At 36.2% G+C, this 71,772-nt stretch overlaps 6 protein-coding genes across 6 annotated transcripts; 4 read left to right on the forward strand and 2 right to left on the reverse strand.

The window, feature by feature from the left end:
- The first annotated feature begins 16,233 nt into the window (after positions 1–16,233).
- LOC142614785 (14 kDa zinc-binding protein) lies at positions 16,234–22,205 on the forward strand. Its single transcript, XM_075787420.1, has 5 exons — positions 16,234–16,503; positions 16,784–16,841; positions 17,222–17,311; positions 21,619–21,736; positions 21,855–22,205. Exons 1-5 carry the CDS (start codon positions 16,352–16,354, stop codon positions 21,920–21,922), a joined length of 486 nt encoding a protein of 161 aa, XP_075643535.1. The 5' UTR covers positions 16,234–16,351; the 3' UTR covers positions 21,923–22,205.
- Positions 22,206–25,703: 3,498 nt separating this feature from the next.
- Positions 25,704–31,718, forward strand: LOC142615824 (BTB/POZ domain-containing protein POB1-like). The gene is made up of 6 exons (XM_075788674.1): positions 25,704–26,095; positions 28,224–28,349; positions 29,070–29,191; positions 29,281–29,344; positions 29,484–29,763; positions 30,595–31,718. The coding sequence occupies exons 1-6, from the start codon at positions 25,822–25,824 to the stop codon at positions 31,406–31,408; spliced, it is 1,680 nt and encodes a 559-aa protein (XP_075644789.1). The 5' UTR covers positions 25,704–25,821; the 3' UTR covers positions 31,409–31,718.
- Positions 31,719–33,218: 1,500 nt separating this feature from the next.
- On the forward strand, positions 33,219–34,048 carry LOC142615712 (eukaryotic translation initiation factor 1A). The gene has a single exon (XM_075788481.1). It carries the CDS (start codon positions 33,375–33,377, stop codon positions 33,810–33,812), a length of 438 nt encoding a protein of 145 aa, XP_075644596.1. The 5' UTR covers positions 33,219–33,374; the 3' UTR covers positions 33,813–34,048.
- Positions 34,049–39,257: 5,209 nt separating this feature from the next.
- On the reverse strand, positions 39,258–44,760 carry LOC142614604 (uncharacterized). The gene is made up of 2 exons (XM_075787159.1): positions 43,848–44,760; positions 39,258–39,530 (listed from the first exon to the last, which is right to left on the reverse strand). Exon 1 carries the CDS (start codon positions 44,611–44,613, stop codon positions 43,861–43,863), a length of 753 nt encoding a protein of 250 aa, XP_075643274.1. The 5' UTR covers positions 44,614–44,760; the 3' UTR covers positions 39,258–39,530; positions 43,848–43,860.
- A 1,319-nt stretch (positions 44,761–46,079) lies between these two features.
- Positions 46,080–47,018, forward strand: LOC142616309 (uncharacterized). The gene has a single exon (XM_075789187.1). The coding sequence runs from the start codon at positions 46,080–46,082 to the stop codon at positions 47,016–47,018; it is 939 nt and encodes a 312-aa protein (XP_075645302.1).
- Positions 47,019–47,944: 926 nt separating this feature from the next.
- Positions 47,945–55,230, reverse strand: LOC142615019 (GDSL esterase/lipase At4g01130). Its single transcript, XM_075787675.1, has 5 exons — positions 54,934–55,230; positions 52,848–53,075; positions 52,509–52,666; positions 51,796–52,066; positions 47,945–48,643 (listed from the first exon to the last, which is right to left on the reverse strand). Exons 1-5 carry the CDS (start codon positions 55,193–55,195, stop codon positions 48,375–48,377), a joined length of 1,188 nt encoding a protein of 395 aa, XP_075643790.1. The 5' UTR covers positions 55,196–55,230; the 3' UTR covers positions 47,945–48,374.
- Positions 55,231–71,772: the final 16,542 nt, after the last annotated feature.

Genomic DNA, 71,772 nt, shown 5'->3' on the forward strand with positions numbered 1-71,772 from the left:
TATCCTTCTTTATTACAACATTGTCTTTCAGGATAACACAATATCCATGTTTACCTAAATAAGTTCCAGAAATTAAATTCGTATGAACATTAGGTACATACAAATAGTCTTCTAATATTATAACTCTAGACTCAAAACATAAATTAAACACTCCAACAGCTACAATTGGAATCCTACTCTCATTAGCCAAAGTAAAAAATAGTTCTCCTTCATTCAACTTTCTGGTCTCTTGAAACCCTGCAAGGAATTGCAGATATGATTAGTATAACCTGAATCTACACACTAGGAATCCGTGGGATTCTGTACTAAACATATTTCAAGAAGAAATGAACTTTTCATACTCTTATTCTTGGCAGCTTTGAAAATTGGACAAATCCTCTTCCAATGTCCTTTTTTACCACAATGGAACCACTTTCCTTTGGTTTTTTTCCCTTTGTTGGCAACTTCTAAGGTAATTTGTTTACCATCTTACTTAGTGAAGTCCTTCTTCTTCTTCTTCTTCTTCTTCTTCTTACCCTTACTTTTCGACTTAGGTTGAGAAGTAGAAACTTCACCAACATTGGCTTCAATACTAGAAGTACCAAGGATGCCTTCTGCTGCTACCAATTCATTCATCAATTCAAACAAAGAATAAATCTTTTTGTTCATATTATAATTAAGTCTAAATTCCTTGAAGGATTCCCGTAGTGACTGGAGTATCATATCTACTTGGGATTCCTCATCAATATCGGCACCTAAAACTTCCAGTGTACTTAGATTAGAAATCATTAAGACAATGCTCTCTAACTGAAGTACCTTCAGCTATTTTGGTATTATAAATCTGCCTCATAATTTTTTGCCTTGCAGAATGGTCTTGCTCACCAAACATCTCCTTTGGACTTAGCATAATGTCCGAAGCCAGTTCTACAGCCTGCATTTGATCTTGTAGAACATTTGAAATAGATGCTAGGATATAGCATTTGGTCATCTCATTAGATTTCTGTCAACGATCGTATCGCTGTTTTTCCTCAATAGGAGCATTTAATGATGGAAAGCTAGGACATGGTTGAGTAAGCACAAATTTGTGCTCTTCGGCAGTAAGAACAATATCCAAATTTGTTTTCCAATCAACATAGTTGGATCCAGTCAGTTTGTCTTGATTAAGAATAGCAACAAGTGGGCTAAATGATGTCATGATAAAATCTGAAAATAATAAACATGAATATAATAAGTAAATTAGATATTATCAATTTAGCATACAAATATATAGTATGAAACCTTAATAAAACTATAATATAAAATATGCAACGACATCCCAATCTCAAGTTTAAAATTCCTTGGAAGCAAGTAAATTATAAACATTATGATTGATTGAGAACTATTCTCATTATTAGTGCTATCATGATTATAAAGTTGTGATTTATAACTGTTTTGTGTTGGCTTTAATTCCGTGCCAAATTTGATTGTAATTTTATTCAATATTTTATACCCTATACTTTATGTGGGATTTTATTGTAAGGATTGTGTGATAGAGAGAGTGTGTGAAGACTCAAGCTTTTGAAGTAAGAAAATTTCTCGTGGGTAGCTCACGACTAAGCATCCGCGAAGTGATGCATGTGCCCTGCATATGACTAGAATGCGAAGAGTCATGACAGATTGTGACAGCTGGTTTTCGCGAGTGTCTCGCAAGTAAGGTCTTCCCGCGAGATACCCACGAAACAGTCTGTTTTGCTATTTTGTCCTATCTCCTCCACTACATTCTCAATTACACTATATATACCATCATTACCCACATATTGAGTAGAGAGTTTTTCAAAAAAGAAAACCCTAGCCTCAACCCTTGAGAGTGTGAGATTGTCATACCCACAATTCTACACACAATCCATTGTAGTTTTCCTCTACTCTTTCCTCTCCATTTATATAACCTTGAGAGGCTGATAGCCCGAACACTTACCACACTCATACTGAGTGTCCAGTGTGTTTTGGTGCTGCTGGGAAGCATTGGAAGAAGCCAAGCTTTGGCAAATGCAATCAGGCGCATTGCGGGATCTGAAAAGCTAGACAAGACACGGTTCCGAGAAGCCTTGTTGGAGTAGGAGTTTGGAGGGCTTAGGTGCATTGGGTAGACTAGGCTTGGAGGGTCTTTTGCTATTCGTGTATCCCAACTTATTTTCTAGTGGATCGATTTACAGCTTGGAGGGCGGCGAAGAGGTTTTTCGCCGAGTTCTTTGGTTTCCTCTTCAATAACATATCGGCATGTTATCTTGTGTTTGCATCTCTCTTCCCTACTCTTTTAGCTTTCATTTTACTGTTGTGTATTGTTGAATATGGCTTAAAGTAGCGGTTTTGTTTGTTCGATCGCATTTACTCTATTCCGCACTTAGTTTAAGTTAGAGTAAAATCAACCGAGCCGTAATTTTTATTTTGAGGTCTAAACAGCTCTTGTGTTTTTAACACAAATCTGAGTTTTCAATGATAACTCTTATCAAACACTAATAACATGTCGTATTTCCTTTAGCCTCTAAGTAATAATGACATAGCTTCGAAGGGAGGTTAACATTAAACTTAGTTTAGTGTACACCATTGACTGAATTCTATGTGAGTCATTAAGTAACTTCACGGTAACGTGGTCGTCCTTAATGTAAAAACACATATGATCCATCGTAAAGAAATTTATTCTGTAGTACCATGAATTAAACACCCTCCGAAGGGAGCAAGGCATATATGCTAAGGCGAGGTGCTTAATCACACTACTATAAACCGACAATGTAGGCCGTGAGATGCAACCCTTGTATCTCTCTCCCACTAGATGTTTTAAAAGAAAGGTTTTTAATTATAAAATATGTGTAATCCAATTACACATAGCCTTGCTCTTTATACTGTGAAAACACTTAGAAAAATTCAAAATTCCTAGTTTTCAATCGATCGAATGTAAATCTTGATCGGTCAAAAAAATTAATAAATTTATACCTGACAATCTTCCTGGCTCGATCGGCACTCGATCGCTTCTCGATCGATCAAAAACGAATATTCGATAAATCAACTAGCAAACGAATATCAATCGATTCAAGCAAATTGACCTCTGTTTCACTCGATCGATCGAAGGTAATTTTCGATCGATCGAAACACATGAAAACTAAATTTTTCAGAATTTTTCTTGAAGCATTTTCAACGGTTTTTCATGAACAAACAACCAACATATGAACATGATAAACAGAGATTGATATCAAAACTGAATCCCATTAATGTTAAAGCCTTAAAGTTCAAATTAATATACTTAAATTCAAATTTAAACAATATCATAACATTAATATCAATTTTTATCAAAACAATAATTTTAACAACCATGTAGAAAATTAATTACATAATCTCCTAACATCATGAAATTATTATTCTTAATTCCAAAACTCACAAAACATATTATACAATTTGAAATTGAAGACCGCTCTAATACCAATTGTTGGATAAACATGGTTTGTATCTCATACCAAACATATGCAGTGAAAAATTAACGGATCTACTTCATTCGCAATTAATAACATGCACTTTGTAAATTTCAGAATTTAAGAATATGAGAGCGTACCTTGGTGTGATGAATTTCAAAACAAAGATCTGAAGCACTTGTGAACACTTTTAATCTTTACTACAATTCCACTAACACCCAAGAAGTGTGGTCTTTCAATCAGTTTTCAAGGGAGAATAATAGAGTGTCTCACACTCACATACACACCATTTCACAATAGTGCCACTTACCAAAATTTTGTAGATTTCTCCCTTTGTATATAACTGATTATTTAATTGGGCTGGCCTTTTGGGTTTTCCAATTGGGCTTTAGTATGTGGCTTGGAGTGAGACTAAAAGGGACCAATAAGACACTAGCTCCAATGGGCCTTGGGCTTCTTTAGTCAACTCTTGACAAGTCCAAAGTTATTATTAACTATATTTAATACCACTATATAAATATAGTTGCACTCTAGGCCTTATTTATAAATTATATTCCAAGACTTTATTATACATGTAACCCCTTCATAAAATATTCGTAGTAATACAAAATCATGAATATAGACTGCCACTTTAAAGATTACTACATCTTAATTCCTTAAGTACCCAGTTTAATCTTTTAATGTTATTCATCATATATTTATGAAATCTAATTTCATAAATATATACTTTAGTAACTCCTTATTAAAGTGGTTAGGCCTAACACTCTGAATAACCAAACCCATTAAACTTATGTCAATGGAATATTTTATATCTCCGTTAAGAGACTATGAATTTCATCTTAAGAATATATGTTCCATCAACATTAAATGTAGCTGCCCAACATATTGAGGTTTTGATCGTGACTTTAGATCTCACTCCTGATATATCAAAGCAACCTACACCTCATGATCAGGTCCATTATTCTTTTAGGATTAAGAGTTCATGTAAATAGAAGTCGTGAAATTTATTATTCATTTGACAGTCGTTAAGAGAATAATAAATCTCACAGCGGTCCAGTTCAATATGTCTTAACTCTTAAAACATATCAACTAGAAATCTTCATTTCTATGATCAAGACAAATCATTTTAGTTGATATGTTATAGTTTTCGTAGATGAAATGCCCAATTTCATCACCGACTACGAACTAAAATTCTGAGTTTACAAAGAACTTGTGATCTATATCTTCAGTGACTAAATCACATAGATCGCATACTATGCATCTCGTGGACTATATGATAATGTCCCAATATTCATATTACCATTATTTTTAGATAATAATAAAAATAATTTTATTAATCACAATATTAAGTCATACATAATGTCATATATAGAATCATACAATAGGATTTAAGGGCACACATCCTAACATCTAGATCTGTGATTTTGGTTTGTAGAGTTTAATTGATAATGGAGTTTTGTAGATCAGTGAAGGTGTTAAGATTAGTGACTGGATTCGTGGGTTATGGATCGGTTAGGGTGGTGGGTCAGATTTGGGTTTCTGGTAATTTTTTGCTAGTGAATCGGTGGTTGACAGATTTTGGAAGGTTAGTTTTTGTTGACAGTTGCGGAATGAGTGGATGAAGAAGATGATGGTGGTGGATGGGTTGGCAAGGGAGATGGTGGGTTTTGAGTTTGTGATGAGGAGCCTTTAATAGGTGGTCGTTTGGGTGATTTGGGTTGTGGGTATTCAAAATTATTTGGATGATAATGCCATCGACTCCACCGCAACACCGCTACCATGGGGAAGCCACATCTCTACCTCTCCTCCATTCTGCTATCTTGAATATTTTGATGGGTAAATGGGAAAGATATGGTTTGGATCTACTCCCACTCACTTTTATCTAGGTTCTTTTATATTCGAGTTATGAGTTTTGTGTTGATGATGCTATTGGTGGGTTTGTGAGTGCAACTGGAGGGGGAGTATGCCTCGGCCGAATGAACCGGGGTGAAAAAGGAAAATGGAGTCACCACCTAGATTAGATCTAGAACCATAAATATAGCGCCCTTTGTGGAAGGAATGATTTACTACCAGAGCATGTGTCCAAATTTTAGATATGGGGATGGGAAAGTGTTAGGCACCCAACCCCACCTGACCCGTGGGTCAGCTCCCACTCATTGTCTTACGTCTTAATCTCATTAAAGGCATATTCAAAACTTGTATTCAAGACTCTCACACACACTAGCATACATTTAGCAAACGACATGACATTTTTCATCCCAAATCTTAACATGCATTTATCATGCATTTTATCATATCAGATCCAAGGCAGCAAACAAACAAACACATATCATATCCAAGGCAAAAACATAGACATGTTAGGATCAAACAAGCATGCTATCATATCCAAGGCAAAGCATTGCAAACATACATTCATATTCATCAAAGCAAGATCAAAATCAAAGCTCCAAATAGATGCATGTTCATGTTAATGTATGCCTTACTTCACTGCATTACAGCACCTATACATCAATGTATGGACATGTTATATGCATGTTCATGACAAAACAAAAATATAAAAACCCTAAGCTAGCAATCAAAGGAAAAACAAAGCAAACAAACATGGAGGTAAAGACTCAAAAGCATGAAACAAGACAAGGTAGGGACATATTATATAAGTAAAATAAAGAAACCAAAGCAAAAAGGTGAGTTTAGGGTTTTAGGGCATGGGTATGCGTGCGCATACATAGGGCCTGTGTACGCAGCCCAATTGTGTACGTACACATACTTCTAGTATGCGTGCAAATGTAGAAAGCATGCATACGCATACACGCCCTAAGCTCTAACCCAAAAACACAAGAGCATAGCAAAACATAAACTTAAAATTAACAACCTAACATGCTTAAAACGACAAAGCTAGAAATACCTAAACTAGGTAGGTATATTATAACACAAACAAACCAGAAAAACAACAAGTTAAAGAAGATCAAAACAAAGAAAAGAAAAAGAAAAGAAACTAGAGCATTATACCTCAAAACACAAAGCTCTTTAGTTTGATTTTAACCATTCCTCTCAGTCAATCTATACACAATCAAACAAAGAAATGATTAGTAAACTTGAAACTCGACGATTAAGGCTAGAAAAGGCCTCAATCAGAAAAATATTGACTGGAGGATGTTTTATGAAAAAACTCCCTCTTTGATTCACTATTTCTAGTGAATCTTGTGTTTTCCCTTAGGATTTTTTGTGTCTTTTGAAAAGGTACCATATATGACTTTTTATAGTTAAGAAATGGGGTTTTGGAACGACTCTTATACGATGTAGAATTCATTCCAAAACCAAAATTTAATGCAGAAAAACTTACCTTTCATAGTTTCTAGAACCCTAGCATGCACATGCATGCCCATGTATGCGTGCACATGCTTCATGCATGCACACACAGGTCCTGAGCATGCATGCGCATATGCGTGTATGCGTTTGCATGCCTTAGGGTTTCCGTGGCCTTTATTTTCCAAAAATAGCTTATTTAATTCATAAAAGACTTATTTTTTTTTTGAAAACACTTTCCTCAAGACCATTCCAATCTGATTGGGCCCAAAAACAACCTTGGACTTTAAAATTCCAACATCATTGGGGAATGGGGGCCTAGGTCATAAGGGGTACAAAATGCGGTGTCTACAAATGCCTTTCTTTTGATTCGTGGGCTCTGCTAACGAAATCAAAAGAATAATAGATAAAACATTTTGTTTTGACATACGGCTCGAGTTCAACCCATGCACATGACAAACAACACGCATACATGGGGTGAGGTGCAACTCTGTAGCGTTGCGCGGGATTCATATGTCTGAAATCCCACCTTTGTTACTTGGGAAATGAGTAAGGACAGATTCACTATTCCAAAACTTGTTTTGCCAATTGCAAGCAAAAGGCAAGTGATTCATTATCCTAGAGTCACTAAAAAAGAAAAACAAATATGGCCAACGGCCTTAACCATCAACCAAACAAACAAGGTACTCTTACAAGCTTAAAAGGATATATATTTGTGGTGTCTATCTGGAGCTCTTGCCTTAAACTTCTCCAGGTGGCTTGTGCCTCTAGGTAATACTTGTCTTCTGTCTCCATCTCTATCTCTTCTATTCTGGTGAAGCTATTACCTCTGGGTGACTTTTGTCTTTATCTCTATCTCCATCTCTATCTCTTATATTGTGCTTGCATATCCAATTCCCTTGGGATATGTGCACAAGTTCTATACTCTTCTTTTTTGACTTGTATAGGGTCTATGTTTAAATATTCAATTCCCTTGGAATATGTGCACAGATTCTATATTCTTCCTGTGCCTGCATATTCAATTCCCTCAGAATATGTGCACAAATTCTGTATTCTTCTCTTCTGACTTGTATAGGGGTTGTGCCTGCATATTCAATTCCCACGTGATATGTGAACAAGTGGCCTTGGTAGTTTTGACTCACGAGGAAGTCCTTGGTGTAAGATACATTGGGGAGAATAACTCGCTAAGGAGTGTGTTGGTGGTCCACGAGGAAGCCTTCTTGGTAATTTTGACCTACAGGGATGTCTCTGATAATGTGTAGTCCATTGGGGAAAATTATCTTCTTCTCTTTCATGACTTACGGGGGAATTGGGGAAGCCTTTGTTGATTCTGCTCACTAGGGAGTTTCCTCAATTCTCTAGGGAAATTCTTTTCTTCATAACCCTCAAGGGAGTTTTCCTTGTGCCTTGGACCCACGAGGGAGTCCTCCATGATACTTGGGAGAAACTTGTTTATTCTGTAACTTATTGGGGATTTGGTTAATGATCTTGACTCACAAGGGAGTTTCCTTAGTGATTTTCGATCCGCTAAGGGATGTTCTTGATCCTTTCAATCCATTGGAGATGCTTTGAGAGTTCTTGTGTCTTCTATCTTATTAAGGATATTTCTGTCATTTTTGAATGCCTTCTTGAATTTTTCTTTGTACTTCCCACCTTCTAGTAGTCCACTGGGGATATTCTGAAAGTTTTTTTTTATACTAAACTACATGTAGTTTAGTGGGAGGCCTAAACTACATGTAGTTTAGTCATCAGACTTCCCCACCTTTTTATTTTTCTCCAACGGTTACCAACCATTTCTTTTTCTTCTTATTCTTCTCCTCCACTGACATACAGGCCACAAAATCATCTCTTAGAGGGTGCAAGGAGGTTTGGAATGGCTTTTAGATAATGTGGGATTCATTTCAAATCTCAGCTTTAATGCAAAAAATTTGCCTTTCATAACTTTTTGAAACCCTAGTTGCGTATGCAAGTCGATGCTTGTGTGCATCAGACTTACGTACGCATATGCATATACGCGTGTGTAGGTTAGAGGTTTCCTTGGTCTTTATTATTCAAAATAGATTTATTTTCCCAAAAGAAGTTATATTTTCATTTTAACATTTCTTAAGTCAATTTAGAATCTGATTGGGCCTTAAACCAACCTTGGCCTTAGAATTTCAGCATCATTGGGGAATGGGGGCCCGAGTTGTAAAGGATACAAAACGTAGTGTCTACAGGGTCCTCTACTTGGTTGAGAGGGTTAGTTGCCAGCTGGTGGGTGCGGACGCACTGCAGGTTTCAATGGATCCTTCATAGGTCATGCTTTCCCCACTTTCCATGACTAATGCTGAGTACCAGTGGTAGAGGAATGGCATTCCTTATACTGAGAGGTTCATGGATGATCTAGACTATGCCCAGTCCAGTGAGACTCATCTCATGCCCTCCTTTTCTGTGGAAGTGTGTATTCTTTCTTTTTCACTTTCCTTTCTCTTTTCTTGCACATGGTGATACTCAACTATGATGATTATGTCAGGGTGTGGCTGGTTCTGCTATTGGTGGTCCTGTTGCCCCTCCTTGTCTGCCTTGGTCGGTCTATGCTTATGGCCCTAATGACTTTGCTCAGGAATGTCCTGGGACATAACCCGAATGTCATGAGTTATCCCTTTCTAAAGGGTACACAAGTGTCCTAGCAGGATTCCTCTAATTTTTTCATAGATTGCCTTTCGGTTTTCGACCCATCGAGACTCCTTATATCATCTTTGTGGATACATTTAATTTCTCTCTCTCTCTCTCTCTCTCTTTTATTTTTATCTCTCATTTTTCCACTCAAAACTCATGCTTTCTTCTTTTTTCTCCTTTAGATATGGTTATATGAAAGGCTCCAGTTGCTTCATCCTCCCACTGTTTTCCCTAGTCAATATTAGCCAAAGCATCCTCATAATCGTAAGCTCAAAAATAAGGTGATGGATCCTACTGAGTTCACTAAATTCTTGAAGTGTCTATCCCCTTTAGGTGTCCAATGGGTGGTGGAATCGTGGCATATCACGAACATGGTCAATCATGGCTTCAGGGATAACTTTGTTCCTTTGGTTGGGCTTCGCTATTGCTCTTACTACTCTACATGTCGCATTGCGAGGCAATTTGGTGACCGTTAAGGAGCCCTTAGTGACAATGGTTCCTTCCATACCTTGGCATTTACTGAAAGGGTCTTAGGTAGAATTCGTGAGACTTGGTCGCAGAGGATGATAACTAAGGACATCCGTTTTCCTTAATTCCTCCATCCAACTTCGGGGTACAAGGATTGGTTATTTACTGACTTGAGGTGGGTTCATAGGGAAGAGAAGGCTTACAAAAAGTCCAACAAAAGGAAGAGGATTGACTAGCTATCTTGATATGCCCCAAATTTTACTTTTCTGCACATTATGATCCTCGTGTCTTTTCTTTTGGGTTTAATAAAGGATTGGAATTTTCCAAATCTCCTATGGAAACAATTTGTTATCTTTTAATTTGAGCAATAAGAGAATCCACCATTTTATTATCTTTACTTATTGTCTTTATTTTTCTTTTCTTTCTCCTATGCCACTTAATTTTTGCCAATGATGTCCTTGCGGGAATTTTGGCCATGCTTATGGTATTTTCTCTATCTTTTACCTAGATCATTCTTTTGAGTTTTCAACCTAGCGGGCCGTCTTTGCCTCAACTTTTACCTAGATCGCCCTTTTATTAAGCTACATCACATTTGGATTTTTTAGGACAAAAATGGTTGTTTAAATTATTGAACTATGTAACCAAACAACTCCATTTTTGAACTATGTAGCAAAATACTCCCATTTTGGAACTCAACATTGCTGATGTTGAGATATGCCAAGAATTCAATATTAGCCATGTCAAATTTTATGCGTATTTTGCCACTTAAATTTTTTATAAAAATCTTGCGCAAAACTCAACGTTAGGAATGTTGAGATTCACTTAAAAGTTTTGATTTTTATTTTATAGTCAACCTAGTCAATGACATGTATATATGTTGAAGGAGTAATTCTTAGGAACTTTTGGAGCACGGTGAATGGTGCTCCCTCCTTTTACATTCATGGTGGGGTTAACTCATTAAATTAATGGTGGGGTTCACCATAAATATGAGAGGAGAAAGCACCATTTCGCTATATTCCAAGAGTACCTAAGTATTTTCCATGTTAGAGAGGGATTTTTCACATAGAAGGGAAGTCCTAATTTAGAGGGATTTGTTTCCTTTAACAAAGAACTTTACAAGGGATTTGTTTTTTTTAGCAAACTGTTTTTGGAGATTAAGTTGATTTGGGAATATCTCATATACAAATTCTTCTGTGAGTTTTTTGTATTTATATTTTTGTTTTTTGTTTTTGTGATAGGTATTTATCTTTTTGTTATTTTATTCAAAATGAACTTTGAAATGGATATATATTTTTCTCAAAATTTTATGAGGGGGGGCGGTCAGTCAAATTTATCAATTGCTCAACACTATTTCAAATTTTCAACTCAATTAATGAAATTTTGATAAAGCTAGGAGGGCCTGCCCCGATGTGGCTCCACCAAACAGAAGTTTAGCATTATAACTTGCAGACCAAATAAGAGAGAGGACATGTATATCAGCACTATAAAGGGAAGGAAACCATCCAAAGATAAAATGATATCTTTACGGAAACTTCTCTCTTGGTATTCTTTGAAGTTTGTGTAAGATAAATTTAAAGTTGCAGTTGAAAATAAATATACCTTCAACCATAGTTGTTTTAGTGTTTAGAGAAAAAGAAGACTTACTATATGATAGTGTATATATAAAAATGAGTTTTCTAGCTTATGGCCTTTACCTCACATAACGTTTTTCACAAATAAAATCCTTAAGACATGAGTTTATATTTATCACTTAAATGTGAGCCATATAAAATCTTTTAAAAATCTTACATTCTCCCACTTAGCCCACATGACATTTAAATAACTTGATAAGCGATATTCACTTTAATATGACCATGATATTACCCATATCAACTAGTTGTGAAATGCTCCCACTCAAATAAAGAATCCAATACATGAATCATGCGGTAATACCCTTTATTATAATGAGCACTTCCTTCCATGTATTATAATGTATGGTAATCCTTACCTGAGTACTTTATGAGCCATTAATTCTTTATGAATGTAATACATATTTGTCATTTGGGTCTTCTTTTATACATCCCCACAGATATATCATCCTTATATATCTCCACAGATAAATCTAACTTAATACATATACTTTATGTGCACAAAATAAAAATCATATATTTCCTTCTCCAAAACTAACCAAATATGTGTCCAGAACATAGAATAATTAGAGTGAAATTAAACACCAAATGAACTAACAAGTTCCATATGCCGAAAAGAATTTTATATTGTTTTGCCGGTAAATCTTTAGTTATGAAATTAACATATATTAACTCAATAAATTTTAGCTCAATGGACACTATCAGTTTCTTAAAATTCTCTCCAAGACTGAGTTAATTTATGTCGTTATGTTTATTTCAGCTTTCACAATCATTATCCTTAGAGAAGAAAATTATAACTGAGTTATCTTTAAAAAAATCTTTAAAGGTTACATTATAAAATCGACAGCCTTAAGACTTATCCATAATGTTTGCGTTATAGCTTCATAGCAAATAGGATGTCTTACATGACAAAACCAAATCACTACTTCTAAGTAGTATGCCATTCATATTTAGGTGTAAAAAAAAAAAATTTACTCTCACTGACCTTAAGGTATATACATTGATCAACAATGTACCCAGTAAAACCAAATGAGGCAACAACAATGGTAAACCTTTATATACCGTTAGTGGGATATCTATGTGCCTAACTTTTGCAAAGTATAGCTTTTATTGGGAATCAAACCTTCATAAATCTTGTAAATTAATATTAATAGCTTTTGATGATGTGTGAAAATCAGTAGGCTAAATGTTTCGTGCTTCAACAACAGTTGGATGACCTGAAAAGAAAGAAAGAAAATATCAAAGATGATCGAGGTGAACCGTCCAAGGACCCTCCAACAATTAAGTCAGTTTTCTCTCTAGAACTCAAGTGTGGTGAGTGAATAAATAGTAGAACCTACCTTGGTTGGATGAAGCTTGGTCCTTTTATAGAAAGCGTTGGAGTGGGTCTACTTGTTAGGTTCCATTAACATCATGGGAGATGTGTGGGTTTAATGGGGAGGGTGGAGCAAATTTCGGGGAATTCACCCCACATCACGTAATAGTGGATCGTGGTTCGATCGTTTTGTGTTTGTAGAAAATATTCTGAAATTCACTAAGTGTTAGTTCGTTGTCTAAACCTTCCTGTGGTATGGACGACTTATATCTCTTTTAGACAACTAATCATTTCCTTGGACAATCTATTTTCATGTTTGTGATACATCTTTCTATTTTCTCCCTTCTAAAGATTATCTTGGACATTGTTGGGCTTGGATAACCATTATGGATGAATGATACTTGTTACAAATCATCATCAACTTTCACAAAACCTTTAACTTTATAGGAATAAATTCCCAAGCTTTTAATCTTGAGCAATTAGATCACTCCCGCCCTTAGTACTCAGTTTCTCATTTGACATGTATTTTATTGAATGGGATGGGTGGTTCATACACATAAGTACCAAAACATAGATCCACGGACTCCAAAAAAATAAAATTTGATGCTATAAAACTTAAACCTTAATTCTAAATAACCGATGTCAATTTAGTAGTAAAATTCGACCTTCCTATTGGCAAAGGTGCATCGCATGAATTTAACAAAATACTTCATTAATAAGACTAGTAAATATAAACAATAAGAATAAAATTTTCCATACCTATAGGCCTAAGAAAATTATGTTCTCAGTGCCTAATTCACCATCTTATTTCAATTAATTCATAAAAATAATAACCTCCCTATCGAGCCAAGTCATTATTTTCATGAATTAATTGCCACTTAGATGCCTTTATTCCTAATGAAATCTCGTAAAAATTTCTTGATGTCATTATCATCATGGTTTTAAGATGCTATAGCCACTCCCAAGTCATTTTGATATTCACTACTTCATATGGCATCATAAAGATCAACTAATCCTAATATTGATCAATATGCACTAAAAAATGACATGACATAATATTTCAATAGATGATAAGTGCAAGGAAACCTATAATGCACTTAAATAAATTACTCACATAAATTATCCGAATCTCATAGGTAACAATAAACTTTATGAAATAATTTCAAACTTACATGCAACACATTTATCCCCATAATTTATTGTAAAAATGTTATGGTCTCCAAAACATAAGGATCATTTGTGTTATCATGCCAAATGTATTGATCCATAAAAAATGGTCCCTAAAGCAATTCACTATTGAAAATTGTACAAATATCAAGATGAGGCATGTTTGTCATATGATTTACCATACAATCACAAATTACTTTCCAAATAATTAAGATTTTATATCTAGGAAACAAACATAAATATTTGGATGTACACTTGATGAATATCAAAATCAAAATCAAATTTACGAACACTTTAAGTGCCTTGGCATGTATTATAGTCAAATTACCCACTGGTCCACATTAGCATATTTTCAAATACTATATGTGGACAATTTAGATTAGAGAAAACAAAGTTTTTGAGTTGCACATGTACTAAAAAAACAAATAGATACAATATATCTACCTTTGAACCTATCTAGTTCTATATAGATAATAATCATGTGGATTTCAAATTGATACTTTCAATCTCAAAACTCAATGGCAATTCGTTACTCAAATACTAATAAAGATGCAAACAAAATTTGTTCTCTAGGATTTAGAGTATGCATGCTCTATATTTGCATTTAGGACAACTTAAATTTCATCCCAAAATTAAATTGGCGCATAAAAACTTTTACTATACAAATATATGGTAATTGGAAATAATAGAAATTTCTCTAACTAAAATCACTAAACATCATATCATGAAGGATGGCTTTGATACCAAATGTAAGATAAATTTAGAGTTGCAATGGAAAATAAATATACCTTCAACCATAGTTGTATAAGTGTTTAGAGAAAAAGAACACTTACTATATAATAATGTATATATATAAAAAGGGTTTTCTAGTCTATCGCGTTTACCTCACATATTTCCTTTTGATGGAGACAGGTTATATATATAGGCTAAACTAGGAACCCTTTTAAATTAAGATTTGTTCCATAACCCTCATTTCATCAAGGAGTTTAAAACTTGTAATTTCAATGTATTTATTAACCAAAGGGGATATACCAATTGAATGTTACCTAGAAATTGTTTTTTTTTTTTTTATGCAAGATGGGAATTTTACTCTAGTTTAATCTAAGTGTGTATATGTGTGAAACTTCTTCCTAGAGACTTGAATCCTGACTCTTACTCCCAACACCCCACAAACACTTAATACTTGTGAAGTGACATGAATTTTCATTTATCACTTAAATGTAGGCCATATAAAGTCCTTTTAAAATCTTGTAGTTTGAACTTTGATGCCAAAGGAAAAACTTATATTTATTTAATGTATTAGTTTCAAACGCCTTCAAATAACTTTTAAAATCCATTTTCAAATCTTACCAATATATGCTCTATTTTAAAAGACTGTACTGCAAAGTTGCATTGACTAATGATTACTTAAAAAAAAAAAAAAACCCTAGTGGAGTTCATCATCTATCTATTAATTAGAAAGATAATTGATATTAGCCCATAAATGCATAATTATTATTGTTATTTTTATTATGAATCAATAAAGTTTTTTTTTAATAATTCAAGAATTTTATTCAAAATAAAATGAGCATACAATAGGAGCCCCGAAAACTCTAAACCAGCAATTAACAGAGTGAGACTCTGCATTACATACCACAATAATAACATGCAGACACACTACTTAAAGTAGGCAAATCAACACTCTTAGGCATGATTATGATCCTAAGAGAAAAGAATGACATTACAGAATGTTTAATCACGCATGAAAAAAAAAGGTTTCAAATGGTGAATATTTATGTATGCTTAATCATGCATAATGTTAATTTTAAGTGCTTGTATCTTCTCAAATGGTCACATGGAACCAGCAAACATATAACTCAAAAGACAAAACTTAGGTATAGTACTTTAAGTACTGTTCTTTAGGTTCATTTTTTAAAATTTAGCCATGTAACTATTTAACTAAGAAATATACTTCCATCCTATAAGAAAAAAATCCATATGGCAAAATTTTAAGAGTGAAAACCTGAGAAACAACACCTAAGTCTAGGTCTTGCTCTAACCCAAAATACCCAAACAAAATTAACCCAAAGTCAAGAAAAAAAAAACTAAAAAACTCAATTCTTACACAAGACCTAGCTTGTCAACAGAGTCCATGCTAAAATACCTTCTAACCAAAGAATAAAAAAAACCTAAAAAAAAAAAAAAATTCTCAAATACAAAAAAAGAAAAAGAAAAAAAGAAGGGTCAGGATTGAAACAATAAAAATAAGATACGGCTAAGATTTTTGGGTGGGTACCAATGCCATACCCAATGGTCTCCATTCCCAATAGTTGGGTTGGGTTGGGCTGGGTAGCGTAAAAAGAGAGAAATTTGAGAGAGAAGGGTATTGTAAAATGTGGTACTGATGAATGGAAGAAAGTGATAGTCTAGATATAAAAAAGGAAAGAATTAGGCTCGGTCGGATTGGTGTCTTGAACTCTCATTTGTCTTCAAATCCAAATCCCATGGCTTCAGAGAAAGAAGCCGCTCTTGCAGCTGTTCCTTCTGATTCTCCCACCATGTATCGTATATGTTTTTTATTATTATTTTCCTGCCTTGAACATAATACAAATACAATATTATTCAGATTTTTTATCCCTTACGTTTTTGTTTAGATTCTGGTGTAAGGGGATTGATCTATTATTATTATTGTTATTATTAGGGCATTACTCCAAATAAAAACTTCATGTTTCTAGTATTGTTCTTGATTACTGCTATTTGTAGTGGGTTTGGGACTCAATTTTGTTTGATCTGAATTTAATTTATAACATACTATTGATATGGGGATCTTTAATTTGCAGATTTGACAAAATCATTAGTAAAGAAATTCCATCTAAGGTGGTTTATGAGGATGATGAGGTACTGCTAAACTAAGTCCAAGTCTAAGTCTTTCTTTCACACACATTGGATTCTTCACATTCTACATAACTAGTCTAGAGCAAATTTTAAAAGAATTGGTTCTGAATTAAAGAAATTGGTTTCAAAACCTGTCAAGGTGCCTCCTACTCCTAGTGGTCCTGGGTTCAATCCCCACTACTGGCCTTGGTCAGGTTCTATGTCATCGCCGGCATTCAACACATTTCAGATCTTTTCTGAATGGCTGCATTCATATTATTATTGCTTAAAGCCTTACACCTAGAGTTTAAACAACTATCTCTCTCTTTATATTTCTTGGTATTATGGCACTGGCAGTAATGGAAATATCAATTAATCTTTCCCATATTGTCTATTCCTGGCAGGTCCTTGCTTTTAGAGACATATCTCCCCAAGCTCCCACACACATATTAATTATTCCTAAAGTTAAGGCTGGGTTGAGTGGACTATCTAAGGTACTTTCTCTATCTCTCTCTCTCACACACACGCACGCACACATTTGTACTCAATGTTTCCATTTTGGTTGTCTCAAAATTTGTAGTTTAGTTCAAACGTCAAAAAGAAGGGGAAAAAAAAAACTAGTCACTTTACCGTTAAATCCTTTTTAAAACTGGCAATTACAAAATTCTGGGAATGATGCAATTGATGATCCCTCAACTGCATTGGCTCTCCCATCCCTTAACTTCCATCACCTCCTCCTATTGCCCTACATCAGAATCCACCCCCACCCCTCCCTAACCAACCGATATATCCCAAGCTCCCTCAAAACACCTTTAAATGCTCCCCAGGTTCTTGATTTATTATGTGGGATTGGCTATGTCGTGAACCAATTTCAAATATCTGGAATCTTATCCCTTTATGTTTGATGTGGACTATATGGAGGGAACAAAATCGGCGTATTTTTGATGATGTGGAGTGCACGTCTTCTCAAATACAAGCATCCTTCATTAGTTCTCTTTATGAGTGTTCTTTTGTATCAAGTCATACTGATAGTAACTCCATTCACTCCTCCATATAGTCAACTCATATATAGATATTATCCCATTGTAATTCTTTAGGCTACTTCGTGTTTATTTTCACGATGTAGTCTCTTTCCAATAATATTAGAAACATCCTTGTAATACCAAGGGAGTTTGTGTGTTACTAAGAATCTGGTCCAAAACATTTGGATTCCGTTCTGAAAGGTAGGGCAACATACCTCTTTTATATATGTGAGGTACATTCAAACCAGGTTATAGGGTAGTAGGGACAGGCTTGGAGGGTGCAAAGTGGATGTGACTCGGATTAATAAAGTGAAGAAGCATCTGACAAATGAATTGTCCATTAGACATTTTTAGGATGGGTATAGTTTGTCAAAGGAAAAAAAAAAATCAGGACAGGTATTGGGTTATTTAGTTGTCCTGCTGTGGGAATAAGAATGGCATGTATCTAGAACTAGGGGAATTTCACAGTGTCTCTCAAAGGCCTGTGGTGTGCATGTTGGAAGGGAGGGACAGAAAAGGATGGGAAGATTTGGTTTCTGTGGTTTGAATCCATTTTCTTCATGAGAATTGGTGCTCAATTTCCAATGGAGGCCTCTTTGGTGGCAATGAGGTGTGTCACATTAGAGGTGGAAGCAGTTGATTCACTTGATTGGGTTTAGCAGTGAAAGTTTTACATATAAGGAAAGGACTTCATTTAAAATATTGAGGTGGAGTTTTTCATGAGCCAAATTATGAGGTGGTGAAATCACAATGGAAAAAAAAAAATCCCCCTTTCTATCTTCCATTTATCTCACAACTAAATAACCGATTAAAAAAAAATTCACATGTAAATGCTCTGGATTATGGTTGAAAGTTTAACTGGGGGAAAGTTGGGCCTCTAGAAAATGAAGCAAATAAATGGCAAGGCGCAATGAATTATTGGGTCATGTGATGACCCAAGATTAGACTTGAAGGGCAAAAGTTCCATTGTGGAAAATAACAAGATGGATGACCTTCTGTGGGTGTGGTTTTGAAGTCCATTTCTTATACTTCTAGATCTAGGCGGTTGAGGTAAGATAATTCTTTATCTTATTTATTTATTTTTACTTGTAAGTTACACACAAACACACTTGGTGGGTCTTGAACCCATGACCTCACTCTACACCTAGCACTTGCAAGGGGAGGAAGTGACAGTTGTGCTAGAGCTCATTGGTGGACAAGACAATCCTTTGTCTCCTTTGATGTTCATTTTAGTTATGGAGGTACTTAGCAGTATGCTTCAAGAGTTGTGGAGCGTAGTTATTTGGAGGGGTTCAGAGCAGATAGAGGATAATTTGATGCTTTGTCAGTGTCTCACCCTTTGTTTGCATATGACACCATTTTCTTTTGTGATGTTTTTTTGACCTCTTATAAATTCTATGATTACATTTCTGTTTTGGAGCTATTACGGGGTTGAGGGTTAAGCTGAGCAAAAGTGTGTTGGTTCTAGTAGGGGGTGGTTGATAATATGGGAGAGTCGGCTGCGTTGCTATGCTGTAAGGTGGGTTCCTTACTGATCACTTATTTCGCATGCCCTTGGGTTCTTTTTATGAAGTGAATTTGGCATGGAATGTAGTTGAAAGGATGGAGAAACACTGGCTGGGTGGAAAATGATATTTTTTTTTAATGGGGGTCACATTGCACTACTCAAGAGCATGCTATTTAGTCTTCCTATTATTTTTCTCTCTGTTGATATCCTTACCCATATTACTAATAGAATGGAGAAGTTTCAATTGAACTTTTAGTGGGGTGGGGGAGGTGGGGAATTTAAATTTCATTTGGTAGATTGGGATACAATATGTTCTCCGCTTAAATATGGGGGGGGCTGAAAGAGGAAGATTATCACGTTTAATGAAACCTTGTTGGGTAAGTGGTTATAGTGGTTTCATGAGGAGTGTGAACACTTTTGGTGACTACTTTTTCGTGCAAACTATAATTTGGCCTCTATTAATAAAATTCTTTATTACTTAAAAAAGAAAAAGAAAAAAAGAAGCAGCAATTATAAACTATTCAAAATTTGATATTGTAAGGCTATGTTGGTTTCAGATGTTGGCGGAATTTACTTCAATCAGCTAGTTCTTTTGTTTTTCACCCTTCTATAAATTGCTTAAAGCAGGACTGAAAGAGCAAAATAATAGCTCGGAAGATGATATTATTTTACTGTTTAAAGTTGCTCCATTTATTGGTACTGGACCTAAGATTAGACATAGAATGCTTGGTATCTTCAAAACTTCTGCTATTCCTTTTCCTCAAAATGAACCATATCAAACAATGTGGGATAATCGTTCAAATGTGACCATTTTGATGACGACCAAAGTGACCTTGCCAGCAAGCTAGAAGCTCAACTACAGATTTTGGCATCATTTTAAAAACTCCAAACAAACCAAAAACCTGTAACGATGGGCAATGTAGCAAAAGGTGGTTAATAGATTCACCATTACATTTGTACATATTTGGTTCCAAGCGGTTGAATGTGGACTATTTGGACTGAATGAAATCAGTGTTCTTTTGAGGATATTAGGAAATCTTTGGCTTAGTTGTTAGATTTATGCCAATGGACCCTCTTTGATTGGTCTCATTATTGGAGTCTCTCGGATTGTTCTGCACTTATAGATTCTCCTTTGTCTCTTAGAATCGCTTAGTGACTGTTTGTTACTTTTTGTTTTCTTTTTACTCTTTGTTCACTATTGTGAACCTTGTGAATTTTTCCTGCTACTCCACTTTCAATAATATTTTTTCTTACCTATCAAAAAAAATGAGCTTTAACTTTCTCTTCCTTAAGTTGTCAATAGTCAAAATATTACCTAAAGCTGCAGTCTATACAAAGAAAGCTACTCTCACAGGGATCTTTCAAATTATTTTCCAAGGGAAAAGATGATTAGTAGTAGCAGTATCAATATCAGAGTCCAAAAGTTGGTAATAAACACCTACCTTAAAGCCCTTTTTCTTGTATGGTTTCCAGCACATCTTATCCTCTCCAATCTCCCTAATTTATGAATCATAAATGGTAGCCATGAAAGTCATCAGGTTTCCAATTCCCAATAAATGACACATAAATGGCCATAAACCAATATCATAGGATTTTTTTTTAGTTTTTATTTTTTATGTCTGCAAAAGTTGTATTATTATAAAGTGTCAAAATCAGGAAGATAAACATGTTGTGGAATTTGAATAGATTGGTAAATTTTTCATCATTTGTAGAAGAAAAATTCTATTAGAAGACGGGGTAGAGTTGTAGAAAACAGATGCCTTCAGAATTTTATAAATTTGCCTGAATTCACTATTTGTCAACCTTTAGCTTCTCCTTGCTAGCACCTTTCCATTTTTAATAAGTAGGCTCAAAAATATCCATTATAGCCTTTTTTTCCACTTGGAATTTATGTAATTAGAATTTTGCAGCATTCCAGGTAGGGATATGCCATGGATATAATGAAACTGGAGTCTTACCTTTAACTAGTATGGTTTTGGTTGAGCATTTGGTATTTCCTTGCCCATTAAGGTGATCTTGATTACTCTATGGTCTGTATATAAGACTTGGCTCATATCTAGTGCTCCTATACATTGGACTTGTTAGGATGTGACATGTGTCCATGTTTGGCAATGTGTCATCATCCTGACAGGTCCAGTGCGCTGGTGGACCCGATCTTTGCCCCTGTATATATTCACGTAGTATTTGAGAAATATATAGGTAGGTCTTACTAATGCTTATCTTGCTTATTTTGATATTGTTCTATTTTTATCTATGGGCCTTTGTTTACCAGGCTGAGGAGAGGCACTGTGAGATTCTTGGCCGCCTTCTCTATACTGCCAAGCTTGTTGCCAAGCAGGAGGGTCTGGATGATGGCTTCAGGATTGTGATTAATGATGGGCCAAGTGGATGTTGGTGTTCTTTCACCATTGTCATTGCTTGAAATTAATCAAAACATTTATTTATTTATTTATTGATTTCTAATTTTCCAAGAATTCGGTTAAATATTTTCTTAAATATAAATTGCAGGTCAATCTGTTTATCACATTCACGTCCACCTCCTTGGGGGACGACAAATGAACTGGCCCCCTGGCTAAGACGGAGTTATTTGGGCCATGATGGTCGATAAGTTGTCATTAGTAGTAATGATGTGCCTTGTATCCTCTCATTGGTACCTATCAATAAGCAAAAAAGATATTGTGAGCTTTATTATGCATCTAACTTAAAACAATGCATGTACGGATTACAGCAATCAGCTGGTTTGTAGCTACTCAGACTTTTGCTGTGTTATTCCATGTGTCTTTTGGAGCAGTACTTGACATTTTGGGATGAGTTCTAAATAATTAGATCAGTGTGGTATGCTGGGAAATACTTTGTGAATTTCTGCTTGCTGGTTTTGGCCCAATTTAGATTTCCTCCATATGCATGCAACTAACATATGTGTAATATGATGATGTGCAATCTGATGTTTTGAGAGACATCTTGATCCAACCAGCCACTCATTAACTTTTGCTGTTATGTCGTGTTGGAATAGTACTTAACAGTTGGTGATGTGTCTAAATATTCAGAGATCAGTGTAGTATGCTGGGACATACTTTGTGAATTTCAGCATTTCGGCCTAACCTAGGTGTCCTCCATATGCACGCACCTTCCCTAACATACGTGTAATATGATGTGCAATATGATGTCTTGAGAGAAATCTTGATTCAAGCCATGTCTTTACCAACTTAGTAATATGATGAAACCCTTTCAATGACTGGCTAGTGTCTACTTGCAGAATGAGATAAGGAATTGAAACTGAAAGGAGATATTTCAAATTGACTGAACTTCTTGGAGTTTAACCTGTTTGCAAAAGTCTCACTGAAAATTGGCGGCGCATAATAAACTTTTTGCTGGATTTTGAGGGCATTTGGATAGCCCGTCCATGTCCAATTTTTGCTTTTTTTTTTTTTTTTTTTTCACCGCGTGTTTGTTACTGTTCATTGGCCATGAACAGTGATTTTATGCCAATGAACAGTAACTTTTGGAATGAACAGTGATTTTTACCCCTTTAAAAATTATTTTGTTACAGTATTTTCAGTTTTCAGCAATAAGTTCTATCCAAACGGATCCTTTAAACTCCAACATGATGTCTAATAACTTGAATGTGGTAGTATTCTAAAGAATTGATTGGACTAGGTTTTAACAAATGATAAAACATGCTTATATAGACGTCCAGGTGTAGAGTTACAAACATAGCAAATGATAGTGGGATTACATATAATTCGGAGTCGCTAATATAGGAATTTCATTCCAAAGACTAAAAGGCATAATCTTCACAATATTCGGAATGCAATTTCGTTCCTAAACCAAGACTCATGGTCCATGTGACATATATGGCTGACAAGGGAAAGTTTAAGAGCTTTCCTTGTGACTTCCCCTCAAGCTGAAGGGCAGTGAAGGTAGGACTCAAGCTTGACCTGTAATGCATGAAAGAAGTCTTTGGAGAATACACTGTTGAAATTGTTTGCAACTTGAGAGTAAGAAGCACCATAGGAGGTCGTATGGGCACCAACAACAAACATTTTAGGAGCAAATGAAAGTCCAACTTGATGTGCTTGGTGTAGGCATGGAACATCGGATTCACAGTTGCCATAACTTGATCCCAACTCTTTATAAAACTTGTAAACTAGAAAGTTCTAATCTTAACTTTGACCTAATACAAAACTAATGGTTGGTGATGACTCCTAAAATAAAAATAAGAACAAGAGATTCACACACACCCCACCTTAGAAACACATATATGCAAAGAGTTACGTTGACAATGACCCAATATATAATAAACCAAAAAAATAAAAAGCCCTCAACAAGCCTTTTATCATTTTTTTTGGAACCGTCCACAAGGTGAACTAGTTTGCTGATAAACTGACTAAGTTAGGTGCCAACTAATCTAAGAACTATGTTAACTTTGATATTCCATCGAGTGATGTAGAGAATTTGTTAGGTTTTTTTATAAAAAAAAAAAAAAAACTTTACCATCTATTCTTCATCGAATGCCCAGTCAAAACCGTGTTTTGTCAGGTTGTTTTAGCGTCCTCAAAGGTATGAGATTTTAGAAATAAAAATACTCGCTAAAAGCCCAAAGATTTTGTGTGTTCTACATGACAAAGTAATGCAGGAACTTTCGTCAAAAAAAAAAAAATGCAGGAACTTAATGCCGTGTTGTTTCCTTCCGACTTTTGCTAGTTCTCTTGACTTTGTTTTGGTCTCATAAAGTATATTTAACACTGATAAAAAAAGAAAAAAGAATAAAAAAAAAAGGCAGTAAAAGGAAAGAAAAACCTTTAGAAAAATAGTTCTATTATGTAATTTTTTTTTATAGATATGTAATTTTTTTTGATGAATTATAGACACAGAATTAAATTTATGACATTTGTTTTATTATAATGATTGTTTTTTATTATTAGGTTAAGATACCAATTAATTTTTTGTGTAAACGGGATTTGAATTGCAAATATTTCTTTTTAATGATTATAAATTTTACCAATTGAACTAATTGGAACTCGTTAATTTAAAAAATTAAAAATATTAAAAGTATTTTCCTTCTGATGGTTAATAGAATACAAAAGTGTACATAATTTAGCGATATTCACATATCTCATTTTGAACTAATTATAAAATTTATCAATTGGTTGGGATAACTGAATTCTGTAAATTAATCAGGTTAAAAATAATTAAAAGTATTTTTTTTCTCCTAATGGAGAACAAGATGCAAAAGATTATATAATTTTTTTTCTTAGCACGTCTATAGGCACAAGTGTGGTCAATGTGTGGCCGTGTATGATTATTCATTTTATTAGTTGGACTTATTGAATTCTGTAAATTTAGAAAGTAGAAAATATTAAAATTATTTTCCTCATGATGAATAATAGAATACAAAAGTATACATAATTTAGGGGCGATTATAACATTTATTAGTTGAGATGACTAAAATGCGTAAATTAATTAAGCTAAAAATAATTATAAGTATTTTTCTCTTAATGGGGAGTAAGAAGTTTGTATAATTTGTTATCCGCATGTCTACAGGCACAAGTGTGGGTAATGTGTGGTCAGGAGTGTCACCTGGGCCGAACAGGTAGTCTCGTGTAAAATCATGGGGCTAAAATGGTTTTAGAGGCCTGCTTTGCGTCAATCTTGATTAGGATTTAGGAAGGACTTATTATTTACCATTTCAGTTAAAAGTTGATATTCTAAACATAAATGCTTTCTAGTGATTTTAATAATAGACAACTTTCTAGTGTTTCAAATATACAGACATTGAAAAATCGATTTTTTTTTTGTAATTATAATTATTGAATTTTACTAGAAGGAAAAAAAAAACTAAATGTCTTTAATTATTTGGTTAATCCCATCATTTTGTTTTTCCTTAAAATAACAAAAATCATTTCATTTTTCAGTTGTTAACAACCCGCTAGTTTAGTTTTGTAGTTTATTTATTATTCTAGAAAAATCCTTAATTAAAAACAACTAAAAGAAGGCGTATTAAAGTAGTAATTTGCAGTTAAATAGGAGTGAATACCAATGTAGTAATATGAAACTTGAAGTCTTCAACCATAAAAAGAAGATTTCTACTTTCTATTTTGTTGAAGACAAAAAAAGATAACCATTCCTTTTTTTCTTTTTTGAGAGAAAAAAAAAAAAAAACCATTCCTTTTCAGTTAAGATAGATAGATAGATAAAATAGCAGATAAAAATACTACTACAAGATATTTCTGTTTTTGGTGACCTCAAATCCAAGTACAAAATACACCAACCCAACCCAACCCAACCCCTTTCCTTTCCTGAGCAGAACGTAACTTAACTTAACTTTACCACTAACAATAAAATTTATTCACACATAAATAAAAAATAATAAATAAAAACACGAGAGTCGTCCAGTCTCTTCATTACTAACAAAACAAAACAACACGCTCTCTTATTCTCTTTGTGGTTTGTTCTTGGTTAGAGAGAGAGGGCGATGAGGAACTTGGATACGGGTACGGATCTGTTTGACCCGAGAACGGGGATGGAATCGGAGTTCACCAGAGGTGGTGTATCGGCTTCTACAGATGCTGATTTCGCCTTCGCTTTCAACGATAGTAACTTCTCGGACCGGCAGCTCCGGATCGAGATTATGGGCGACCCGCTCGAGAACCGGTCCGATAACGACGGTTGTACAAGTATCTGTAACAGTATCGCCGATTGGGCTCGCCATCGGAAGCGGAGGCGTGAGGATATCAAGAAAGATACTGGTAACAGTTTTTTTTTTTTTTTCTTTTCTCGAGTTTTTCTGTTTGGTTGCCAAGAAAGTTTTGAGAAAATTAGGGAAAAACTGTATTTCAGAGTTTAGACTAAAGTTCAAGTTAGTTCTATGAGTATTTGTTTGTATGCTTAAAAGATTCTTTGATTAGCTAGGTATCGGTCTGGGTGTGGAGAAGTTCTGTTTGGTTTTGTGCGAAAGTTTGTTGTTATAAAGCTAAAAGATTCTAATCCGATTTTCATGGGCCCTGTTTGGTTTCTGAGAAATTTTGTAGTTGCTAACTTAATGGGAAAATCTAGTAACAAGTTTTTTTTTTTTAATTTTTTTTTTAAAAAGGATAAAGGTGCAAGTTCTTGTTTTAAAGCTTATATGATGTTATAAAAGTAAAATCTTCATTTGATTGAGTAGTTCTCGTGGTGTGGGAGAAAGTTGAGCATTAGAAAAAAATCTTAGATATCAAGTTGGTCAGTCAGTCCATGGGTCAATGTTGTTTTGGTTCTTAGAAACGAAGAACGTGTTTTGGTGGAGATGAAAAAAAAGCTCAACTCAGGTGGTTAATGTAGTCTTATAATGCTAAAGATAATAAGAAATTGAACAGAAATTTAATGTTTTTATTTTTACTATCACTTTCAATACAACCCATATGGACCGTCTCTGGTTGAGATTAATATTTGAGGAGTAGACGGTTGAGAGTAACTCATCAAGTTTCTGTCTGGTTTCCGATAAGATATTTTATAGTTTTATGCTTGGTGTTTTTGGGAGGAAATCAGGAAATTAGAATTTGGATTGGGTTAAACTTTCCTTTAGTTTTATGAGTCTGTTTGTTTGCTTAAAAGGTTGTTTGATTACCTAGGTGTTTATCTACTTGATGAGAAGTTCTGTTTGGTTTGTGAGGAAGTTGGGGAAAATAAATGAAAATGAAGTCTTAGATATTGTTACGAAGCTAAGAGATTTTAATTCAATTCTCCAAGGTTCTGTGTAGTTCATGGTAAATGGAGGGAAAAAATGAACTCTTAGTTATTGGCAGTCATGAAGCTTAAGTTTTTCTTTTTTATTTTCTTGTAATATATGTACTTTATGAGAAAATCAAGGAAAAGGTAAAGAAAAAAAAAAAAGAGAGCATAAAATATTGTTTTAAAGCTTTGATGAGGTTATAAAATAAAATTTTCATTTGATTGACTAGGTCTCTTGGTGTGGGATAAAGTTGAGCATAAGAAAAGATGTTTAGATAGCGAGTCGGTTGGTCGGTCATTGTTGTGTTGTTTTTTGGAAATGAGGACCATGTTTAATTAGAGATGAAGAAAAACTCAACTCAACTGATAAGAAATCAAAGAAAAATTAATGCTTTTCTTTCCCCGTCACTTTCAATACAACCATGTGGGCTATTTTTTGTTGAAATTAATATTTGAGGAGTAGATGGATAACAGTGACTCAACCTAGACTTAATCCCAACTGTTAGGGTTTTTTGATTTCAACTCTTTTGTTTCTTAGGGAATTGCAGTAATGAGGGGTCAAAAAGGTACAAGATAATTGTTTCGCTATATCTTTTGTTGTAGGATTCCTGTGAAGATGAGAAAGTTGGCTTTTTGAGCCATATGATTGCGCTGGAAATACTTGAGAGTTTGACTTCTCATTATCTAGGAACCGTGGTTATGTTCTTTTGGTGTCATTCAGTTTCTCTGCAACTAAAAAGTTCCATTGCTGTATATTTGTTTTAGTGACATATACATTTAATTTTATAGTGCTGGAACTTATCAAAAGAAATATTTTAAATGTATTTATGATTAAAGTTCATTATATGTATAAAAACTATACTTAGAATGCGGCGCTTTGTTTCCCTTGTCTGTGCACCTTTTTGACGTTGCATGCCTTGAGCAACACAAGGACTTGGCACCTTAAAGTTGCCTTTTGCCTTTGACTACATTGGTAGTAATTGATGCTTCTTAACAGTTTTCTGTCATTGGTAGTCTGGAATCCTGAATTTTGATTGGTGGGTCTGTCTATTAGCATGCATGCTTGTACTTTTTGTTTATTTCATTGTGATTGGCGTCTATGTTTATGTTTGTGATGTGATGTCTAGCCCTATTCATGTAAATTAATATTTAACATTTTTTTTGCAGTTGTGGATCTCACTTCGTGTGCTGAGGAGCAAATTTTGAACGGTAACCAGCCTGATATGGACGATTGTGTGGGCTGTGAAAATCCTGATGAGGAAGCAGTTGCAATGATTGAAGAATCACCTTCAGGTATGAAACAATTTTATATGGTCCTTCATCTTTATCTTGTGTTTTTTTAAATTTAAAATATATTTTATCTGAATTCACTAAAACATTTTGCTTGATCTTAGTCCTTCGAATTTAGGCCAATGAGTTGAATGTCAGCTCGCACCTCCTCCCCTTATAAGTTCTAGGTTGAGAGGGAAGTAGTGGGTTTAAGACCCATAAGGTGCACACGTAACTTACCACTACAAAAGAGTGTAGTAGTTTTCTAATAAAAAAAAGTAACTTACCACTAAAAAACAGTGTGACCTATCTAATTAGAACTTCAGCAACTCATCAAATTTAATATCATCTGAACATTAACTAGAAGGAAGAGGCAAAGAGGACTGACATGTATAAAATGTTGTTCTTCTTGCAGCTATAGAATATTGTTCTTCCACTAAGTTCATTTTTTTAAGACCCATAAGGTGCACACGTAACTTACCACTAAAAAAGAGTGTAGTAGTTTTCTAATAAAAAAAAGTAACTTACCACTAAAAAACAGTGTTGACCTATCTAATTAGAACTTCAGCAACTCATCAAATTTAATATCATCTGAACATCAACTAGAAGGAAGAGGCAAAGAGGACTGACATGTATAAAATGTTGTTCTTCTTGCAGCTATAGAATATTGTTCTTCCACTAAGTTCATTTTTTTAACGCTTTTGTGGTGGTGTATGTTTTTAATCTGGCTTCTTATTTTTGTAGGTGATGAAGCTGCAAATAGCAATGATTCAAACTGGAGCATGGATTGTTCTACAGTTGTGAGAGTTAAAACATTGCATATCAGCTCTCCTATTTTGGCAGCCAAAAGTCCATTCTTCTATAAGGTAAAGTTATATTACTGTAAGGTGTTTTACATATGTTTACCTGTGATAGTTGTTAGATGGTCTTTTAATTTCCTTCTTATTTATTGTAGCTATTCTCAAATGGGATGAGGGAGTCAGAGCAGCGACATGTAACCCTACGCATCAATGCCTCTGGTATATAAAAAAAAAAAAAAAAAAAATATCATAAGCTTCCCCTTTTTTATTATTATCCTTTACCTTTGTGAAAACTATTAACTTATTGTTGTGCCTGTCAAAGTCAAATTACAATCATGCTTCTTTTCCCGTTGCACAGAGGAAGCTGCTCTCATGGAGCTCCTGAATTTTATGTACAGTAATACTGTGTCTGTTACTACTGCTCCTGCTTTGCTGGATGTTCTGATGGCTGCTGACAAGTTTGAGGTTGCTTCATGCATGAGGTACTGTAGCCGACTGTTGCGCACTATGCCCATGACGCCTGAGTCTGCTTTGCTCTATCTGGAGCTTCCTTCAAGTGTCTTAATGGCTGATGCTGTCCAGCCATTGACTGATGCAGCAAAGCAGTACCTTGCTAGTCGCTATAAGGACATCACTAAGTAAGTTCCAATTTACTTGCACTATATGACTGGATCTTCATTACTTTTCCATGTCTTCTCTTTCTTATATTGCCCTTCTTTTTTGTTTTGTGGGGGGGGGGGGGGGGGGTGTTGGTTGATATGAACAATTAAAACTGGATCATACTTTACCCTTGCATATATATGCCTTTTGTGCTTAGCTATTTTCTTTGGTGTTGGTGTAAGATTTGTATTTTTTTCGTCTTACTTCAGAATATGATATTGCTGTCATGTTAGTAAATTTGTATTTTTTTTTTTTTCTTACTTCAGAATATGATACTGCTGTCACGTTAGTCGTTTTCTTCTTCACCTTTATCATTGAATATTGAATTATTTCAATTATGATTATGGTGAATGAGTTTTATCAAATGAAGAGTAATGTTAGTAAGACCTATTAAAGAAGTTCCAAACATCCTTATCATCTGTTTTTCTTTTATTAACCCATCATGCAATTTCACTCTTATTTTCTTGTTAGTCAGTTAGTGTCATTACACTTCAACTTTCCATGAACAAAATTCCAAGATTTGTTGTTCGTGGCTATCCCATGAAGGCATAAACTTCTCCAAGCATTTTATACATCGACCTAGCAATTTCTTTACACCTATATTTTTGTGCTTGCTAAAACAGGCATGAACAATGTGTTAATGGCATCATGATTAAATGAGCACAATTGTTGTCAAAACCGATTTTTTGTTATTTCTTTATGAATTACAGCTATTGTTCTTGTCATTGTTTTCTTAATTATTGTTTTAAATAAAATGCGATTTGCCTTCTGGGAGGCAACTCATGTTTGGGTTTTGGCACTTTTACCAGGTTCCAAGAAGAGGTGATGGCCTTGCCTCTTGCTGGAGTAGAGGCAATATTGGCCAGTGACGATCTCCAGGTGCCATCTGAGGATGCTGTATATGATTTTGTGTTGAAATGGGCTAGGGCTCAGTACTCAAAACTGGAGGAGCGGCGGGAAGTCCTAGGCGCACGCCTTGCACGCTTCATTCGCTTCCCTTACATGACCTGCCGGAAGCTTAAGAAGGTCTTAACCTGTAATGACTTTGATCATGAGATTGCATCCAAACTTGTGCTTGAGGCCCTTTTTTTCAAGGCTGAGGCCCCACACCGGCAACGCGTTTTAGCTGCAGAGGAGTCTGCCACCTTGAATCGTCGCTTTGTGGAGCGGGCCTACAAATATCGCCCTGTTAAGGTGGTAGAATTTGAACTTCCCCGGCAGCAGTGTGTGGTGTACCTGGACCTAAAGCGAGAGGAGTGTGCAAATTTATTCCCCTCTGGACGTGTGTATTCTCAGGCATTTCATTTGGGTGGCCAAGGATTCTTCCTGTCAGCACATTGCAATATGGACCAGCAGAGCTCATTCCACTGTTTTGGGCTGTTTTTGGGGATGCAGGAGAAGGGATCAGTGACTTTTGCAGTGGACTATGAATTTGCAGCAAGATCGAAGCCAACTGAGGAGTTTGTTAGCAAATACAAAGGCAACTACACATTCACTGGAGGCAAGGCAGTTGGCTACCGAAACTTATTTGCTATACCATGGACTTCCTTCATGGCTGACGATAGTCTTTACTTCATAAACGGTGTCCTTCATCTCAGAGCTGAGCTTACCATCAGGCACTGACTCCTCTTTCATTCCATTTTTCCAGAGCATTGCTAATTTGCTGCTCTAGTTGGTGGCTCTAACCTTTGTTTTGTTTCTCCCTCGCCCTTTTTCTCTTAACTTCAAAGGGACAAAACTTGTAATATCCAGGCACAATGCACTAGATACTTTGGTTAGCTCTGAGGTTGAATGATGATTAGTAATATTCCTTTTGTTCTGGACCTACTAGTGCTCAGAAGGGGAAAAAATGTAAATGGGTTTGAGTAGGTAGCAGTATCAATGTTTCTTTCAATGTAGAACTGTTTGAGATAATGTGATAGTTTCACCTCAATTTATGTCTTCTATCAAGATTGAAGAGCAAGCAATAGTGTATGTCTGTCGATTTTTGAGGTACCAGAATCAATGCAAGTGAGGAGGAGTTCAGAAATAGGATAAGGATCTTTCTTATCGATAGAGAAATATTAAATGAAAGGAAAGAATATTTGATAAAAGTATAGTGGGAGGGCAAAGAGTTGTGCTTGCAAGTTGCAACTTCTCTTTATTCATTAGATTAGAGGGAATAAATTTTTTGAGATTTCATGACGTAAATTTGGAAATCAATTGTCAATCTCTGGGAGAGTTGGAAATAGGAATCCAAATTCTCGTATACATCAGGGAAAAGCAAAATAGGATAAAACTCAACGTTAGCTTCTGGAAGTTTTTTATTTTTTATTTTTTTGGATATGATAATCTTTGTTAGAAATTAGGAATACAAATTTCACATAAGCAATATTAGTCTATACTCTAATAGATCACAACTTTTTTTAATCTTATAATTTCCTTCAATTTTAAAGAAATACATGATGTTACAATCAATTTCTTTAAAAAAAGAAAAAAGAAATAATAATCAATTTTAAAAGTTAGAAACACCTAAGCAAGATATGAATTTGTGTGTCTCTAAAACGAGTTTGATCACTGATGATAGGTGCTGATACACCCAGCAATCAATATACTGACGCAGTGCTCAAAAACTTTTGACAAGTCAAGGAAAGACCATTTTTCATTTTTGTACAACAAAAATCTACTAGCGTTCTTGATTGTTTGGCAACCTTTTTGGACCCTACACCTGTACATCATCGCCAATAGCACGTAACCTTCCAGCAAAGTCTAGGAAAATTTAAAAAAATAATAAAAAGAAGAGGAAAACTTCGTTTTAAATTCTCTCACTTTTGAATCTAACCATCCAAGTTGGCTCTGGGTTAAAAACTGATATATAATCTCTTATTTTAATAAATAAGTCCTGTCTTTTTACCCAAAAAAAATAAAAGAATCACTTATGTTTATATATTATAAATGTAATACATAAACTTTAAAATCTAAAAAAAAAAAAAACCAAATTCTATATTTTCAAGAATAATAAATTAAATCTTTTAGATTCTACAAAATTTAAAATCAAACTATAAACCTATATTAAACTCTAAAATCAACCCTTTTTAAATGGAGAGAGAGAGAGAGAGAGAGAATTTGTAACTTTTTTGAAAGTCATAGGCTATTTATTTAGTAAAAGCCAAAGTTAAAAAAAAAATCAAATTAAAATCTAAATTGAAATGATTTAAAAAAATTTAAAAATACTCTTAATCTAATTAGATAATACTTTTTTTTTTATTTTAAAATTGAGTTAAAATTTTATGAAAAATATTGAAATTCATGACTTGTGATTTTAAAATTTCAGAATTGAATTAATTAAAAATTTCAGAATTGATTTTAAAATTTTATTTCTTAGGTTATAATTGATTATTGTGATTTTTATTAATAAAAAAAAACCGTAGTCGTAGTCGTAGTCGTAGTAGAAGACAGGCAGGCAGAGACGCTAAGAAAGAAAGGGTAAAAGCGGCAGTCGAGAAAAGCAAGCATCCATCCTCAAAAGTAACACAACGCAACACAAGTAGTGAAATTAAATTAGCTTAATTCCAACGCAAGAAGAAGAAGAAGAAGAAGAAGAAGAGGTATGCCGAAGAACAAGGGAAAGGGAGGAAAGAACAGGAAGAGAGGAAAGAACGAGGCAGATGACGAGAAACGCGAACTGGTGTTCAAGGAAGACGGACAAGAATACGCCCAAGTGCTCCGCATGTTAGGTAACGGTCGATGTGAGGCCATGTGCATCGACGGTTCCAAGCGCCTCTGTCACATCCGAGGAAAGATGCACAAAAAGGTTTGGATCGCTGCTGGGGACATCATCCTCGTTGGTCTCAGGGATTACCAGGACGACAAGGCTGATGTTATCCTCAAGTACATGCCTGATGAGGCTCGCCTCTTGAAAGCCTACGGTGAATTGCCTGAGACCACTCGCCTCAACGAGGGTATTGCTGGTGGCTTGGATGAGGAAGATGAAGCTGCTGGCGATGATTATATTGAGTTTGAGGATGAAGATATTGACAAGATCTGAGATTTCATTTCTTTTTTTTTTTTAATTATCTGCCTTTTCATCATTTCTGCTGCTGCTGCTTCTTCTTCTTCTTCTTCTGTTGTATGATCATATCATCATCATCATCCTCATCCTCATATGTTGTATCCTTTTCATTTGTCATGTTATAGACCCTAATAATAATAAGGAGCCTGTACTGTTTGGTTCTATTTTTTAATTACTTGTTTTAATTTTATGAAAGAAATCGTTTCGATTAATTGTTTGTTTGTTGATTATTCGATAATTGGGGGAAGTGCCAGTTGAGCTGAGCTACAAGGCTCTTGCCTGTTGTTTTCGTTTTGATAGTCAATGAAGCTCGTGCTTGTTGAGTTGAGCTACAACGCTTTTGGCTGTTGTTTTGATTTCTGATAATACCCAAATTGCAATTGCTAATTGGTTGTTAGTAGTGGCATTCAATGAAACTCATTTATTCAGTTATTTTCTCTTGCAATTTAGCCATAATTAGTGGACTTTGAATGGCTCAAGTCTTAGCAACTAACTGATAACTTGTTTGTGTTATTATTAACTATTTGTAGTAGCCCTTCCTGGTTGGTTTACAATTACAGGTGAGTATGTTTTTTTTATAAATGTTTCTGCCATTGGAGTCAAATGTATATCACATTTTGTTCTTCTTATCTTATTGCGCATCATGTTATCAGCCACTGCCATTGACTAAACTTGCAGGATTTTTACATTTTGATTCTGTGATCTCTTCTCTTGAGTATTGTTTATTTCACTCCTTCTTAAGCAACATGCCTCAGAGTTTGCTTTTAGATTTTAGTATTACGATTTTCCAAATAAATTTAGAATTCCAAGCCACTCTCTTTGAGATATGGTCATATAGAGCTTAGAAGTTAGAATAAGTTACTTGTTCATTAGGATGGCATCTATGCTGTTGGAAGTACTATGTATGTTTTCTACTTGTAGAAGAATTTAGCCTTCGTCACTCTAAAGTGGGTGGTTCTCTTTTGGTTTTCTCCAAGTATTTTCTGCTCTTAAAGATGGAAAAGCAAAAAAATCTGACTTCAAACTATACCCTATGGAATATCCATTCCCATGCACCAGTTCAATATAAAAGACAGACTTCATTTCATCTATCACTACCGAAAAATTAGAAAGGTTTTTGTGGACTGTCGTCATAGCACTTCCTAGGAGAAACATGTTGATTAAAGTTGGAAGAATGTTGACTACTTTCTGATAAGAACTAACAAGAATTTTGAGTATAAGATTATAAAGCAAAGCAGTGGTGGTTTTTTCCAGAGAGAGATGAGCTGAATCAGAGTCTGTTTAGGTTGGTGCCCTTCGATTCTTTGAATAATAGGTCTGGTAGAGGAATTCCATGAATTCTTGGCAGTTTCTACTCTTAAGGGAATGATGGAACCTGTGGTTAAATAGAGGTCTGTAGCACATATGCTGCTTGTTTTGCTTTGTTTTTTGTGTTGTGGAACTGAATGTATAAAAATTGTTTTAAAGAATTATGAGAGAATTAATAATGGTGTAATTGGGTAGAGGAGATTTGTAAGCAGAATTTGGATACCGGACATAATTTAAATTCGTATAAAATAAAATTCCTTGTTTGGGTGAACCATGAAAGGAAATTTCAAAACTCATGGGGCAGTTTTAGACAGAATTTGAGACAGGTAAGTTCCACATAAAAATTCCTGGTTTCTCCCTCTTTCTTCTGTCAAAGTTCAAACCCTCAACCAAATTAATTTTTGTCCCCTTCTCCATTTCATTCACCTCCACCTCTCTCAAACTTTATCTAAAATTTCCTCATCCCTGCCCCAATTTAAAATCCATTACAAAACCCATTTCTACTAATCTGCCCTTGTCAGATTCTATGGCTTTCCCACCTTGTCCTCTTCTGCAACACAACCATCATAAGCACAGCTTGACTTTGGTTTCAGCTGGTGGAGGTGGAGGTGTAGTCCAAAATTTTCCTTATTCAAGTTGGGTTGCCAGCAGTTCATCGGAGAAAGTTCATGGGTTCTAGATTGGATGCTAAGTTGAGGAAGCTAAGGCTGAGTCTGAAGCAAGAATTAGTGACTCATATATATATATATTAATTTTGCATTGTTTGTCTAATGAGAAATTGTTTGACAATTAATTCATTGCGACGTCACACCTGAGGTTTGCTATTTAGATCTCAACCATTTTTTGCTGGGATGTTACCCCATTCTTGTGATAGATCGTAAGCTTTTTCAAGAAATTCTTGGACCTAGCTTAGTTTGATGTCTCCACTATTTGGGTTGAAGAGTATGTATATATTTTCAACAAGTAATCTTTGACTTTGGGTGGGTGCAGACATGGATGTTTGGGACCTTTGGGTATATATTTGGACGCTGATTGATTTTGGATCATAGTTCGTCTTCCCAGATAAGATATGATAGTAGATGGGATAAGTATTTTTCATTTCTCAGTTTTCAGTGATAGATATTAAAATTTATTTGTATATGTATTGACAAAGAAACAAGATTCAATTATATAATGAGGCAACATCACATTCAGTAGCATCCTTCCTGATCGCATGCAGAAACTGATCAGGTAAAGACAGTAGTCACAGTACATCAACAAAACCATTCTAGTTATTAACCAAACCCTGGTTTGCTAAAACATGGGCAGCTTCATCAGCCTCTCTTCTTGCCCATTTGAATTTTACTTGGTCCATCTCTTTTGCCATTTCCAGAACATCCACTAGCACAATTCTCAGTTCCCATGGCTCTACATGACCCTGGTTGTGGCTTTGCAGAGCGCATCAAAGCATATCTTTGAGTCGCTCCCCTTTTAGCTTTCTTAACTTCATCAATTGAGCCATTGACACTGCCCATCTTGTGGTCTTTGCCTCAGCTAAATTTACTGAGGTTTTGACTTCCAGTTTAGTGCCAGCAGCAACTACATATCCCCCGCAATCTCTTCTTACTACAGCATCACAATTAATTGTGAAAGAGCCAAGGGAGGTGCTTGCCACTGAGTTATTTACCCGTCTTCTGTTGATCTGAAATTGCAATATGCTCCTGAAATTTCTTGTCTATCACAGCTAGCATGACATTGATCTTGACTTCAGCCTGCTGAAACATTACTTTGTTACTGATGCTCCAAATTTGTTCCCAAATAATTGCTTTCATGGTCTGGAACTGAACTGCAGGGATCTCATTAGGAATCAGAGCAGTAGATGGCTCGACAACCCCATGCACTAGTTGCAAAATTGACACAGTAGGCCAGTAGCCGATTTATAAGCTCCATCTTCCCCCAAACCACAAAGCTTTCACCATTACGCATTCTTATTCAAACTAGATTCCTCCCCACATTTGCATAAAGGGCATTTGGCATTAAGTTCTTGTCCCAACTCTTGTAACCTACATTTAGTAGGCAGAATGTTTTGAGCTATTCTCTATAGTAGCGTTTTGTTACCTTTCATGTATTTTCAAACTCCATAGCTTTCTCCACACTGATCTTTCTGTACTGCACAACACACCTTGTTGCAAAAAAAATGCTGGAACTCTTTATGAACTTCCTTTGAGCATTTGCTATCCACAGCAATTTATCTGGTTTGTTTTTCATTAAGAGGGGAACCTTCCTAATGGCACAGATTGATGCATCATTAAATAGTTTCTTGAAACTTCACTGAGTCCCACTCTCCTTTCATGGAATCAATTAGTTGACTTTGATTGACAACTAAGGGCTGTTGAGCCACTGATTTGTATGGCACCTAGGTCAAGGTGTCTTCCCAACTTTTGAACTTTTGCCCATTGCCAATCACATAGCCCACTTCTTTATTTAGAACTTGGATTTTACTAACGTTTGCCCTGAGGGCACACAATAGTATACCATTTTTGGAAAAAAGTTTTATCAGGAATTCCCGATAAAATTTTTCTAAAAACAAATTTGTTAATGTATGCCCTAAGGGCATATATTAACCGGACCATTAGAACTGAATTAAATTTTTTAATTTCCCGAAAGATAGAGGGATTTCTTTGTCTATGTAATATTTAATCCATATAATGAAATTAGTATTTGATGGGACTTTAAATGATGGGATCCCATTATTTTATAATTTCTATGTAAAAATCAAACTTCCCATCCAAACAGAACATGATAGCATTGAACAAAGTGGAAATATTTAACATTTTCTAACTATCTGGTGCATGTGCATTCACTAGTTAATGACTAGTTAATTTACTATCTAATACATGACTTATGGGTCACAAAATATTAAATTAACTTTAAAGGAGAAAGGCCCATCACAATAGCTTGCAATTGGGGCCTCTACATGTCATTGATGCATTGCAACCCATCCAAGTCAATTGGGCTTTTTTTTTTTTTCTTTTTAATTTCCTTTTTGTGTTTGCAAAGTTAATTCGGCTTTGGAATTTTAAAGTGCTTGCAACCCATCCAAGTCAGTGGGGCTTTTTTTCTTTTTAATTTCTTTTTTTATTTGCAAAGTCAATTTGGCTTTGGAATTTTAAAGTGCCATGCTACTTCTAAGTAGGATTTAAATACATATTCCAACTTCATGGGTAGTAGGTACACTTTAAATAAATTTTAGCATAAATTACTTTCTAAATCCTATATTTTAAGGTGATTTCAAATTAAATATTACTATATAATTAACAATTTCAAATTATTCTGTAAAGTTTACAACTATTAGAAATTAAAAAATATAGTTTCACTAATTTCAAAAAAAAATTATCTACCTTAAAATCATATAAAATTAAACTCTAAATTCTAAAATTTTAAGGCTAGATTCAAAGGCTAAAATTTTCAGTTTGATTTAGGGATTTAATTTGATACAATTTTGAAAATACGAAGTTCAATTCGAAACTTACTGAACTATAGAATTTAATTTATAACAATCTTAAAATTTATCTTCTAATTTTAAATTTTGAAAACTTTATATTTTTTACTTTTAAACCCTCTATTAAATTATAGAGTTTAGACTTTAAATATAAATTACCTTCAATTTTTAAGCATCCTTCATATTTGCATCAATTTTTTAATCGTATATATATTTATTTTTAAAAATATCGAAAGTTTGTGCCAATCGTGCGCCACTACACTTAGATTATTGATTATTCAAACCTACAAAAAGTGTGGCACCTGCCAGCTAATTATCTGTGACTGGAATGATATGCAAACTAGAAGTCTAAAATGACTACACCACAAGCTATTTCATTACATTTCAATCCATTACAGTATAAACAAAGTTTAGCTATAAACCAATTTGGAACTACCTCTTCTAACCTACTACTCGGTGAATTATTATAAGATTATTTATGTGTATTATTTAAACAATTCACATTACTCATTAAAGAAGTCATGTAACTAAATTACACATGGACACATAGTGGGTTGAAGGAATATTACTCCAATTGGTTTGAAGCTTAACTTTTTCCTAACCACATTGTTCAAGCAGTTTGCAATATTGGATTGAATCAAAATAAATCATGATGGATTTGAACATGTAAAATGGGCAAAAAAAGACATTAGTTATCAGAAACCATACATATGCTTTGACCATCAAAAGCCACCCAAACAAACAGGTTATAATTGCCAGAACATGTAGTCCTAAATTCAGCAAGATTATTGCACCAGTCAATTGGTGCTTGGTCTCCCACCTGAACCCAAAAATACAGATCCATGACTTCCAGTTGCCGCTTGTGAAACAGTTGAAGTTCTTCAGGCTTAAAAACATAGCTCCATCTGCAGCACAAGGGATAGTATAAGAAATTTTATCAAATGAATTACAATTATGAGACGGGAATAAAACATCAGCAAGTGCCCTGGCACCCCCCCCCCTTCCCCCCCTAAAAAATAATAAATATTCAATCTTGGTCTAGTACCATTGTCATAGCATCATCACATCGGGAGGCAGGTACGCACGCGAAGAGGGTGGGATTAGAAAGAACACAAAGGCTAAAGCAGATGCATCACAGACACAGATCATATGTGTATTAAGCAACAAAAGTAGCAATCTAGCATCTCCTTTGGTGCTTCTCAAAGATTTTACTTACCCTTAAAGAGTCCAAAAAGATTTTACACAATCACAATCAAAAAACTGAAAAGTACTTTAAAAAAAATAAATAAAATAAAGAGACTCAAAGATTTTACTTACCCTTAAGAGTCCAAAAAGATTTAACACAATCACAATTGAAAAACTGAAAAGTACTTAAAAATAAATAAATAAAATAAAGAGAGAGAGAGAGCGAGAGAGAGAAGATCAATTTGTTTCAAGCAAAACAGTAAGTTTTATTGTAAAATTTCAAAGAAAACTAGCATGATCCCTAGTTTCAATAGTTCTGCTAAATTCAACTAAGCTTAATACCTAGTTTCAATGCTTTAGTAATTAAAATCTATAAATATTAGCACTGTCCTATCCCTCTTTAGCTCAATAACAACTCAAATTGCAAGCCAATGCACAATGGAGAAGCAAGTGATCAACCAATTTCACATCCCAATGGCACATGTAACAACACATTACAAAGAAAACTACGCTTTATTTACTTTCTTAAAATCTAAATTGACCATAACAAGTTCTAGTCAAAAAGCAATTATCACAAAACAATACCAAAACGACTAGAACTATCCCCCCCCCCCCCCCCCCCCCCCCAAAAAAAAAAAAGAAAAGAAAAAAGAGAAAGAAGTTAAATTCATTTCAGACAGTATAATCTGTTAGCTTTCCAAAGCACAACTAGGTTTTAAAAATATTTAAACTATAGCTTTACGTGGTTTCTAAGATAATAATATAGGAAGAAAGAAAACTGCTACAAATGTACAAAATCCAATGCTCAATTTTGTGCAATACAACTATTTCTTAGTTTAATTTAACTATTCTTCCAATTTTACTTTCATTCTGTTCCCTCAGCTCCCTGCCCCTGCCGCTCGCCCCCCCCCCCCCCACATCCCCCCTCCCCTGCCCCAAAAAAAAAAAAACAAACTCAAATGTTTAGCAACTAACATCTAAGACTTTCTCATCAATAAAACAAATCAATTATGAACATAACAAACCAATATCTTAAAGCACAAAAAAAGGGAATGCTATAAGTGAATATTTTTTATTAAAAAATAAATTAGTTTCCTCCAAAATTTTGAGAGCCCAAATTGTATAAAAAAAAAAAAAAACATATGCTATAAAAATTTTTCAAAAATTTGGCCCCACCCAAGCACCAGCGTGCCACTGATTACAAATCAAAGACCATTTCACAACATCGTGGGCAGCAAAGTTACCTTCCCTAGCAGCCTAGCTACATAAAAGGCTGACCAAAAATAGTCCATGTGGCCTATGAACAATCAAAGTAGTCCATCTACCACCACCACCACCACCCCCCCCCCCCCCCCCCCGTAAAAAAAATAAAACAAATGTAGCAGCAATCACATTTCACCAAAACATATTGCCTTCCTCTGCAAACCTCCATAAACACTTAACCAATATGGCTTGGTTAAAAGTGCTTAGTTTCCTCCAACCCTCCATATTTTATTAGGGAGAAAACCCTATTCCAATCCACCAAATGTTATTTAAATTAGCCATCCCCTCACCCCTTTGCACGTACCCTCATATAATTTTTTTTTTTTTTTTTTTTGTAGAAAGAGAGAGGGGGGGGGGGGGGTATGTGGTGTGTAAAATGTAAATTTATCAAGCAATATGTTATGCCCAAGAAGTAATTTCACATGAATTTTCAATATGTTAAAAGATAAGTATCCAATACCCATACATACAATAGAATCACAATTACATGGGATTAGACAACTGACCAAAGGACCATCTCAGTTTAAAAGCCTTACTAAAAGTATTAGAGAACTAAACCACGAGAGAGAGAGAGAGATAGAGAGAGAGAAGAACCAAAAGCCTTCATTTCACAGCATGGCAGGCAATTCCATTCCCCCAACCCCTCCTTCCCTTCCAAAAAAAAAAATTACCCATTATGTTTCTGTCCTTAGTGAAAATGATCCCCAGCTGGCTAATTCATTGGATATTTACATAAAATATATTGCATTACAGTCAGATAACAACTGACATGCTTCATTGTTGTTGTAGACTATGGTTCTACATGGAAGCGTTCTTTTGAAATATAAGTTAAGGTAAAAAGGAACTTCAACAAGCAGCATACCATACCCAAGAAGCAATTCCAGGTGAATTTTCATTCTATTAGGTAGTATTACAGTGTTTTAGCAATTTGGTAGCAACTGACTTGATCCATTATTGTAGAACTACAGTTCCAGTTGTGAGCTTCTCTTTGAATATAGATTAACTCAAGGCAGTGCTAATTTTCTCTTTTCTTTTTTTCCTGTGGTGGGGGGGGGGGCCTTCAACAAGCAAGATAGCATGCCCAAGAAGCAATTTCACATCAATTTTCATTTTTTAAAGAGCTTGAGTATTAAATAATTATACAGACAATAGAATCACAATTTAATGAATCACCAATGCACCATCTCAGTTGAACAGCCTCAATGAAAAAATTCAACAAATAGCTGACAAGAATTGTTTACAAACACACACACAATGAGTCTTGAAAAATATGAACCAAAAGCTTTTTATCTCACAGCATGTCACAAGAAACAAAGGCAGTTCTATTTAAAAAAAACCATGATTCTGTCCTCAATTTAAATGATCCCAGCTTATTACCTTTTTGCTTTACACATATCATATAAAAAATCTGCGGTACAATACAGTCAAATAACAACTGACATGCTCCGTTGTTGTGTAACTACGGCTCTAATTGTGAGCTCCTCTTTGAATATAGATTAACTCAAGGCAGTGTCAAATTTTATTTATTTATAGTTAAAACTTAAAATAACTTTAACAAGAAACATATCATGCCCAAGAAGCAATTTGACATGAAATTCATTCTGTTGAGTGCCTGGGTACACACAATTAAAGGATATTCTTAGTTGGGCAATTACATGAAGCTTTTTGGTTCTCAAATAATTAAAGAAAAATTCTTAGTTGAACAGCCTCACTGAAGACAACTAATCCAAAAGAATTGTTTACAAGGATACACACACTCACAGGCTGCGTGCCGGGGGGGGGGGGGGGGGGGGACAAATAAAATCTTTTATTTCACATGTTATAAGAAAATACTGGACAACAAATCCAAAAGAATTGTTTACAAGGATACACACACACACAGGCCACACCGGGGGGGGGGGGGTTGGGAGGGGGTGACAAATAAAATCTTTTATTTCACATGTTATAAGAAACAAGGGAAATTCTATTCAGAAATAATTAAAACAAGAACCACTGTGCTAATCACGTCATGATTCTGTCCTCGGTGAAAATTATTTCAAGCTGATCATTGATTTATTTGGATAACATAAAATATATTGCAGTATAGTCATATAACAATTCACATGCCCTATTTATGCATATCTACAGTTTGACTTTTGAGCTTCTCTTTGGAAATAATAGATTAACTCAAGGCAATGTTAATTTTCTTTTCCTTCCTTTCTTTTCTTTGTTGGGGGGAGGTGTGGGATGAAAGCTAAACTCTTGGGCTTGGAATTACAAACTTTCCAGTCTATATGAATGCTAAACCAACCTGGTGTTTAACATAACTTATGTTCTAATTCCATCCCTAAGTTGGGTAAACAAAGGGTCCTAAGCAAAGTATCAAAAACATGTTTCCATTGGAGGCAGCAATGGAGAGAAGCTTTGATACTTAGATGGGTAAACAAGGGGTCCTAATCAGAGTATCAAATCCTGTCTCCATTGAAGGCTGCAATGTATTTACTGTAACTTTTCTTATTCTATTTGGTTGCAAAATCCTGCAGACCTAACCACTTGGTAACATTGTTAACACTCAAAACAACTTTGAAATTGTACCAAATTTTATGAGTGGACTATAATATAAAACCCTAAAATTTCAGCTCAAACATTCCCAGCAAAACTTTCTTGAATTTTGGTTATTTCATTTGTGTATCAATGAAACCTTAAAATTCCCAGTAAAATTCACACATAACATTGAAAAACCCACCAATGCCATAAACTTAGATAAATAATAAAACATTAAAAACAAATAAAACCTGGGAATTGAGATCATCTCATCTTCTCCTTGCCACTGCTCTTCTTTGCGGCTTCCATGACCTTATCAATGTAGCCTTCAATCGGAGGAGTCAATGTGGCCATGAAGCGATTGGCAGGGAAGGGAGTAAGGTCGGGTACCAATGCAGCAGCTCTAAGGTCCTCCGGCAGCGCCTCAATGGCCTCTCTCTTCAACCTAAGAAGGGTAGACTCAGCGGCCTGCCTCGCGCGATGCCTCCTCATCAAAACCCGACTATACTCCTTGGCCAACCGCTTGCCATCCTCAGCAGTGAGCTGATATTTGGGAACCGAATCAGCATCCACAATCCCAAGCGAAATGAGGTCCAAGCCGGGTGTCCCCATGATCTCCTGAAACACTTCCTTATCCTTCTTGGAACCCTTCTTGCTGTTCTGCTTCTTCAGGATATCCAGCTCGCGCTGGCGCTCTTTGCTGATGAGTCCCAATTTCTCTCTCTGAGCTTCGCGTGCTCTTTCTCTGGGGTTTAAGTAGCGAATGGGAGTGGGAGCGTTGAGACATAGTTGCTCCAATCGGTCTTGTCTCTCGAACCCTTTTCCGGGTTTGGGTGATTCAGTAGCGACGGTGCCTTTTTTGGTGTTGGTTCTTGTTCGCTTCAAGACTTGGCCTGATTTCATTTTGTCCTTTCCCTTTGCGGTTTTGCTGACGCCGCATTTTTGGAGGAATTGGTGGCTCCATGATTCCACTGATGATGCTAGGGGGTTGGGTTTTAGGATTCGAAACACGATCATGATCAGGAGATGAGAGAGTAAGAAGGCAAGGAATTGTTTTGTTTTTGGTGGTAGTGAGTCTCTGATGAATGAGTCTTTAGAGAGTTTATTTGTAGGAAGAAGGGAAAAGGGTTTTAGGCCTGCCCCCCACCCCCACCAAATTCCTAAGTTAACCCCGCATCAATTTAAATAGGGGTAGTTAATGAAATTTACCCTGATGAGTTGTAAGATTATATACACACTTTTTTTCGTAAGTCGCACACGAATTCAATGTGGGTTATGAATCAAAAAAATCACCTTCATGTTATTCTTTGTGGGGGGAAAGAAAATGTGATTTTAGAATTAATTTGGGCATGTTTGGTTAGAAGATTTAAATGCAATCTTTTGTTTTGGAGACCATAAATGTATTGTTTGACTAATGTTTTCTAAATACATTATTTAGAAAATTATTTCCTCTTTCCCTGTTAAAAATGGGACTTTGAAAACAACTGAAAGTAATATTTACAAAATACAAAAAAAATGTTTTAATGGCATAGTGGTAAATAAATTGAAAATAATGAACTTCACAAATTTGCCCAAACAATTTTATTTCTTAAATTAACAAACTTATTTTTATCAAAAAAAAAAAAATCACACGTTTCAAATTCTCACTTATCATTATCCAAAAATAAAAAATAAAAAGAAAGAAAGAAAGAAGGGTACATTAGTACTATCCCTACAATTTTGAAACTTACCATTATCCAAATAATAATAATAATAATGAAGAGGACTTGTGCAAATGAATAATGAAGTTTCTGCCCCATAACTCTCATTCATGTCACTTTCTTCCTTTTTATATATATATGGTTTTGGTTGCTTTTTCTGAGTCAATGTGGATTCCAAATTACTTGCCTAAAAACAAGCATCTCTTTTTTGGAGATGCACAGCTTCCGTCCTCTCCTCTCCTGTGGGACTATGCCACCTGAAGTCCTCGTTGTCGTTGGCATGGTAAGTCCTAACCAAAACTCTCTCTCTCTCTCTCTCTCTCTCTCTCTCTCTCACTAACTAACCCAACTTACTAGGAAGAAGAAAAAGTATACTAAGAATATAAAATAGACAACAAAATAGGAAGATTCTAAAGAAACAAATCAAGAAGAAAACCCCTTGTTGTTTGGGTGCCAGTTTAAAATGGCTTCCCATACTCATAGAATACAACAACTACCGAACCCCTCCCAACTCCAAGACCCACATTTTCCATCTTAGGCTTATCTAACCCAACCCATTATCCTCTATTCCTAGGCAATTCCAAGAAGATCGCGACAAAACAAACAATAGTGATTTGAAGATTTCAAATTTGGAGCACATTTATTAATTTGTTGAGGTGATTTTGGTTCACCTTCTCAAACAAAGCCTCATAGCATTAAATTACTATTTGTTGGAGTTCAAGATCTATTTCTTAAAGAGGTTGTTATGTAATAGCTACAAGTCTTAATGGGATTGCCTTTTCAATGGCCATCCCCGTCCGCTATTCAAGAAAACCACATGAAAGACGGGAAAAGGCTTTCCGGGTTATGTTGATGGCCGACTTCTGCAAAAGATTGTACATCATATGGATGGTATTTTCGCTATCATTATCATCATTTGCTCGAGGATCAAATCACTATGACCTTAAGGCTCTAGATGCTTTTATTCATCGTCATGCAAATGACATTCTAGGACAGCCTCGTACAGGCTTTCTTTACAACATTCCTCTCCCTGCTAACTTCTCTGGCATGGAGGTTTCAGTTATTAGACTCAGAAGAGGGCAATTTTGGGCTAAAGGAGCTAATATTAGTTTCTTTCATATCCCATCAAGGATTTGGCCAATGCCTTACGTTGAAAGGCTAGCCATACTATATCAGAACTTTGGCAATTGGTCTTCTTATTACTATAATGTGCCTGGTTATAGGTTGGTTGCGCCCGTTGTCGGATTCCTGGCTTATGATTCTATGCATTCAGGAATGATAGGCATACATAAGCTCAAGTTCAACGGCCTGAAGGACCCCATTGCAGTTCAGTTTTCTCATCATGTGCTAGAAGGAAAAAATGTGACACCAAAATGTGTCAAATTTAGTGCTGATGGGTCGTTTAAATTGCAGAACATGAGTAAGTCTTATGTTTGTCATTCACTAGGTCCAGGTCATTTTTCGGTTGTTGTTCCGAATGAAGAAGAGAATAGATTGAAATTTTGGGTGCTGGGAATAGGGCTGGGATGTGTTGGATTGGTTTTATTGGGTGTGGTTGTGGTGGTCATTTTCAGAGTGGTAAGGAAGAAGAAGATCAGGAAAATGGAGAAGCAATCTGAGAAAGGGGTGGCTATTGATACATTCTGGATAGGAGAAACAAAAATGCCTTCTGCATCAATGATTAGAACGCAGCCAGCCCTTGAGAATGAATATGTTCCCTGATTCACAATATAATTTCGTTGTACCTTTTTTGTTTCCCCATTTTTACAAGTGAAGATACCTTAATTTGTACGCCATTTAAATTTTAGACAGACAAAGAAACAAAGTATGCTTGTGATATATTCTCATTATTTTTGCATCTCTGATAGCACCCTTATAAATTTTTTTACTCTTCTTCTGTTTACATTTTTTTTTTTTTTTTTTTTGTAGTCCTAGGATGGAGAAAATTGGTTGTTAAATTTGAATACAGATTACTGCCTCCTACAATTTGTCTGTCTCCTCTGCCCTGATCTCTCTTTCAAGCTCAGCAAGCTCATATGTGCCAATAATTATCTCAGGTATCAAATATATGCATTTTTATATTAACATTCAGTGGCAACTTTAGGAATTTTTTTCTAGGGTGATCACAAAGTTTTTTTAAGAATAAAAAAATCATAAATTTTAAAATTTATACATAATAATTGTTTTTTTTTTAGGTCAGGATGGTCCCCTAGACTCTATGTAAAGTCGTCCCTGTTAACGCTGTGTGAGCTTCGTAGTTATACCAGACTTAACACACTTTGGGAGGGATGATACAAATATTTGATGATGAATGCTATACCTTTCCACATGTGCATGTTTGGTAATTAGGGCATATATTATTCACGTTAGGTGGAGATTAATGTACTGCAAAGCAAAGGTGGCAACTTAACCCATCTGCCTGAAATATTCATCCGATAATGAATATAAAAGACAAATTTAAGGTCGTTAGAACAGAATATTAATCGTAGCTTTTAGTAATTTAAAAAAAGCAGAAGCATAGATCCCACGAACAATTTCTAAGGATACCATAGTTTAACTTGTTATATATATTCTGCATATATATAGGCCAACAAAGAAGTCCATCCCAAGCTTGGCAAATGATTTCTCTTTATATTAAGATGAAAAACACATGCAAGCAAGATTCAGATTCTACCTTCATAACTGAATAATCAGTATTGGCTTACAATTTTTAATAGTTCTCAAGATTCCATTTACACCACTTTAGTATGAACTCTTTGAGGTATTGGCAAATGGCAACCCATAAGATCTTTCTATATTTATATACTTTTCAGTTCCTATTAATATGTTTGGCTCAGCCTTTAAATTGAACCTTACAATCCACAATGGCTGGTGCATTTTATATAACACAACTGCTGCAATAATAGCCTTACTGATGCATGAAAAATTCATCATGACACTGAGCATAGCAGTATCCAATTGGCTGTGCGAGATTAGTTGAGTTCTTAATTTCAACTCGCAGTAGATTTATTCATAACATTCATAGCAGATGACATTAATCTGGCTTGAATTTTGTTTAATAAAAAGTAGTGTAGTGGATCAGCCTATAGAGTGGATGTCACAGAGTTGGTGCAATGGAAAAGGAGGATCAAAATAAGAGCCATTTAGAGTTGCCTGTGCAATAATCTTGTTCGCTGATTCTGTGGTATGTATTCCATCCCAGCAAACATAGTTCTTTGGGTCACTACAAGCTGTTGCGGTCACAGTGCTCCCATTAATCACCTTGGTGTTCCCACAGTATAAATTAGGGTCAAAATTGTAGGTGCCACCTCCATGTCCACAACATGCTTTAGTACCATATCGAAGCCCTGCTCCGAAACAAATGAAAATTAGTGCAAATCATTTTACAAAGCAAAATTTGCAGTCTGATTGCCACCTTATGTATGACGGAATTAAAGTCTAATACCTAACAAAAAAGAAGTATTTTATCAAACACCTATTGCAATCGTGCTTATTTTACTATATAAACACCATCCAATGGTGCATTTATAACTCCATCTATTGCAATGGAGACATGTTCCTTGTGAATGTGATCAAGATCAGAAAATAATTTATTCTATTAAGATAAGATGGGATGAGCTAGACTATAACAACAAGAAGTTATTTTATAATACAACAACTGCTTTTTTAAAATTATTTTCAAAAGGTTATGAATTATTCTAAAAGTTCATATTATTCAGAAAATGTGACAATTTAAATGAAGAGTCAAAACTCTTCAGCGTATATGAATTAAAAGCATGAATCGTAGTTGTGGGGGGGGGGGGGGGGGGTGGTAAAATTACCCTGATGGGGATGTAGGCCTTTGGGCCATGCTAAGGAAGGCCGACCTGCTCTTGGGTTTGGAATTTGTTAGTACTACGGGTCGGCCCATACGCCGAGGATCCGAGAGTACAGCCGATGGTGAATTTCTCCTCGGACGGACACTGGAGAACCAGGGACTTCATGGTAAAGGTTGGGGAATGACACGGCCAAGACCAATGGTTAAAAGGGGTGAACCCTTGAATGTCCTGGAAGCACCGATGTTAGGGAAATACCAAAGATAAAGGCTGCCACCTCCACATTAAAGACCCTGCACCTACCACCCTGGCCGCATTAATGGGGAAGTGACACCTGAACAGTGGAAAGGAAACTTCTGGTTACTATTCAAAGGCACTGAGAAAAGAAATATCTAGGCTAAGGGGGAGTTAGGGCAACACGTGTACAAATTATCAAAAAGAAGAGTATTTAAAGAGCAACCTAGAACAGAAAAAGGGGGATCTTTTTTGTAATCTAAAAAGAAAGAAAAAGAAGAAAGAGAAAGAGATAATATAGGAACAGCTCTTGGCTTACGTCCGAGGGGGTGGATTTACAATATTCCTTATTGTTTTCAAGTGTTTACAATCGTTGGCTTGTCATTTAATCCTCAAACACTTCTAACCCGAGTTTCAAGCCCACACTCTACAAATTCATATTGTTTAAGGCTCATTGGGCCTGAGCCCGTAACTGTTCTTGGGGCCAGGTGCAATTGTGCGCTTACAGTAGTCATATACATAATTTCATTAAACAATATATATATCTTAAAAGGAAATTTCCTATCTGTTGTTTGCTATTAATGACTTTGTTGTATTCTAAAGGTGAATTGCTCTTAATCTGGTAGCAAGCTCTTTCGAGTGGGGCAATTATCACCACAAAAAAAAATGTTGTTTCAACTCCTCTCAAATTAGTCGCATTATGTCCTAATCATTTTTTATTTCCTCATTATTGAATTCCAAAAAATTTAGTAGACAGATCTAATTTTTCTCTAATACTATGCTAGAATTGTTGTTGCCGGATTGAGAGAAACAAAGGAAGAAGAGAGAGGAAAAAAAAAACATAAGAAATAAGTAACATAGTTTAGCCTGGCTTATATCCACAACAGAATGCCTTAAACAACATCTTTAATATAAGAATTATATGTTATCATGGACCCCCAAAGTAGAATATTTATTGGAGTTAACCCTAGCTAGACAAACCATAAGGTTGTAGAATTTTCAATATTAGTAGGACTAGGGTTTTTTTGCTTGATTTTCCTGATGATCATGATTTTCCTACCCTGGCCCGAGGTAATGAACCTATTACGAGTTTAAGTCTCTAAGGCCATAATATCTCTTGACGAAACTTTTGTATCATTTAGTTGAGTGATGTTAGAACATTCACATCAGTTTGTCTAACTAATTTTTTTTGTCTATTTTAGCATAAAACCCTACTTTTTTCTAGATATCACTTTTACAAAACACCCACATCAGATAATTTATTCTACCTTTTATTTTATTTAGATACTCATATATATTATTATTATTTTAATATTTTAACTCTCAACTCTCTTTCTCCTCTCAAATCTCTCTTATCTTAGCTTTCTCTATGGCAAACCTGAAGAAATCTCTCTCTCTCTCTCTCTCTCTCTCTCTCTCTCTTGAAGCTCTAGGTTTGGGTTTGGGTTTGGGTTATGGGTTTTTAGTTGATGGTTGGTTTTGGGTTGATTTTCTATCGATTTTGGGTTTATCAAATTTGATTTTCCATTGTATTTTGGGTTGATTTTCTATTGTTGTAATGGTTTTTGGTGGTGGTGGTTGGGTGGTGGTGGTTGGATGATGGTGGTGGAGGATGGGATTTGTGTTTGGATTTAGGTGGTGTTGGGTTGCAAGTTATGTGGGACTGAGAAAACAAGAGGGAGAGAGAGTTTGCTCAGAGGTGAGAGAAATTAATAGAATATCAAATACAAAGCAACAATAACTATATATATTTACACAATTACTGTAGTAATTATGTAATTTTACACAATTTTAGCCTAACTGACGTGGAAGAATTTTGGAGTTAATTTTGTAAAATTGGTCACTTTATCTATTTTACATTTATTGATGTGAATGTTCTTATGGATTTTACAAATACACAAGTCTTATAAGCTATATGTTAATTTTTGAACACTAACAAAAAAGTAATTAAAAAATTTATTTATTATGTTATTGATATGGACTAATTACATTCATTGTGATGTCAATTTATAAGGCTTCTACAGTAGAAGTGTTAATTTAGTATTTCTTCCTTGAGTTGAGTTAGAGTCTTTTTTTTTTTCTTTTCTTTTTTTCCAATTGCATGTATAGATTGTTCTAATTTTTGTTTTTGTTTTTGTTTTTTTTTTTTCATTTTTGATAATTTGATAGATGGGGAAGGGAGTATTTAAATCCTAGATGCCTTCTTTGAAAATACTATGAACTACCAACTAGTTAAACTACAAAACTCTTGGCATGATTGTTGTGATTAGAACAAAATCACTTGCATCAATCACAACAAGTAATATCAATCTTGGTAAAAAAAAAAAAGTTAAGGCCCTCCAGTTAATACACTTGTGAAGGGCCGCAATTTTTTTATGTGATGCAAGTAATGTTTTGTCTTTCAATTGGCTAGTGTGTATATAAAGTGATAAAAGAGGTAAAAATGGTACCATAAGAAGTAGGATGCCGGAAGAGCTGTAGCAACACAGAATGAGTGTCCACATATATGAGGGAAGCATTTGAGAGAGCTTCCCCAGTTTGTGTTAGTGTCTCCTTCAACATGTTGTTATAGTCCACCACTGCATTGTTGTAAGAGATAACGCATCCAAACTCATCAACGTCTGAACTGTTGTTAGGACGCTCCACCAAAAATGCTGGATAGCAACCCACTGGTGCAAGATTGAACACTAGAAATGCACGCCCTCCTAAGCCATATACCTCCTACAAATTGGACAATTGGTCATTTACTCTCTCTCTCTCTCTCTCTCATACATGCTAGCAAATTAAGAATGCAATTCTCCCTTTGGGGACACCGGGCCATGGGTTCAATAAATTTGAAGGACATGCTCTAAATCTTGAGATCTCAAGGTTCATCCACAATACTGTTGGCCTAAGGGTTGTAGGCCGTCAGCATCTTATAGGCAAGAAGTGAAATGGTCTCACATATGTGGTAATACTACCTTATATAAATAAAAATGTAGATTGGACTGGCTTTAAATGGGCCAACTAAGAAAGGCATTGGTTTAGTACAAAACAGTGGCCAATGGGCTTCCTTTTCAACCAATAACATAACAGGAAAGGTATTGGGCTGGATCATTTTTGTTGGTTTTGCATGATATATGTGTGGTAAGTCGCAGAACATGTTGTATGATAAGTAGTTTACCTTGATGGTGCCAGCAATTTGGGAGACCACTTGAGGGAGATACTGTTTCACTCCACCTATTCCTATAGCAGCTAAGTTGGAAGTGAAATCATTTTGACCAATGTAAAATGTGTAGAGAGATTTTCCGAAAATTTCTTGTGAAGGAAGTTTCGTCGATTCTAAAAAACACAACATTATTCTTCAAGTCATTTGCATTAAAAAAGATGGGGCTATATTCAATTTCCATTTGGGAAAATACTGTGCAAATAAAAAATTTCACTGGCCGAAACCATTTTACACACACACATATATTTGAGAACAAACTGAATGAATGAAAGTACAGGTGAAATCATGGTTTACCTGTTCCATACGAGGAGGAGGAGCGATGGAATTCATCAACTTTGGTCTTGAAATCCTTCATTTGGTTGAGCTGAATGGCCAGGGAAAAGGGGCTAATACCGGTAACAAATAATGAAGTGTTTGGAAGGAGGACTGTTGAAGCCAATGTTGCATAGTTGGCCCCATGTCTATAATTTGATCCAATTGATTGCAAATATGGGCTTAAAAATGGCAATCCTAGACCTTGTGCTGCCCCGCGCAAAAATATTGGAGAATTAAAGAACACAATTGAAATGTTATTTTCTTCAAATTCAAATTCAAATTGACACAACAAAACATTAGAGTACGTATTTTTATATATAAAAACATATATATATATATATATATATATATATATATATATATATATCTAAAACTTAGTTAATTTTCTTCATTAAATAAAATAAAATCAGGTGTATATCTTATTTAGAACAGAAAATGTAATTTACCTTATCAACAGATAATTATCATAAATTTATATTTCAAAGGACAATCTTTGTTGAATTCCATATTGAAGTCACAGACAGACTCACAGGCAGCAAAGCCTTTTTTACAACATTTATTTTTTATGGTGTCTTCTTTGGAATGTACTGACGTTGCTAAATTATAAACATAAAAATTATTAACATTGTTATAGTAGGAAGTTCTTTCATCCGATGCACTTTTTTATAACCTAACAATTTCAAGCGGACAATTCTACTCCTATATTGAGTTGTCTTTCTGAGAGTCAGAAAGTAGATGGGGAGTTTATGATTTTGATCTATATATTTTATTGCATGTAGCTTTCAGATGAAATTGTTCTAAAATATTTCTCCTTTAGTCCTTACTATTTGACAAGGCTCGTGACGTGAGCATGGAGGACTAAGGGACAAGACCCCCAATTTGTTTTAAAAAAAAATATTATTTTATGGATGTATATTAATTTTAGCAATTTTATTCTATAAAATTACATTTTGTTTTGGTAGTAAATTCTTATTAGTTTACATATGAGCCCACTACTCATATCATTTTTTTTACTTATCAGTAACCACTTATCACATCAGTAATTTATAAAAAAATCTGTAATTCTAGCATTTTCTTCATTTTAGTGGTCATAAAAAAAATTATAAATCTAAAACAAAATATACAAGTCTAAAAAAAATAGCACAACAACAAAAATTACTAATAATAAAACTAAAAATAATTAAGTTTTAACCAATTTTATCCAAAATAAACAGCTCTACACTTTAAAAAATTCTAAACAAAATAATTTTGTTCTATCCTTAAAAAAAAAAAAAAAAAAACTCAATAACTAAGTTGGAGCTGAGTTAGAGGTTAAAACCATCACATATACCCAATCCTAAAGCCGCCTTAACTCAAAGTTTTGGATCCATGCCTACTCGTGAGTCGTTGTGACCAGTTCAATTTGCACTCAAAAAATAGTATAGCCCATTTTGGAGGCAGTATTAAATTAAAGAAAGAAATGCAACTCCAGCTAATGCCAATACTCTGTCAAAACCTTATGTCATCCGGGCCAAATGAAAAAAGTGGCCTTATGCTATTAATCTATAATCTGTGTCTCTCCTACTAGAAACAGTCCAAGCTAACTTTTCTCCCAACATTTCCACCCTGGCTTTTTGTCTACTAGTGGAAAAGTGCCTAGTAAAAAAATAAATAAATAATAAAAAACTATCAAATTTAGTAAAACCATATCTAATTCCCAGAAAGCATGCTACTTCCCGGCTCTTTTATAATTCAATCTAAAAAAAAAGGATAGAAATTAATAATGAAAAAATTTAACTGCAAAAGGCACATATATAATATGTGATAATTTTTCTTATTTGAAAAAGTATGCTGCCCAGCAGGTTCTAAAAGATGGCAATTGCAGAGTAGAAAATCTGAATCTTATCTTGTATGTACTAAATGTACAATTAATATGTTGTATAATTTCAAGACAACAACTACGTAGAACATTACTTCCATATATATAAATATATATATATATATATATATTTTTTTTTTCATTACTATTCATTGAGAATATCTAAAAGCATTAACTAATTAAGATGAGAAAGTAATTAAGGATTACCCAAGAAATCAATAATGAGCCTTCCATCAGAAGCCCGACCAGTAGGTCTGTTGAAGTAAGTCATGCCAAAGGGACCAGACTGTGCCGGAAAAGCTGCCCAAAACCCACCGGTGTCTGAATTCGAGTCACCAAAGTTGAAAATTGCCTCAAAATCACATTTTGAATGATTTAAGCTAAAGCAACAAAACATTGTTACAATCACAACTAATAACAAAAATTGCCAACATCTAATAACAAAGATCTTCGGTAACCAGAGCTTCATTGTCTATCTATTGTGGTTATTATCTTATCGAGCTACAAGCCTTGTCTTTATATACCGACGGGCCAAGACACATGTCATCAGTTGCATGTAGCATCATCCTATTTTGGGTAAACTAATGTGTTTGGATTTGAGCTGTCCATTCCATGACTTTTTTTTTTTTTTTTTTCTTGAGAAGAACAGTTTGGGCCCTTTGGCATGACTTACTTCAACAGACCAACTGGGATAGAAAGGCTCATTATTGATTTCTTGGGCAATCCTTTATAAGTTATAGCTTTCTCATGTTAATGCTTTCATTCGCAATGAGAAAGAACATGATAATATGGAAGTTAAAAAAAAAGAAAACATGGAAGTAGGAATAATTTTCTACATAGTTGTATTCTTCAAATTATAAAACATAATGTACATTCAAAAGGGTAAGATTAAGCTCAGCTTTTCTTCCCAGTTTTCATTCATGGTATGGTTCAGTTTGATGGAGGTTAAGAAATTCACGCTCTTTTTAAAAGGAGCTTAGTGTTTGCTATTTGGAGAATTTAGCTACAAACTAGTGTTATCGTCTTAGAGAGAGGTGTAAATAATCTGGCTAAACCAATAGAAACTATACACTTTCTTTTATTTCATAAGCAAATCACAAATGCCAATCTCTCTCTATTTCATAGGTGATGATGCCGAAAAATCACCAGTAAGTTGCAAGTACTCCTCACACCAAAGCAACACTTGCAAAAAAGGAAAAAAGAGGACCTAAAAGAGAGCACCGGTGTGGTGCCGGCCAAAAACCCTCCGAATGTCAAGTTAGAGTCTTCTTTTTTTTCAACCCTAGAGTGCCAGAGTTGAGATAATTGTGCGTACCTTGATGCTAGGGTTTCTGGGGTCTTTATATTGGCGTAGAATTTCCTTTCCTTTTAGGATTCTACTTCATTCTTGAGCCCTTTTCCATATAGGAATCTTCTTATTATGGTCAAACGTGTAACGCAAGAACTCCAGGTGTACACGCTTGCGTGGAGATAAAGCAAAGCAAAGCCAAGTCAAACACATCGTGTGGCAAACAACTAAGGATTTATAATTAATCAATTACCGGACGGGTACTCAATGATCGGCACTGTCCTATATGCATGCATACCCACGGTATTAATCCGTCTACTTCCACTCCGTCCTCCTAGGACGGAGGAAAGATCCGTCTCATATTTTTCATCCTCTTCAGTTGCCCCCTTCACTCCTTAGATCCGTCTCTCGACACTAGACGGATTCATGGAGTGACGCATATGTCAATTTGTTGAGACAGGACGGATCTGGTTTATGAAGGACACGTGGCCTGTATTTATGACGAAGGACACGTGGCCCTTATTGATTAGCTATTCCCCTGAAATAAGGCGTCCCCTCGTATTCTATGCCTTTCGCTCTATAAAAGCCTTCCTTTTCTTCCTTCATTTTTCTCTTCCTATAGAAAATTTGCAATCAGAGCGCCATCGTCATCTCTATCGTGCATTCTTGTTGTCCCTCTACTTTATCCATCATTTCGTATTTGCTCAATTCGATCCGGTATGTACTCCTAACCCTTCTTCCGTCTATCTCTTTATTTTATTATTTTATATATATGCACTTTCTTTAGATTCGTTAGTCTTAGGTTATACCGTCATAAATGTAGGTAATGTCTAGTGCGTCAAGTAATCAATCGTTTGTCCGCGATGGGGCGGGCTACGATGAGAGATTCCCGTCAGGTCCAAGAGATCCTGACACTTCAAGTGAAGAGAGGAATCCGTCCAGTACCTCTTCTTCCCTAGATGATGAAGGTCTGGAGGTGGAGAGTTCAGAGTCGTCAAGTAGTAGATTAGATGGTATGGATCCCCCCGTTCAATTAGTGATTGGTCCGGACGGTCTTAGAGAGTTCGTCATGTTACCCCTATGGACAGTGAATGATTTTAGGTCTTCAATCATTGAGTCCCACCTCAAAACGCTTAGAACCAAGTATCAAATACCCGATAACATCCGTCTGCGTCTCCCCCACAAGTCCGAGAAATGTTACTACAGGGGGGTCGACGGTGCTGGAATTTATGAGCAAGCCATGAAGGCAAGGCTCAGATTCCCTTTGAGTTTTCTCCACCGTCGTTTGCTTCAATACCTTGGCCTATCCGTCACTCAGATCTCCCCAAACACTTGGAGAGTATTCATAGGCGTAGAGGTTTTATATGGGGCCATGTCCGACAGTGCCCGAAGATTGACGGTGGAAGAATTCTTCCACTGTTATTGTCCGACAGAGATCGTCAAGTCAAAAGGAATGTACAGTTTTGTAGCCAGGAGCCGGTTGTTGAGGCTAGCAGTGATACACCAGACTCCAATAGGGATTGGAAGAGTAGATATTTCTTTTTGGAAGGGGATGAATGGATGTGTCGTCCAGGAGATGACATGTATATGCCCGTCGACACTACATGGGGCATAATGCCTCCGTCGGGTATGCTATTGCTTTGGTTTCTGTCTAATTGAATTTGAAAGTTATTTCATTTTTTCAAAGTCTAATTGCCTTTTTTTTGCAGCTCGGGACCGTCCACAAGTTACCTTAGAGCAGTGGAGTTTCCTGAAGAGAATTTTCAACAAGACGAAGCTCCAAGAGAGGACGTGGGCACAACTCGTCACTCTTGATACCCTCCATTGGTATTGTGACGGTCCTGAACCTTCATCTGCCGCCCGTCGTTACGATAGCAGAGTACGCAAACGTAAGTCCGTCGTAACTATATCTGTCTTCTTTTATCGTTTTTATTTTCTACTCTTGCCTTTCCTCACATCTGTCTTCGATTTGCAGAGATGGACGCTGCCAAGAGAAGAGCCTTCATCAAACAACAAGCGGTAAAGAAAAAACAAGAGGCTGGTCAAGCTAAGGCGACGGTTCCATCTCTTTCGTCAAAACTGAATCAACCAGAGAAGGTGGACCATCTACCTAAGAAGCAGAAGACCACTCCAGAACCCGTCGTAGCATTGGAGGCCGAGAAGCCACCCGTCAAGCATGGCAAGGGTAAGGGCTTGATGAAGGGCCCAATTCCTACCGGGGAGAAACCACCTGTTCTCTTTCGAGAAGACTCAAGTTACGCCCTGGAAAAACTTTCGTCCATCCTGACGGCTGACGACTATGAGGACCTCGGCAACCATGCGACGGAGGCGATGGGAGAGACGGGCCTCTTTAATATTGCACAGGTACTTTCGAACTCGTCCTCTAGCTTTGTAATCTTCCTTATCATCCGTCATTTAAATAATATTCTATTTTGTTTTCAAGCCATGTTGATGATGAAAGGGCTAATGGGCCGTTGTCTCAATCACGAGACAATTATGGACCTTCTTAGGAAGAAGAATAAGACGATGGAGGATGAGCTTCACGACTGGAAGACCTAGAAGATCAATACGGATAGAAAGCTTAAATGCTCGGAGCAGGTTAGAGGTGAGCTAGAGAGGGAGAATGAGCAGTTACGTCAAATCTTGAAAGACAAGAAGAAGGAGCTGACGGACATGAAGACCCAACTCCGCGATGCAAAAGAAGTTGCCGTCTAGGAGTATCGCGACTCCGACCTTCTTTTGGCAGAGCTTGGGAGTTCATTCGCTGACGGATTCGACGATGCCATCCGTTAGGTCAAGTCCTCGTATCCCGACCTAGACGTCTCTCATGTCTCCATCGATGCTCAAGGGCAAACACATGCGCAGTCCGTCCGTTCAGATAGTACAGATGATGTGCTTGCCGTCACTGCTCCAGCTGACAAAGGTCAAACTCTCCCTCCAATTCAACCAGATGACGATCATAGGAATGAAAATACATCCCCAAAGCAACAGTAGCGGCTTCTTTTTTATTTTTTTTTTTTTTATCACGGTGAAAACTTTAACCGTTGTAATTTATTTTGTTGAACCGTCGTATTCTAATTGTGAACATTTCATTTTATGAAATTTTACTTAGCTTATTCTGTTGAATCGTCGTATTTTGTGAACTTCGTTCCGTTGTATATTATGTGATAATATGATACAATCCTCGTAGGTTCATCCGTCCACTATGTGGACAATTTTTATCCATTTGGGAGGTCCGTTCACAATACGGATATAAAGATCTCTTCATAATGTGGATGATTTTATTTTTATCCATTTTGAACGACCCGTCTATTATATGGACTTAGTAGGGGTCCGTCCACTATGTGGATTTAGTTAATGTTCGTCCACTATGTGGACTTTGTAGATTTCTTACCCATTTTTGGATAATCCCGTCCTTTGTCTGGGTTTAGTAGTCGACCCGTCCACTTTGTGGACTTGGTAGGTCTCCATCCTGTTGGATGATCCGTCCACTTTGTGGACTTGGTAGGTCTTCATCCTTTAGGATGATTCGTCCACTTTGTGGACTTTGTAGGTCTTCATCCTTTTGGATGATCCGTCCACTTTGTGGACTTAGTAGGTCTTCATCCTTTAGGATGATTCGTCCACTTTGTGGACTTAGTAGGTCTTCATCCTTTAAGATGATCCGTCCACTTTGTGGATTTAGGTCGTTATCCTTGTGGATGATCCGTCCACTTTGTGGACTTTGGTCGTCATCCTTTTGGATGATCCGTCCACTTTGTGGACTTTTGTCGTCATCCTTTTGGATGATCCGTCCACTTTGTGGACTTTTGGTAAATTTTGAGCACCATACCTTTCATATGTTCTGAATAAAAACTCTTTTCATAATGTCAGATCAGTAGACCATATATATTGTTCATGGAAAAGAAAACTTAAGTTCTGATAATTAAAAACTACAACTGTTTAAAAATGAACTGGAAATATGGGAAATAAGGAGGTGGGTGTTGTCTTATGCCCTGCTGCACTACTAGTAGTACTTCTTCAGGTGTTCTGTGTTCCACGGATGGCTCAGTTTCCTTTCGTCTAACGTCTCCAAATAGTACGTTCCTTTCATATGCCATGAGATGATTCTGTACGGCCCTTCCCAGTTAGGACCCAATTTTCCTTGGGAGGCATCATTTGTGGCGCCAAGTACTTTTCGTAACACCAGATCTCCTACCTGGAAGTCCCTGTGCTTGACCATGGAGTTGTAATGTTTTGCCATCATGTCCTGGTATCACGCCTTTCTTTGTGCAACTGCTGCCCTGACCTCGTCTATAAGGTCAAGTTCTAAACGCAATGCTTCGTTATTCTTGCTCTCGTCGTAGCTTTCCACACAGTAGCTCGCTAATCCAACCTCTGCCGGTATGAGGGCCTCAGTACCATATGCCAATCGAAACGGTGTCTCTCCCATTGGTGTTCTCGCCGTTGTCCTGTATGCCCATAAAACGCTTGGTAGTTCGTCCGGCCAGATCCCCTTTGCCCCCTAGAGCCGGGTCTTGATAATATTCAACAAGGACCGGTTCGTGACTTCAACTTGTCTGTTGGCCTGTGGGTGGGTAGGCGACGAGTAGTGATTTTTGATTCCCAGCTGAGAACAAAAGTCCCTGAACGCGTCGTTGTCGAATTGCTTCCCGTTGTCTGAAACGAGCACCCTTGGAATTCTGTATCTGCAAATAATACTTCTCCACACAAAGCTAATGATGTTTTTCTTCATGATATTAGCCAAAGCTTCTGCTTTTACCCATTTGGTGAAGTAGTCAATACCAACCACCAAGAACTTCAGCTGCCTTACCACTGTAGGGAAAGGACCCATGATATCCAACCCCCATTGTGCGAACGGCCATGGAGCTGTCATAGGGGTGAGTTCTTCCGTTGGCTGCCTAATGAGATTGCCAAATCGTTGACACTTGTCACAAGCTCTAACGTATGTATGGGCGTCCTTTTGCATTGTTGGCCAATAGTATCTGGCTCGGAGTAGCTTGTGCACTAGAGACCTTGACCCAGAATGGTTTCCGCAAACCCCTCCATGGATCTCTCTCATCACGTAGTCTGCTTCTGTGCGGCCGAGGCATCTTAGATATGGTCGGGAGAATCCTCGTTTGTATAGGACGTTTTTTATTAAGACAAATCGGGCTGCTGTAACCTTCAACTTCCTCGCGTTCTCTTTGTTATCAGGTAGCTTGCCCTCCTTGTGATACACCATAATTGGAGCCGTCCAGCAATCTTCATTGCTTACCGCTTGCATGCTGACGTTATCTAATAATGATGAAAGCTAGACAAAGGACAATACCTGTTCCGGGACAATCATTGGTTCGGTCGAAGCTGCCTTTGCAAGTCGGTCCGCTTCCTGGTTCTCCTCTCTTAGGATTTGAATCATCGTGAATTGGAGGTCACTCGTTTGACCCTTCACTTCCCCAAGGTACCTTTTCATCCTCTCATTCTTGCAATCATAGCTCCCATTAACTTGACTGGTCACAATTTGTGAATCGGAGTAGACGACCGCCTTCTTTGCTCCTGCCGCTATTGCAAGTTCCAGTCCCGCAACAAGGGCCTCGTATTCTACTTCATTGTTAGTAGTAGGAAAGTCCAGACGGATCATGCATTCAATCTTGTCTCCTTCCGGGGTGTGGAGTACGGCTCTAGCACCCCCAACGTGCTTATTGGAAGACCCGTCTGTGTGAATTCTCCAAGTGGGCGTCTCTTCTGCCCCCTGCTCTTCTGCGGTAATGAATTCAGCAACGAAGTCTGCCAATATCTGTCCTTTCACTGCTGTCTGTGGCTGATACTGGATATCGAACTCACTTAGCTCTATTGCCCATAGAGCCATCCGTCCAGCCGATTCGGGATTGCTCATTGCTCTCCGTAGGGGTCTATCTGTCAGGACGTTTATGGTGTGCGCTTGAAAGTATGGCTTGAGTTTCCGGGCCGTAGTCACAAGAGCAAATGCAAGTTTTTCCATTGGTGGGTATCTTTCTTCTGCTCCTTTTAATGCTCGGCTTATGAAGTACACGGGCTTCTGCACCTTTCCTTCTTCTCTGATCAGAGCTGCACTAATCGCTTCCAAGGAGACAGTGAGGTACAGGAACAATTCTTCCCCTGGCATAGATGGGCTAAGCAATGGCGGAGCGGAGAGATATGTCTTCAACTTTTCGAATGCCTTTTGACACTCGTCCGTCCACTCGAAAGATTTCTTCAGCGTTCGGAAGAATGGGAGGCATTTTTCCGTTGCTCTTGATATGAACCTGTTTAAAGCCACTATCTTTCCAGTCAAGCTTTGCACTTCTTTCATCGTCCTTGGAGGAGATAGCTCTATAATCGCCTTTACCTTCTCCGGGTTGACTTCAATGCCCCTCTAGGACACCATAAATCCCAAGAATTTTCCTGCTATTACTCCGAACGCGCATTTGCTTGGATTCAGCTTCATTTTGTATGTCCGAAGAGTATCAAAAGTCTCTTGGAGGTCCTTCAGATGATCAGACATCTTGACGCAACATATCGTCCACGTAAACCTGCACATTTCTGCCAATTTGGTGTGCGAACATTTTGCTCATCGGTCTCTGATACGTGGCTCCCACGTTCTTAAGCCCGAAAGGCATTACCTTGTAGCAAAAAAGTCCCTGGCTCGTCACAAATGAGGTTTTTTCTTGATCAAACTTATCCAATTTGATCTGATTGTAACCGGAGAAAGCATCCATGAAGCTCAAAAGTTCATGTCTTGCGGTGGAGTCTACAAGGGTATCAATGCGTGGGAGTAGGTAGCTATCTTTGGGGCAGGCTCTATTCAAATCCGTGAAGTCGTCGCACATCCTCCACTTCCCGTTGGACTTCTTGACCATTACTACATTCGCCAACCAATCAGGGTAGTACACCTCGCGTATGAGTCCGCTTCTTGTAGCTTCCGCACCTCCTCCGCTATGGCTCGATCTTGTTTTGGGGCAAACACCCGTTTCTTCTGTCGGACCGGAAAGAAGGAAGGTGATACGTTCAACCTGTGAACTATGACTGTTGGATCTATTCCCGGCATGTCCTCGTGACTCCACTCAAAAACATCTTGATTTTTTTGGAGGAATAATACGAGCGCTTGTCGAATTGTTTGGTCGGCTAGGGTGCCGATTCTGGTTGTTCGGCCAGGCCTAGAATCATCTAGTTGAACTTCTTCCAACTCTGATATCGGTTTCGCTGTTGTTCTCTGTTCCTCGATATTCATTACTTGTAGGTGATCATCCATTTCCATCATTGCGACGTAACATTCCTGTGCAGCCACCTGATTTCCCCGCAGTTCTCCAACTCCATATTCGGTAGGAAATTTGATCATTAGATGGTAGGTAGAGGTTACAGCCTTCCATGCATTGAGAGTGGGCTGTCCGAGGATGGCGTTATACGCTGAAGAGCAATCAACCATGAGAAAGGAAACATCCTTGGTTATCTGCTGCGGGTAATCTCCAACCGTCACAGACAACGTAATGACGCCTAAAGGATAGACCCTTCTTCCTCCGAAGCCAACAAATGGTGCATTTGTTGGGACTAGTCGTTCTTTGTCAATCCCCATTTGCTGGAATGCGGGGTAATAGAGGATATCTGCAGAGCTCCCATTGTTCACCAAAACTCGATGCATGTTATAGTCCCCTGCTCGTATGCTGACCATAAGCGCGTCGTCATATGGGTGGTGAAGGCGTCGCGCATCTTCTTTCGTAAACCCGATGCTGGGGCTATCTTGTCGTGTCGCTTTTGGTGAAGCACCTGTCGACTGGACGCTTTGAACCGTCCGTAAGTAGGTTTTTTGGGCCTTTTTGGATGACCCTGCAGAAGTGTTGACCCCTACAATCATCCGTATATCTCCTACGGGTGGCCTGGGACGCTCATTTTCCCGTCTGGGATTCTGCTCCTGGGATTGATCCGTTCTCTCCTTCCTTACGAACCTCTGCAACCTTCCTTGCCTGATAAAGGCCTCAATCTGTTGCTTCAAGTCATAACAGTCTGTCGTATCGTGGCCATGATCGCGATGAAAACGGCAGTATCTATCTCTTGGCCTCTTGTTCGGATCTCCCTTCAACTTGCCCAGGAACGTCAAGGTTCCTTCATCTTTGATCTGTATTAACACTTGGTCAATTGGGGCTGTGAGGGGGGTGAAGCTTGTAAATCTTCTCGAAGGTGGTTTGGATCTCCGGTCTTCTCGTCAGTCTCTGGTTCTTGCCATTTTTCGTCCATTGTCCGGTTTCGCATCTTCTTGTCTTTCCCTTTTTCTAGGTTTATAGTCCTCTCGGGCTAGCAAGGCATCCTCTGCGTTCATATACTTCGTCGCCCTATAAAACACGTCGGACATAGTTTTTGGGTCATTCTTGCATAGAGAGAACAAGAACTTACCCTTTCGCAGCTCGTTTATGAATGCTGCCACAAGTATCTTGTCATCCGCCTCGTCTATCGAGAGGGCTTCCTTGTTAAAACGGGCTATGTATGATCTTAATGTCTCGTCTTCTCGTTGCTTAATACTCAATATACATGCAGTAGACCTCTTATGCCAGTGACTTCCGATAAAGTGTGATACGAACTGTGCGCCTAATTCCTTAAAAGTGCCAATGGAATTGGGCGTCAGTCTACTGTACCAATCCCTCGCAGGCCCTTTCAAAGTGGTGAGAAAAGCCCTGCACATGATTTCATCCGGTACACCTTGAAGATGTATTAGGGTTCTGAAAGATTCCAAGTGATCCAATGGGTCCTTGGATCCGTCGTAATTCTCCACATGAGGCATGCGAAACTTTGGAGGAAGGGGGCATGAATTTATGAGCGTTGTGAAAGGCGAATCCGTTCTATGGACTAGGTCGTCCAGGTCACTGGATACCCGTCCTCTAAGGGCGTTCATCATCACATCCATACGTTCCCTCATCTCCTGCATTTCAGCAGCTATGTGAGTTGGCAAAGTGTCTGAGACGGATGGTTGATTGGTTTCTTGCCGCTCGGGTCTAGTTGGAGCGTTGCTACCCTCAGGTCCTTCCACGTTCCTTCCTTCTGGACTAGCACCCTCCTGGTCTTCCTCCGGTGCACTTTGGTGCGCATTCCTTTGTCGCAATTGTTCTTCTAAATCATGATTTTGCTTGGTGAGGCGCTCAACTGCCGCTGCAAGCGTCTGGACCTGCCCCTCTAGAGACGTGGCGTGCGGTTCGTCGCCTTGATTGTTGTTCGTTGCCATTGATCGAGTGAGTACCATGCAACTCTTTGTCTTAGGAATAGAGCAAAGGCTGAATAGTCGATTTCTCTTTTCCCACAAACGGCACCAACTAATGATGCCAAAAAATCACCAGTAAGTTGCAAGCACTCCTCACACCAAAGCAACACTTGCAAAAAAGGAAAAAAGAGGACCTAAAAGAGAGCACCGGTGTGGTGCCGGCCAAAAACCCTCCGAAGGTCAAGTTAGAGTCTTCTTTTTTTTCAACCCTAGAGTGCCAGAGTTGAGATAATTGTGCGTACCTTGATGCTAGGGTTTCTGGGGTCTTTATATTGGCGTAGAATTTCCTTTCCTTTAAGGATTCTACTTCCTTCTTGAGCCCTTTTCCATATAGGAATCTTCTTATTATGGTCAAACGTGTAACGCAAGAACTCCAGGTGTACACGCTTGCGTGGAGATAAAGCAAAGCCAAGTCAAACACATCGTGTGGCAAACAACTAAGGATTTATAATTAATCAATTACCGGATGGGTACACAATGATCGGCACCGTCCTATATGCATACCCACGGTATTAATCCGTCTACTTCCACTCCGTTCTCCTAGGACGGAGGAAAGATCCGTCTCATGTTTTTCATCCTCTTCAATAGGCATTCTAAATTTATACTTTCTTTTTTCTTTTTAGTTATCTTTTATTATCTTTCATATAGATTGTGATTTGTGATATGGAAGGGGGTTTGCGTTTAAAGGCTTTGCCTATATTGAAAGTTCACCAAGACTTTTGTGGGTTTATGAAACACAAACAAATAAAGTAATTGAATTTAAAGAACCTATGAACATTTTTTCTAGAACATGCACGTGTGGTGCTTGTGTGATCAGATTAGGCCGTGTTTCTTTTCAAATTTTATTTTTTAAAATTAATCAGATTTAATTGGCAACTATAATTGTTGCATCTTAAGGGTTAATTGCACTTTACCTGGCATCATACTTCTTCAAATAAGGAAAATTATAACATATTATGTGCCTTTTGCAGTTTATTTTTTTATTTTTTTATATGCAAGATAGAATTTCTATTCTAGCTTAATCTAAATGTATATGTATATGAAACTCCCTCCTGGAGACTTGAACCCCGATCCTTACCCTCACACCCCACAAGCACTTATACTTATGAAGTGACCACCGCACCAAGTTGCATGGTGGTTATTCTTCATTTTTTAGATTGCGTTTGATCTGGGAATTAGATTAAAGTGGCAAATGGCTAGCAGCTTTTGTCAGCTTGCTTGATTTTTTTGGGAGTAGCTTGTGTCTAGTGGCAGTTGCCACTGGACACGTTAGGATATGGTCCGCAATCTAACGTGTCCAATGGCAACTGTCACTGGACACAAGCTACACCCGATTTTTTTAGTATTCCTTAGATATGGTTTTACTAAATTTGAAAGCTTTTATTAGGCTTTTTTCTACCATGCACAACCCACTGCCAGCTAGATGCACACGAAAGATCGGATTTTTAGGTTTTAAGGGTGATGTTGCATGTTAAGTCTTTAGTGACATCATTTATTGTGTGCATGTATTTTAGGGTAAGACATCGGTGAGCCTTTTTATTTTTATTTTTTTAGGAGTCACCATCAACCATTAGTTTTGTATTAGGTGTGATTGGTCACATATTTATCTAATTCATTTTAAATTACCTAATTAACTAAACCAATTTTAAAGGCTTATTAATTAAGGTAAACCAAAAGTATCGAAGCAAAGATCTTAGACTCAGAAGTTCAGTTACCTGTGGGGAAGGTGTTAGTCACCCCACACCATCTATCCAATGAATAGTACCCCATTTTAATTTATTTCTAACAATATATTTTTAGTGAAAAAATAAGATACTAACATTTTGGTTTTGAAAAAGTTTTGTACAAATAATACATATATATATATATATATATACACACACACATGTGAATATTTATTTACATGTGTGTGTATGTGTGTATATACTCACAGCATGTGAAAAACATTTACCACGTTACAAGTAATAATATACAATAGCATGTAAATATTTATTTTATTATTTACCATGTAGTTAAGATGTGAATATTATGTATATTACATGTAAATGTATATGAAAATAAAATAAAGAGAGAGGCTGAGAAGAATAGCACCTTGTTGTCATCCACCATATTTTCTAATTTTATCGTGCAAAAAAGAACACAATATGAATACATTAGTGCCAAGAAGGGGAGAAACTATGTAAGTTTGATTGGTGCCTATGGGCTCAATGAGATTGAACCATAGGCACAAATCTCTAAAAATACAATCCTAAGAAAAGGTTTTAGACAACAATGCTAAAAAGGAAATACATGAATTGTTTTAAAAAGAATTTTTCTGTAAAAAGTTTGCACATTTTGTAAAAAGAGTTTTTCTGTACTTTTGAAAACGTTAACTTTTTGAGAAAAGAAAGTTTTGGGGAATTTTTTTTTTATGGTAAATTACAACTTACCCACTTGAGGTTTTAAGTTTGGCTGAAATTTAAGTTGCTTATATAATTTTGCCCCACTTTTATATCTCTTTTCTCCAAAAGTATAAAAATACCATATCAAATAAGATAAAAAAGAATCCAATGGAATACTTGCATTATGGGATTTCAAATCACAAGTATACAACTTAAATTTCGGTCAAACCTCAAGTGAGTAAAATGTCAAATTTTAAATTACAAGTAGACAACTTATATTTTGGTCAAACCACATGTGGATAAGTTGTAATTTGTCCTTTTTTTTAGAAAAGGTTATTGACAAAAGAGAAAAAATTTTAGAAAACTATTTTCATCAAGAATTTCCTTTAAATGAGCAAAACTTAAAAGGCTTCTTTTTAAAAGAGGTTTTATTATTTATTTAGAGAAGGTTTTTGAGAAGAATTTTTTTAGAGAGAAGAAATGCCAATATTTTTTTTCGAAAGAGGGAACTTGAAAATTTCATGGCATTTAGAATTTGTTTTGAAAACCGTTTTGTGAACAATTCCAATTTTGAGAAAACAAAGAGGAAGGGAGTTTTAGAAAGAAGAGTTGATAGAAAAAATATTTTTAAAGAAAGGGTGTTTAACTTTAAAAAGAATCCCATGATTTTTATTTTAATGATAAGATTTTAAAGAAAAGACTTTTGTTTTTAAAATATTTTCTTTTTTTGTAAAAAAAAAAAAAGTAATTCCAAAAAAAAGAAGAAGTTGGGAAAATGATTTTTATTTTTATTTTGAAAAGTTTCATGGGATTTTCTTTTTAAGAAAGAGAAAAGATTTGAATTAAAAATCCCATGATTTCTATGGTGGAAGGAAACTTATGTTGAAAACGTTTTTGTAGGGAAAACGATTTTGAACAAAAAGAAATTTGAAAAAAATAAAAAAGAAGAGTGCTCATGGGTTTTGTTTTCAAAAAGATTTGGGTTCCAAAAATCCCATGATTTTTAGAAAAGAAATGCTATTTTAGAAACTTTGCTCAATAAAAAAAAATTGAAAAGAAATTCCAAAGTGGTAAAAGAACAAACATTTTTTTGAAAGAAGAAAGGTAGATTTTTTTATTTTTTATTTTTATAGAAAAGATACTTTTGTTTTCTGATTTAAGAAGGAAGAAAATTTTTTTTTAAGAAAAACATTTTAAAGGAAAAGGTTTTAAAAAGGATTTTTAAGAAAAAAGTTTTGTTTTTGAAAACAACTTTTGAAATGGAATAAAGTTTTTTGAACAGTTTTTTTTTTTTTTTGGAAAAGCAAACTTTAGAGATTTTTTTACTCAAGCTATTCATTTATGGCAACAATGCTTATGAGAAAAAAAGAGAGTAAAGAGCGACAATACTAAACAAGTGCTATAAATCAAAAGACAAGAAATAAAGTGTAAGAAATCAAAGCCTGAAACGATCATACATACATAGGCTTAGAGATTGCTCATTCTCGAGGGATACCTGGTTTAAGCTGGGCATTAACCCGTCAAGCAGGTTTTATGAGGGCAACCTTCTGTTTTGGTTGGAGATGAATTGCAAAGATGGCTCTCACAAGGTGCGGCACCATCCTCCTTGGAAGATTGTTTTTCCCTTTGCCATGTGGCACATTTGGAAGGACATAAACAATTTTGTGTTTCGAGACAGGTCTGCCCAATCAAACATACACCACGACATAGTCTTTAGAGCCTCGGAATTTCAACATTGCATCCGTAATGCCAAGCACTTTGATAGTAGGACCATGGTGAGAGTAAGATGGGAGAAACCTCAGGTTGGGTGGGTTCATCTCAACACTGATGGGTTAGCAGCTGGGAATCCAGGCAAAGCTGGAGGAGACGGCATTCTTCGGGATGATCAAGGGCGATGGATAGTAGGTTTTTCAAGGAATATTGGGCTATCAACCAGCTATATGGCAGAATTGTGGGCTCTCCGTGATGGGCTCATTCTTTGCAATAATCTTAACTATAGTGCTGTTGATATTCAAATTGATGCTAAATCTATTGTTGGTCTGCTATCTAATCCCTCTTATTCCAATTGTTTTGTCATGCCAATCTTTGAGGACTGCAGGCAGTTAATTTCCCGGATTCCCCAAGTCCGGATAGGACACTGCTACCGTGAAGCAAATTCTTGTGCAAATTTCCTTGCCAAGATGGGATCTGCTCAGACTAGGGAGTTTATTTTGTTTAATAATCCGCCTGTTGATCTTGAAGAGCTTATAAGCTCGGATGCTGTTGGTTTGTACCATAACAAATTGCTCTCTGAGCTTTCTTTTCCCCTTTAGTTCTCTGGTTTAATGAAATTTCCCTTTCACCAAAAAAAAAAGGAAAGTAAATAAAGTTGCTTGGAAATTAAATGACAAGAAAAATAAAGTGCTTGAAATTTAAATGACAAGGAAGGTAAATTACTAGGAATTTAAATGACAAGAAAAGTATATGACTAGAAATTTAAATGACAAGGAAAGTAAAGGTTCATTGGAAAAATTAGGGTTTTTAGTGATTTATCCTAAATAGGCGCTAATCTTGTTCAAGCCTTATAGGTCCTTTGTAAAAAAAGAAATGGGAGTTCAAAGCCATCAATCATTCTTTGAGACAACATACCCATATTGTGTTTTGAACAAATTTTAAGACCCATTTAAGAAAATTGTATTGAAAATTATTTTAGGTGATGAAAGAGTAAATATACAAACAATAGATACATACATATATAACAATGGGAATAAATAGTGCAATAAATAAAGGGAATGGGGATGAGCAAAATGTAAATGGGATTACAAGTAAAATAAAGGGGGGATGGGGATAAACATAAATGTAAATGGGATGACAAGTGAAATAAAAGGGAACTGGGATGAACATAAATGTAAATGGAATAACAAGTATAAAAATGTAAATAAATGGGCAATAAAGTAAATGGAACAACAAAAATGTTCCTAGATGCCTAGAAGAGATGAGACTTTTTCCCCCTAAGGCTACTTCTCATATAATGTCTAGGTTAAGGTTCAATACCCATCTAGGAACCCACAATAATATAACAAGATAAACGTTCACCAACAAATAGAATATGAACAAGGAACTAGAGACATAGATATAAACAATAACACAAATAAAGAACTAGAAATATAAAGCAAGATATTAAAGAAATAATAAGTAAAAAGAGCACTTTCATATATGAAATGTATGATATTACAAAGGAAAAGAGAAGATGATGGATGGGTGTAGCTATATAGAAGCTACCCCATCCCTATACAACTTACCCACTTACCAAAAAGATTACCAAAAAAAGGGGGCTGAAAATTTGGGAGGGGTTTCCTAAAGAAAAGAGAGAGAGAAATTTTCAGAAAATTTCAAGAGTTTTTTCCTGATTTTCTAGTAAATTTTTTATCTCTTAAAAATCTATTTCCTAGTCTCCAAAAACTTAAAACTTATTGTTTACAAAAATTGGAAGGGGTATGTATAGAGAAACAAATGGGGGGTGGAGGCTATATGATGGTGATCCAGGACATAGCCTTCTACTTGTCCTCTAAGTTTTGACTATTTTGTGATTTTCTCAATTTCCGGTCCGATCTTTGTGCTCTATTTGGATACCTTTCCGAGCTTTGATTTCTTCAAAAATGGCATCCTTGGAAAGCTCTAGATGTCTAGTTTCCATAGGCTCTAGCCTTGCAAGATTTGGAGCTATGGTCATCAAGATATCCCATCTGGAAGGGAGGTGACACAGCGTAGGAAATTCAGTGACGTTTTTTCTTGAAAAAATCACTTCTTCCAATCCATAGCAAATATTTTCGAGCCCTTTTTGTGGGAGGTGGTCGAGACCTCATACTTCAAGCTAGTTTAAATGATTTTTTTCCAATTCTTGCTCAATTGGTACAATATTTTGTGAAAAGTTGGTCCAAAAACAACCTTTTAAACCTAAAAAAAGAAAAGAAAAAAAGAGAGAGTGAAACATTTAGATAGGGTTCTATATTTTTATTGATATCTCATCCTTTTAACTCTGATTTTTGCTCGTAAACTATCGTTTTGAAGGGAAAAATATGACCTATGAGTGTTGGGGTTTATGTCCTAAAATCCAATTTATTGGCATGTCATAAATAATTAAATTGTTTAAT

This window comes from Castanea sativa, chromosome 11 (assembly GCF_040712315.1).
Source record: "Castanea sativa cultivar Marrone di Chiusa Pesio chromosome 11, ASM4071231v1".
NCBI lineage: Eukaryota > Viridiplantae > Streptophyta > Magnoliopsida > Fagales > Fagaceae > Castanea > Castanea sativa.

Bases quoted from the DNA above. Each gene is read 5' to 3' on its own strand.
- LOC142614785 (XM_075787420.1), top strand. From the start codon at position 16,352: ATGGAAGAAAGTGATAGTCTAGATATAAAAAAGGAAAGAATTAGGCTC. The intron at 16,842-17,221 runs GTACTGCTAAAC...TATTCCTGGCAG, and splicing joins TGGTTTATGAGGATGATGAG to GTCCTTGCTTTTAGAGACAT. The intron at 17,312-21,618 runs GTACTTTCTCTA...TTTGTTTACCAG, and splicing joins GGTTGAGTGGACTATCTAAG to GCTGAGGAGAGGCACTGTGA.
- LOC142615824 (XM_075788674.1), top strand. From the start codon at position 25,822: ATGAGGAACTTGGATACGGGTACGGATCTGTTTGACCCGAGAACGGGG. The intron at 28,350-29,069 runs GTATGAAACAAT...TTATTTTTGTAG, and splicing joins GATTGAAGAATCACCTTCAG to GTGATGAAGCTGCAAATAGC. The intron at 29,192-29,280 runs GTAAAGTTATAT...TATTTATTGTAG, and splicing joins AAAGTCCATTCTTCTATAAG to CTATTCTCAAATGGGATGAG.
- LOC142615712 (XM_075788481.1), top strand. From the start codon at position 33,375: ATGCCGAAGAACAAGGGAAAGGGAGGAAAGAACAGGAAGAGAGGAAAG.
- LOC142614604 (XM_075787159.1), bottom strand. From the start codon at position 44,613: ATGATCGTGTTTCGAATCCTAAAACCCAACCCCCTAGCATCATCAGTG.
- LOC142616309 (XM_075789187.1), top strand. From the start codon at position 46,080: ATGGCCATCCCCGTCCGCTATTCAAGAAAACCACATGAAAGACGGGAA.
- LOC142615019 (XM_075787675.1), bottom strand. From the start codon at position 55,195: ATGAAGCTCTGGTTACCGAAGATCTTTGTTATTAGATGTTGGCAATTT. The intron at 53,076-54,933 runs GTAATCCTTAAT...TGCGCGGGGCAG, and splicing joins GCTCATTATTGATTTCTTGG to CACAAGGTCTAGGATTGCCA. The intron at 52,667-52,847 runs GTAAACCATGAT...TGTGTTTTTTAG, and splicing joins CTCCTCCTCGTATGGAACAG to AATCGACGAAACTTCCTTCA.